Source organism: Mytilus edulis, chromosome 1 (assembly GCF_963676685.1).
Source record: "Mytilus edulis chromosome 1, xbMytEdul2.2, whole genome shotgun sequence".
Lineage (NCBI taxonomy): Eukaryota > Metazoa > Mollusca > Bivalvia > Mytilida > Mytilidae > Mytilus > Mytilus edulis.
The window spans coordinates 22,327,198-22,380,414 of record NC_092344.1 but is presented as its reverse complement, the minus strand read 5'-3'; the positions used below and the strand labels follow the sequence as shown (position 1 = coordinate 22,380,414).

General features: G+C 31.8%; 3 protein-coding genes across 3 annotated transcripts; 1 reads left to right on the top strand and 2 right to left on the bottom strand.

Moving 5' to 3' along the window:
* Nucleotides 1-3,426: 3,426 nt before the first annotated feature.
* LOC139527632 (DNA ligase 4-like) lies at nucleotides 3,427-23,328 on the bottom strand. Its single transcript, XM_071323169.1, has 19 exons — nucleotides 23,217-23,328; nucleotides 22,947-23,176; nucleotides 21,696-21,773; nucleotides 20,384-20,485; nucleotides 19,279-19,587; nucleotides 18,772-18,876; nucleotides 18,079-18,185; nucleotides 17,661-17,806; nucleotides 16,915-17,116; nucleotides 16,175-16,457; nucleotides 14,854-15,021; nucleotides 14,161-14,298; nucleotides 13,601-13,747; nucleotides 12,889-13,006; nucleotides 10,295-10,427; nucleotides 9,777-9,912; nucleotides 8,369-8,463; nucleotides 6,750-6,902; nucleotides 3,427-5,744 (listed from the first exon to the last, which is right to left on the bottom strand). Exons 2-19 carry the CDS (start codon nucleotides 23,142-23,144, stop codon nucleotides 5,606-5,608), a joined length of 2,757 nt encoding a protein of 918 aa, XP_071179270.1. The 5' UTR covers nucleotides 23,145-23,176; nucleotides 23,217-23,328; the 3' UTR covers nucleotides 3,427-5,605.
* LOC139527639 (CXXC motif containing zinc binding protein-like) lies at nucleotides 23,329-36,368 on the top strand. Its single transcript, XM_071323180.1, has 7 exons — nucleotides 23,329-23,550; nucleotides 27,714-27,797; nucleotides 30,525-30,581; nucleotides 32,324-32,405; nucleotides 35,075-35,184; nucleotides 35,622-35,687; nucleotides 35,911-36,368. The coding sequence occupies exons 1-7, from the start codon at nucleotides 23,545-23,547 to the stop codon at nucleotides 35,989-35,991; spliced, it is 486 nt and encodes a 161-aa protein (XP_071179281.1). The 5' UTR covers nucleotides 23,329-23,544; the 3' UTR covers nucleotides 35,992-36,368.
* An 8,977-nt stretch (nucleotides 36,369-45,345) lies between these two features.
* Nucleotides 45,346-48,260, bottom strand: LOC139527622 (toll-like receptor 4). Its single transcript, XM_071323156.1, has 2 exons — nucleotides 48,212-48,260; nucleotides 45,346-48,014 (listed from the first exon to the last, which is right to left on the bottom strand). Exon 2 carries the CDS (start codon nucleotides 47,986-47,988, stop codon nucleotides 45,487-45,489), a length of 2,502 nt encoding a protein of 833 aa, XP_071179257.1. The 5' UTR covers nucleotides 47,989-48,014; nucleotides 48,212-48,260; the 3' UTR covers nucleotides 45,346-45,486.
* Nucleotides 48,261-53,217: the final 4,957 nt, after the last annotated feature.

Here is a 53,217-nt window from a genome sequence, read left to right as displayed (position 1 = left end):
CAAATAAAAATAGAAAATGACATCATAGTCATGTCTGGCAAATGTCCAACATACATTATCTAAAAACATTTTAGATAAGATAAGGAAAAAAAGCTTCATCAGCAACATTTTATATTGGCAAATTTCCAATGAAGTTATTTACATAAAGTTATTGGCAAATAAAAATAGAAAACGACATCATAGTCATGTCTGGCAAATTTCCAACATATATTATCAACTACTATTCTATACAAAGAAAGATAACTCCAATTGAAAATTAATTGCTATTGCACAATATTGTGCAATTAGATATTTCTTGCTATTGTGTAATACTGTGCAATTGAAAATTTCTTGCTATTGCACAATACTTGATATGGAATCCTGATTTGAACCAACTTGAAAACTGGGCCCATTATCAAAAATCAAAGTACATATTTAGATAAAGCATATCAAATAAGCCCAAGAATTTAATTTTTGTTAAAATCAAACTTAGTTTAATTTTGGACCCTTTGGACCTTAATGCAGACCAATTTGAAAACTGGACCAAAAATTAAGAATCTACATACACAGTTAGATTTGGCATATCAAAGAACCCATTTATTCAATTTTTGATGAAATCAAACAAAGTTTAATTTTGGACCCCCATTTGGACCAACTTGAAAACTAGGCCAATAATTAAAAATCTAAGTACATTTTTAAATTCAGCATATCAAAGAACCCCAAGGATTCAATTTTTGTTAAAATCAAACTAAGTTTAATTTTGGACCCTTTGGACCTTAATGTAGACCAATTTGAAAACGGGACCAAAAATTAAGAATCTACATACATAGTTAGATTCGGCATATCAAAGAACCCCAATTATTCTATTTTTGATGAAAGTTCAATTTTGGACCCTTTTGGCCCCTTATTCCTAAACTGTTAGGACCAAAACTCCCAAAATCAAACCCAACCTTCCTTTTATGGTCATGAACCTTGTGTTTAAATTTCATAGATTTCTATTTACTAATACTAAAGTTATGGTGCGAAAACCAAAAATAATGTTTATTTGGGCCCCTTTTTGGCCCCTAATTCATAAACTGTTGTGACCTTAACTCCAAAAATCAATCCCAACCTTCCTTTTGTGGTCATAAACCTTGTGTTAAAATTTCATTGATTTCTATTTACTTATACTAAAGTTATTGTGCGAAAACAAAGAATAATGCTTATTTGGGCCCTTTTTTGGCCCTTATTTCCTAAAATGTTGGAACCAAAACTCCCAAAATCAATCCCAAGCTTCCTTTTGTGGTCATAAACCTTGTTCTATTCACTTAAAATTAAGTTATAGTGCGAAAACCAAGAAAATGCTTATTTGGGCCCTTTTTGGCCCCTAATTCCTAAAATGTTGGGACCAAAACTCCCAAAATCAATCCCAACCTTCCTTTTGTGGTCATAAACCTTGTGTTAAAATTTCATTGATTTCTATTCACTTTTACTAAAGTTAGAGTGCGAAAACTAAAAGTATTCGGACGACGACGACGACGATGACGCCAACGTGATAGCAATATACGACCAAAAAATTAAAATTTTTGCAGTTGTATAAAAATTCATCAATTTTCCAGCTACCAAATATCAAACCTGATCTGTGTTTTGTGGTATGAGCATTGTTTATAAGTTACATATTATTTGGTTGAGACAAACTTAAGATAGAGAACGGAAACCAATTTTGGGACGTAGAGATGTGAATGCCCCCTCCGCTACCAGGGGAATGAATAGATGCTCTAAAGAGCCTGTGTCACTCACCTTGGTCTACGTGCATATTAAGCAAAGGACACAAGGATTCATGACAAAATTGGGTTTTGGTGTTGGTGATGCGTTTGTAGATCTTAATTTACTGAAAATCTTACTGCTTACAATTATCTCTACCTATAATGAACTTGGCCCAGAAGTGACAGTGGAAAATATTTTGTAAAAATTTACAAAAATTTACAAAATTTCTGAAAATTGTCAAAAATTGACTATAAAGAGCAATAACTCCTTTAGGCTTCAATTGACCACTTTGGTCATGCTAACTTATTTGTAGCTCTTACTTTCCTTTACATTATTGCTGTTTACAGTTTATCTCTATCTATAATAATATTCAAGATAATAACCAAAAGCTGCAAAATTTTCTTAAAATTACCAGTTCAGGGGCAGAAACTCAACAACAAGTTGCCTGATTGGTCTGAAAATTTCAGAGCAGATACAAATTGACCTAATGAAGAATTTCATTCCCAGCAGATTTGCTCTAAATGCTTTGATTTCAGAGATATGAGCCAAAAAATGCATTTTACCCTATGTACTATTTTTAGCCATGTCGGCCATCTTGGTTGGCGGGTAGGGTCATCGGACACATTTTTAAAACTAAATACCCCAATGCTGATTATGGACAAGTTTGGATAAATTTGTCCTAGTAGTTTCCGAGGAGATTTTTGTAAAAGAAAACAAAAATTTACAAAAATTAGTAAAAATTGACATTTTGGTCATGTGACTTATTTGTAGATCTAACTTTGCTGAACATTATTGCTGTTTACAGTTTATCTCTATCTATAATAATATTCAAGATAATTACCAAAATCGGCAAAATTTCCTTTGAATTACCAATTTAGGGGCAGCAACCAAAATAAGGGGTTTTCCCATCCATCTGAAAATTTCAGGGCAGATAAATCTCGACCTGATAAATAATTTTACACATGTCAGATTTGCTCTAAATGGTTTGGTTTCAGAGATATAAGCCAAATCTACATTTTACCCCTATGTTCTATTTTTAGCCATGGTAGAAATCTTGGTTAGTTGGCTGGGTCACCAGACACATTTTTTAAACTAGATACCCCAATGACGATTGTGGCCAAGTTTGGTTTAATTTGGCGCAGTAGAGAAGATTTTTGTAAAAGTTAACGACAACGGACGACGACAGAAGCTGGACACCAAGTGATGAGAAAAGCTCACTTGGCCCTTTGGGCCAGGTGAGCTAAAAAGGAGGTTCCTGATTAGGCAGGAGGGTTAACATGCGGTGAGATTTAATTATTTGTTTTAGATCTCAACCATTCCCCTTTTATTCAGTTTGACAATGGAAGACTCGCAACCCAAATGAAGTAAAGAACTTTTGTAGACATATATTGTGTCATGTTCATACTATTACAACAAAGAAAACAGTATATGGATATTTGTAGATTATATGCATAGTGTGCTGTCAATGGGATGTTACTAACATAAACATTGCTGAATTTAGGATTATGTTTATCAAATATAAATTAAGCAGTTGTTTGCTCTTGTTTAAAGGTGTCACTTTTTTTCTCTAGTGCATTCTTTAAACATCAGATATCTTTTTAATGAAATCTGATGACTCTTCAGCACTCACTTTATTTTGATCTATCCTTCATATTTTCCCAGGCTGAATGCTTTGTGTGACATTAAGCAGACAAAAAAGGATTATAAGTAAAAAATATTTATTTTCTAACAAACAGCTGCCATGTAAAATATATAAAACTGTTCTCTAATCTACTCATATTTTTCTTACATACTACATGTACATATCTTTAAAAATTAATACAATTCTTCCGTCATCTCTCAGTCATAACATCATTAAATAACAAAATACATATAAAATCACAAACATACAAATTTACAACATCAGAATATCATAACATAATAATGATTATTATATGACTATAAATTTTCTGTTTTCTCATTGGCTAAAAGCATAGGAAATCCTCTTTGATAAAACATTATATTCACCGCGTCAAAAATCACGAGAGGTTAATATAAGATTTGGAACAGCGTCCGTGTACCTAAATATAGAAACGGGGAATTCTTGTTAGCTATTAAAGGGATGTATAAATAAAATGGTTTTTAATTGGACGACCGAATAAATATCAACCAATCAGCGCTCTCGACATAAAATCGTTTCGATCTAACAGACGACAGTTACATGTTTCCGGCAACAAAGTATGGCTGGAGCAGCAGAAGTAGCTACTGAAAAACGCTTTCCATCGTTAAATAATGAGGAAATTAAGAAGATTTTGATAGAAAAGGATTCTAAAAATACTCGCCGATCAACAGATGTACATGTATCTAGTTTTTTATTCTGTTGTATTCAATATTGTTCATGTTTTGTTCTTTAAAAATTGAAATGATACAATATTCTTCTAGTTTTAATTATGCAGAATTAAATATGCCTAAAATTCAAACCCAAGCATAAAATAAAAACAGTCTAGGCAAAATACCATCTAACCAAGGATATATTTCACAATCTAAAAATATGAAAATGACACTGAGAACTAAAGAGTTATATAATAAAGCAATTGTTGACTTTTGATATCAGTTGATACAATGATTTATCAACCCCAGATGTGATATTCACCTCGGCCGTTGGCCTTGGTGAATATCACATCTCTGGGGTTGATAAATCATTGTATCAACCTCATCAAAAGTCAATAATTGTATATTATCTCATTTATTTAAGGACTGGATAATAAGGTCAGATTATGACAATGGTTCAAGGGTTATTTCCCATTACAAATGCATTACTTTCATCCAAATCTAGAATTATTCAATTAAAATAAAGACCATGCAAATTAAATGCAAGTACAAATCTTTCAGCAATTATAAAACCCAAACAACAATTGCTTGAATACTTTTCATCAAGTATTTGCTTGGTTCCTGAAATAAAGGGAAGTAATATAAAACAATACACATAGAGTGTTATCTCCCTTATGCATTCATCAACAGAATTCAAAACAACTTTAGTGAGATGCCTTAATTTAGGTATATATATAAATTTATTTGAAGAAAAATTCAAGTGTTAAAAAGATTAAAATAGTTTGAGGCATTGCAATTGTTAAAATAAGTTTGGTGAAAGGACAGTAAATTTGACAAATATACAGAAAAAGTTTTAGTTTTCATTTGTATTTTTAGTGCATAGAAACCACATTAAAATGTAAAAAAATCCTCATGAAACCATTCACTTGTTTAATTAAGCAGACCCTAATATTGAACAGTCAGTTAATTAAGTTACAGCCAAGTGCAAGTCTTTTTAATTATTTGCTGGGTGTAAAGACACAATTTTTCAAAATTCATACACATTCATGATTGCAATTTTATTTGATAGCCTAAACAAATTAATCTAAGATAAACTAAAAATATTGAGTGTGCAACTAACATATTTCATTAAATACTAGTACATCAATCATTTTACCATATTACTGCACACAAAATGCCATTATTTATGATCTTGAAAATTTTTGTCATAAAAGTCAAAATAAAACATTGAAACATGACTGAAACTTTACCTAGCTATGCTTACATTTATAAAAAGTAGATTTCATGTTTGAATGACAAAACAACCAGCGAAACAAAACATCAACCTCTCACATGCTATCTGCTACATCATATTTATAAAATCAATTCATTTTACAAAATTTGTTCTACTATTTCTATCTCAGCTAAAACAGTTACATTATTTGTAGACGTAAATAATTTTATATATACTTTCAGATTTGAATGTAAATGTTTATCTATTTAGGACAACACTGGTGCCTTCGCCTTTCTACTTTTTCCTACTTAAATTTAACAGAATTTTGAAAAATAGAAATAAATGTTAATAGTTTGATTATGTTGGTTCAAATTGTCTCTCTGATGATAATTCTCCTTCCTCCACACATTCTCGTACCCATTCTGATGTTACGATATGAAATTTCTTCCTTCTATTGCGCCTTTCTCTTTTCATCTCAGGTACTCTTGACAAATCTCTGAAAACACAAAAATCACTAAAATATATTCTCAAATTCTTATTCATTTCTATAATTTGTTTACTAAATGTTACCTGTAAAGGTTATTAAGGTGGTACCCAATACTCTCACCAAAATTAATTTGGCTCGTTTAATTTTCATAAAAGTATGTCAAATTATTTACTTTGACCCTTTAACAAAAATATAAAAATTTCAAAACCTTTGAACCAACCATTTTGTCAGAAAAATTACACTGGTTATATAGCAGTTTGACAAACACCAACTTTGATCATTGAGAAGCTTAATATTCCTTTTACAACACAACGTTATTAAAACGTTTAGCTGACTTTACGGAGTTATCTCCCTGTAGTGTTAGGTACCACCTTAAGAAAATGCTAATGAAAAATTTCATAGTCCACTTTTGTATTTAGAATGAAGCAACTCTAATTTTTTAATACACAAAGTATTTGTTGGAACTTTCAGATTTATATGTTGCTGATTTAATTAGTCTGCATATTATTTGTTTAATTTTCAAACAACTGCTTCCTTTATTCTTGAAGAAATATTTTAGAAAAAGATTAGAAACCAAATACAATAGATTATGCTATTAAGCTAGGGGAGATAATTTGCAATTTTGTTTATTAAATTCAGGGGGAGGTAATCAAATTGAAGATAACAGTTATCTAATCTAATTTAATAACATTCACTTCAAAACTGAAAATTCTATATCTATTAAGGTTGAGGAAAATTTGACACTTTTCTTCATTTTATGATATAATTTGAAATTAGTAGGAAATAGATGTGTAAATGTGTATTGTGTCATCAATAAATGTATGTTGGCAGGGATATCGAGAGAGCAAATGCACCTTTCATTCAAACATTTTTAAAAGGCTCTCAAACATCGTCTGCTGCCATTGAAAACTCATCAAGTTTTCACAGACCATAACATATCTTTAAACCAAATTCATTTTACTTAATCGTTAATTTTGTTCTGACTTCTTGCACTTAATTTGTTTCAACACCTACTTCTTATCTACCAGCACATGTGACACTTCATCGTCTAGTTCATCTGTAGTTATCCCTCCAAAGAAACGTAGTTCTAATTCTAATAGATCTAAACTGGAATCCTTAATGTGAGTTGTGGTATCATCAATCACCAAATATTTATCAATATAAAATCTGAAAAATATGTAAGAATTTGTAACTGTATTTTTATGCTAGATGAATGTTGATATGAAAACTGTTGGTTGCTTTATCAAAATGTATTACTTTTTTATTCCCCACCTACGATAGTATTAAATTGTAACTGTATTTTTATGCTAGATGAATGTTGATATGAAAACTGTTTGTTGCTTTATCAAAATGTGTAACTTTTTTATTCCCCACCTACGATAGTATTAAATTGTAACTGTATTTTTATGCTAGATGAATGTTGATATGAAAACTGTTTGTTGCTTTATCAAAATGTGTAACTTTTTTATGCCCCACCTACGATAGTAGAGGGGCATTATATTTTCTGGTCTGTGCGTCCGTTTGTCCGTTCTTCTGTCTGTCCGTTCGTTCTTTCATTCATCCATTCGTTAGTCTGTTCATTCATCCGTCTGACTGTCCGTCCGTCCGTCCGTCCGTCCGTCCGTCCGTTTGTTCGTTCGTCCATCAGTTCATTCGTCCGTCCGTGCGTCTGTCCATCTGTCTTGTTTCAGGTTAAAGTTTTATGTCCCACCTACGATAGTAGAGGGACATTATGTTTTCTGGTCTGTGCGTCCGTTAGTCCGTAAGTTCGTTTGTTTGTCCGTCTGTCCGTTGGTCCATCCTTCTGTCCCGCTTCAGGTTAAAGTTTTTGGTCAAGTTAGTTTTTAATGAAGTTTTAAGTCCAATCGACTGCAAACTTAGTATGCATGTTCCCTATGATATGATCTTTGTAATTTTAAAACCAAATTAGAGTTTTTACCCCAATTTCAGGGTCCAATGTACATAGAAAATGATAGTGCAAGTGGGGCATTCGTATACTGGGGACACATTCTTGTTTTACTCTAAGATCACACTACTTGGAATATCAGTTTCTGAACATGCTTTATCTATATTCACTATCTCTGTGTTTCACCTGTCTACAGCTATTGAAATAAGACCAGTACAAGGTCTGAACCTGGTTCATCACATTTAGTTTTTGCAGACCAAAAAATTAAATAATTCCATGAAATTTCAAACTATCTGCAAACAGGAAGTGGCTGCACTGGCGATCTAAAATTGCTTGCAGGCTCTAAGCTTCAACAATATGAAGATCCCAACCAAGTACAAAATCATTCCCTTCCATAGAAGTCAAAGAAACATTGATGAAAAATGCTTGTGTCAAATGAAAGTGTTTTAAAATTTTCAAAAGAATGACAAAACAGGAAGTGGATACATGGCAGATCTAAAAACTACTTACACACTACAACTCAACATCATCAAGCTACAGACCAAAATATAATCTCCATTCCCTTTCATAGAAGTCAAGAACATTTTTTGACAATCTTTTTATCCCAAAGAAAAAAGGAGAGAATGATGGAGTTGAGCAGTAATTAGACCTGCTTTAAACATTGGTGACTCAGGTGAAAAAGAAGCTTATTATCCATGTTTATGTGACCTGATTAATATTTACAAACCTGCAAGTTCTGAACAGTCCATATGGAGACTCATCAGGGAAATATTTCTGTTCTAGTTCTGCTATATCAGTTTCATTGACTTCATCTATATCATCCTACAAACATGTATAGTTATAATGAAGTAAAACCACCATGTTCTTACATCTATATCATCCTACAAACATGTATAGTTATAATGAAGTAAAACCACCATGTTCTTACATCTTACACATACTCAAATATTTGAATAAAACATAAAGGAAGAAATTCACTTTAAGTTAATAAATAAAAAGTAAATGTAAACCAACTTTTAAGTAAATAAATCTCTAGAAATGTGTATCCCAAATTATTGCTATTTATTTTCCAGGAAATCAATTTTAACTTATATAAAACTTTATTGATGTCTCCTGCAAAATTCTAAATGCAGTACTAATTAAGACCTGTGCGACTGACATAAAGATCATAAAATATTTCCATACACCAAATATAGTTGACCTATGGCATATAGTATTAGATAAAAAGACCAAAACTCAAAAACTTAACTTTGACCACTGAACCATGAAAATGAGGTCAAGGTCACATAACATCTGCCCACTAGACATTAGACTTGCTACAATTCCCTTTCTAATATTTCTCTCTTACTAATTTATATGTTTACTGATAAGTGCCGGCCTACTGATTGCCCTTGGAGATGTCAGTATAATTGTAATCTCCTAGTTATACATGTAGCACTAAAATTATTAAAGGGGCAAAATTGAAAAAATAATAATAATTAGGAAGGGACATGTAGCAAGTCTAACTAGACATGTACACCTTACAATCATTCCATACAACAAATATAGTAGACCTTTTGCATATAGTATAAGAAAAACAGACCAAAACACAAAAATTTAACTATAACCACTGAACCATGAAAATGAGGTCAAGGTCAGATGACACCTGCCAGTTGGACATGTACACCTTACAGTCTTTTCATACACCGAATATACTAGCCCTATTGCTTATAGTATCTGAGATATGGACTTGACCACCAAAACTTAACCTTGTTCACTGATCCATGAAATGAGGTCGAGGTCAAGTGAAAACTGTCTGACAGACATGAGGACCTTGCAAGGTATGCACATATCAAATATAGTTATCCTATTACTTATAATAAGAGAGAATTCAACATTACAAAAAATTTTAACTTTTTTTTCAAGTGGTCACTGAACCATGAAAATGAGGTCAAGGACATTGGACATGTGACTGACGGAAACTTCGTAACATGAAGCATCTATATACAAAGTATGAAGCATCCAGGTCTTCCACCTTCTAAAATATAAAGCTTTTAAGAAGTGAGCTAACGCCGCCGCCGTGGCCGCCGCCACCGGATCACTATCTCCATGTCGAGCTTTCTGCAACAAAAGTTGCAGGCTCGACAATATATAACCTGGTTCACTCTTTCAAACACGTTCTTCAGTTGTTCTGCTGTAGTATCCTCAGTATAACTGTCTCCAAACTGATCATAATCTACTTGGAATGACTTTTGAGTTTTTGGTGACGTGTGAATCATATCTCCCGGTGACCTGAAATACAGGGTTGTTCTTCTCTAGTAAACTATGTTAATGCCTTGTCAAATATAATGAAGGAAAATATAGATTTACCATGTCTGTTCTCAGTATGAACAATATATATTTGAAGCTCTCAGATGGATAACAAATTTTTTTTTTTTTTCACCTGTAAGAGCAGACTTGTATGGTAGGTTAAAACCAATTAAAATACTGTGTGTCATCTATATGAATGGTATTCTTCTGGCTAAATCAGGGGATAAAAATGAAAAATATTTCTGACAAGGTGCATACTTTTTTTAAGACTGATTTGTAGGCTAGAGAGGTGTATTATAAATATACTTTTAATCTATTAGTAAAGTAGTCTATTAAATGTTGTATCTATAATACTTTAACTTACCATGGTACCCATGTGCCACCTTCTATACATCTATGAAACCATTCAAGCTTTACAATATCATACATATCGCGCTTTATTAGATTGGTTACTCTTAGAGCTACTTTTTCAGCTAATACACAAAATGTGGATGAACCTGTAAAAAGAAGGGAGATAATCTCATAAACCTGATATTTACTTTCAATCTTGGTTTTTATGAGGGGGATTTAATGTTGAACTTGTCCTTCTGTATCTCTATCCGTCCGTACATACGTCCCAAAACTGATTTCTGTTCTTTAACTAATGTGTGTTTCAACTGAATGGATAAAACTTATACAATATGCTTATTATCACAAAAAACAGACAAATGTTGAATTTGGGTGAACTCACTTATCCTGCTATAATGTTATAAAGTTATATGTAAGTGGGTGCATCATCTGTGTCCCATGCAAGGAAATTTTCCCCATTTATTTTTTATTTAAGAATTAATTCATGGAAGCAATAGATTGTTGGAAATTTACACATGGCCTGGGCCGTGATATTCAAATTTTATTCTGAGTGTTAGCGAGGGTAAAATTAACAAATACCAAGACCCAGGCCATGTGTAAATTTCCAACAATCTATGCCTTCCATGACTTATTTAGATTCTAAAAGGACAAATGCAGTCATTAAAAAACTGAAGAGATGGTGGGTATGCTGTGTGTGTGGCTGTTCTTTTTTCCTCCCTGCTAAATAAAGCTCAAACATCTTAATAAATCTGTAGCTTGCATGGGTTATTTCATGATTAGCTGCTAGAAAAAATCTGTTTAATTCTTTTAATTCTCAAACCCAACATTTGCCATTTTTAATTTACATGTTTTTCTCCTAAGCTTCCGTCAAATCCAAAGTTGACATTTCATAATTAAGGAGCCGCCATGTTGACTTTCGATGGTTCATGTAACAGAAAACTTTCAGCTTTAGAGGTTTCATTTGTGTGACGTCATGTTTTGAAATGGCTTAAATGCGCAAAAAACATTAATAGGAATTTTATTTTATTTTTATTTTGTTGATTTCTCCAAACTCTGATGCATTACTTCTTTTATTACATTGGTTGCAATGAATTACATTGATTTCCCAGTTAAATAAAAACCGAATATTTCATATGTGAAATAAACCTGGTTATTTCACTCTCTGAAGTCATACAACAATATACAATTATGGCCTGTTGAAAAGGTGAATATCCAAAATTGTTAACACGAGAAGGTTATTTCATTGAGGGCGCAGCCCGAAGTGAAATAACTTTTAAGGGTTGACAATTTTGGATATTCATCGATTCTAAGGAGCCACAATTGTTTGATTATACCGAACTAACAGTGGAGGGACATTTTGAACATATATTTTTAACATAACACACAGCCTGACGTTTGAAAATACATTTGTGTTCGAATTTCTCGAATTTACAACAAAAGTAGAATCTTTTTGTAAAATATTGATGGCCCTGAAAAGGACCGTTTATAAGAGATATTATCGGCTGCTGGCACTCTCAACTCTATTCCTGTCCAATGCCTTATTTCCTCGTCTCTCGGTGGGCTTCCAGTGTAACATGAACGCTGCCATTTTGTTTATTTACGTCTGTGACGTCATTTTCATGGGAGGTAACTCAAGTACAAATCAACAAACTCAAAAGGTTATTCACCGGTGAATAATAGGGTTATTCACTGCTGGTGTAAATTTCTAGGGTAATTTGTCCTTTCTTGCAATTGAATGAAAATTAACTGAATTATTCCATATCATAATCATAACGGTTCACCCAATAGAATTGTTTGAAATATATGTAAGGTATAATAATAGGCGTTGTCAAGACGTTGATAACGTTGGATCAAAATAAATTGTGAATGTGTAGAAAAAAAGATATAGTTCCTTACATGTTTCACATTAATTTCTTTAAAAAAAACCATTTGCCAATGTAATAAAAAGAATAACTAATTAAAGAATTAAAATATCGAAAAATATTCAACTTGTGACCGAAACAACACTGATAATTAACTAATGCGCTACGCACATTCTTAAATTAATGTGTTGTTCGGTCACTTGTTGAATATTTTTCTCTATTTGAATTCTTCGATTAGTTATTCTATAATAATATGCATCCGAATAAGAATAAAAGTTATTTTGTCTATTTTTATCATTAATTGCACTTTTAAAAACAATAAAATCAGCAAAGGGTCTGCAAAAAGGTTCCAATACATGTAGATTAACGTGGGAAGTATATTGTAACAGCCATTATTATGTATATCTCTGAGTCTGTGCTAAGTATAGATATATCAAGAATTTTATCACAATGTTGTTTACAAAGCGAAAGAAGCACGTCATATTAGAATATTCTATAAAATGATTTTGCTTAATTTTCTACAGACAGGCACTGAAACAAGCTTTTGACTAGTGAACCATCTAAATAAAAAGAAATAATTCAAATTAAATTAAATTGAAATACTAATTTAAATTAGAGACTCTAAAGAGCCTGCGCCACAAACCTAGTTCTATGTGCCTCTTCGACCATGAACTCCAACATTGTCAACTAGACTAGTATAGAATTTCCATGACAAAATCTCTATACTTTTAAAAGGTATTTCACCTACCTGGATTTTGAACAATAGTTCCTCCATATTCTATGATCTTCTTTTCTGCTTCAGGTTTAGAAAAAGATGAAGATCCATTAACCACACAGAATTCTTTACCTTTTAGCATTTCTGACACCTAAAACATATGTAACTCAACAAATGATAGATACACTATGCCATTTATTCTATATACTTTCAACAATAATAAAAGAGATAACAGTCTTTTATTCCTGTTATGTATATTTTTTATGCATCAAGTCAAATCTAACAGATTTGAGCAAGGCCTTTTTTAACTAACAATAAATGAAAGCAAATCAGGATAATTGAACTTCTGATAAATATAACAGTGTAGTAAAATAGATATGGTGAACATATATATCATACAAGATATACTTATTTATACGATGGACATCAAAGGAACATTGCTTTTACTTCTGAACTTCATCTCAAGTTACCATAAGTTCCTTAAATAAGAGCTAAAAAATACTCAAACAGTACAGTAAGATGTATTTAATTGAGATAATAAATTTGTCATTTGCAACTAGCCACTTGACCATCCAAAAATAAAATCTCAATAAATAAGATGTGAAAATAGATTTGGCTTTGTAAAAAAAAAAAGCTTAAACTTTATACTTGTGCTCCTCCTTTTTTTTTAAGAATCTTTGAAACACCATTGATACATGTATTACTAAATCAATTATATAAAAGTTGATTACTATTCTGATCTTACCTTTGTGATAGATGAAGCATCCACACCTTTAAATCGATCAGCTAATGTTGGACGGACTACTCTGCTTACAACTTTACGTTTTTTCTTGGCGGGTCCAGCGTCTTCATTAATTTCTACACGCCCACCAGCTAATTTGCCTCCAGATTTCTGAAAAATGAAACACTTACTGTGTAAAAGCCTACATTTTATAAAACCTAGAGATCAAGATACAACTGTACTTTGATCAAGATACAAAGAAAATGAAAGCTTTTAAAAACTGCAGTATTTTCATTTGTAAGAATAATACAGCAGATGAAGATTAATCTTTCAATCACATTTTACTACTATGGACACAGTACATATAAATGTGGTGATGATTAGAATTCAGAAATGAGTTAAAAAAGTTTCAATGGTCTATCAACTTTTTAAATAAAATTCATACTGTATTTACCCCAAAATTGCATGCATAAATATATGTACATGAATATGGATGCAATGAACAGTTAGAGTTCTTTGTTGTCTAACAAACATTAAGTTTGATGCAGGCATCAGATATAAGAGTAATAAAAAAAACTTCTCACCTCTTTCAACTCTAATATATCAGCTACTGTCATACATTCATGCCAGTGTTTATCGTCACGGAACTTCTCAACTCGTGGAAATCTTAAGGTACAACCTGTCTTAAATCTTTCACTGTCAATAATTTCTGCTGCCTTAATCTGAAATTTGAACAATGCTGTTTACCATGAAAGCTCATCATTTAAGTTATGTATGAAAATTATATAAAAACAATTCTAGTGTTTTCTTAATGAGTAAAATGATTTTACATGTGAAACCAAGCTATCCCTCCACTATCCTCTTGAACCTACTATACATGACTTCAAATTATTTAAAACAAGACTGTAGACATTGAGACACCAAATTTACTGTCTTCTACATTTCTCCTGTTTTTATGAATGAAACATACAACTGTGTTAACATTAGTTATTACCATGCTATTTTTTTAATTGAGTGAAAGTTAAGGTAATTGAAGAACTTACTTAACCATTCCATAATCACTGGTGAGGAATAGACTATCGGGGCCTTTTATAGCTGACTATGCAGTATGGGCTTTGCTCATGGTTGAAGGCCATACGGTGACCTATAGTTGTTAATGTTCGTGTCATTTTGGTCTCTTGTGGACAGTTGTCTCATTGGCAATCATACCATATCTTCTTTTTTATATAACAGTAATAGATTTTCTAAGGTAATGCCTCCTATTAAATGAAATATACCTGAACTATACAAGACTTAGAAGGTTCTATCCATGCATCAGGCTTTTCTTTAAATCCAGAAGCTAGGATTATGTTAGTGGGGGGATTCTTTTTATCAAATATTTTCCAATGGTCCACCAGCTTAAGGTTAAATTCTGACAGTTCTTTCTTGCTGTAACCAGATCCAACCTACAGAACATAAATGGCATATACACAATTATAAAAATATGAATTAATTATAAGTTGATATTTTTAGACAGTAAACGCTTATTTGTCTGTAATATTTTTGCCATCATATGATGTTTTAGAGATGCTGCTGTTGTAGGTCATAAGGTTTTTATGTAATCACTTTAAGGTTAATAAATGTGGTTCCAGCGGTTTATGAGCTTAACCCATTTTATGCAAATTCTTATGGATTCCAACTTTTAAGAATATGAAGTGGTAGCAGGTCTGAATTTTTATGATACCTTATTCAAGTCAAATTTTTATACATATTTTTTTCCAACTTAATAAATTTCTTTCTGCACAAATTAAAAAAAATATTGCAAATTATTTTGTTTAACTAATAAGATTGGTGTATTCAAAAGAAGTTTGTAGACCATTGTTGTAATTTAATGTTCTGTTCATAGCTAATTATTCTGGAATATAGGTTGTCCATGCTATCATTGAGACATAACAGGGTCAGGGTAGCTTTCACTTAACTGTATGACTGATTGATTGTTGGTTGCTTAACATCCAGTGGAAAATTTTTAATGCATGTCCAGGGCCAGAACAAGTTAACAACAAATACAATAGGTTTGTCTTGTATTAGAGGCCATCCTGGATGATGTAAGGGAAATTTGGACTGCCACTGGAAAATTAAATGAGGGTATATTGGATAGGGACAGAAATTTTGCCTTTTCAAATTCTATTAGTTTTTACAGGATGTGGTCTGTATAATTCTTTATGCTGACATAGGTTATATAATTAGCTTCATTCATGCCTTATCTGAAATTAAATTAATTTCAGATAAGGCATGAATGAAGCTAATTATATAACCTATGTGTGGATTCATCTATTAACTTCAATACCAATTTTAGTGGATAGAAAAAAACGATTTATTTTAGTGGATATCTGATATGGTTTTGCCATAGGTGCATAAAAGCCTATAGGTCATTTGTATTTCAAGGAACATTTTAATTCATGGTTTACCTATACTCAAAAAAATCAAGAAAAATGTGTATCCCAAAAATATTTTAAATGACCCAAAGAAATGCATATCTGATGAGAATACACTTATATTTGACATAGAATTAATTTCTCTATATTGGTATCCTATAAACTCTTCCTTTTATTAACATACCTTACAAAATGAATGAAATATTTTTGGTTCTTCTCCTTCTTCAGGTGGTACAGCTACACCACACAGAAAATGTGACATCATCCCTGATCGATGTCCAACACCGAAAAATCCACCGACAACCAATACATCCAATTCATCCATCAAACCACCGACATATTCTGGTTTAACCTTAAACCACCCTCCTTTCCTTGTATTTGGCCGATACACAGATTCTAAATTCTTCACCATAATTCCTTCCTCCCTTCCATCAATAGCATCATTCAGCGCATCTGCACAGTCCTGACTGAAATATTTAAAAAAAAAAATAATTTAAAATTTAAAAAAAACTGTAAATTCTTTTTCATATACATGTGACACCAATTTTTGTAGATTCATGGGTATAGGTGAAATGAGATTTCAATAATTAACAAAGTAACAAAATTCTAATGGCTTGTATGCTTACTAATCACAAAATATAAAACATCCACACAAAGACAATTTTTCCTCAATCCACAAAATAGGTACCCACAAAAATAAAGGAAACCACATTGTAGATATATTTGTTTATCGGACCACAGCAAGATTTGTTATTTGTACTTCAGAAGGATTGTTTGGTATAAATGAATTGTTTGTGTTTTTCCTTTGATAAGCAAAACTGTTCTTCCAATCAAAATATATGTCCAAAGTTGATAGATTTTTGCTCATTACTAGTTTGTTCAAAATGAAAACATAGTGTAAAAATTTGGAAATAAATGATATACTTCGTTTTAGCCTCTTTATGTTCACTGAGTAAAACTCTTCCTTCTGTCGGCTCAAACACAGTCTTGAGTATCTTCAATCTTTCTGTTAGAGGTTGGTTGGTGAGGACTTTATCATTCAACAAAACAATATCAAATACATGTAGACAAGGCTGTAGACCTTCCTGTTGTTGTCTCTTTATATCTGTATTCATAGCTTTTGTAGCTGTCAAATACAAAATACATCTATCATATATACAATCATGGCTCTTAATGTGAACGATATCTGTATTCATAGCTTTTGTAGGCTGTCAAATGTAAAACACACCATAATATCATATATACAATCATGGCTCTAAATGTGAATAAATGAAATGAAAAGCTTTGGAACTAATATATATTTCATACTTGAATTAATGTCAGAGAAAACGTAGTATTGTTTTCACAGCAGTTGCATTGTGCAGTATTTTATAGAGCCATTTAATATCTGAGTGAAAAGTTAAAGCTTGAGACAGATTTCATTGTACTTTGACAATCATTTATGATGTGTTATATACTTTCACATTATAACCCTTTGTGTAGAAGAGGACTGCATAGTGGAAGATTATAAGCCTGTTGTTTACACCAATTGTGTGTTCTAAGATTTAACTATAAATGACTTATTGCCTTGTTGATGTTTGCTAAACAATTACTTATGGCCTGGACAAATACACAGTAGATATCTGGTTTACAATACATTTTTGTACTTGTAAAAGTTGTGTGATAATTACCAAATGTTTTAGTGACAGGATCATATCCTATCATTTCACCATCCAGGATGCATTTCTTGACAAATGGCTTGAAAGAGTTGTGTATGTGTGGTGTGAGGTTACCATCTAACTCATGAGCTCCAAATGTACTGGTGTATTCATTACCGCTGCAATAAACAATACTGTATCATTCCTTGTCATTAACTTCTTTAACATTGATTTGATTATGTATTGGCAAATATTGGGAATATTTTAAATATTACAAAATAAAAATAGGAGGTTTAATAAGGCCAATAATAACTCAATTTCTACTTTTAAGTTACATCTTTTGTTAGTAATTTTAAGCAGTCTAAAATTAATACAGTATTACATATAATACAAAGAGACACATACATCAAGTACGGTACAATAAAACAAAAGAACAATTAAAAACACAAACCTTCTTGTAAAATATTTATAGTTCCCTTCATCCTTATGTAACACCATTCTTTCACCATCAAACTTTGTTTCTATATAGTATGGCTTTCCATCCATTATCTTTTCTATCTATCAAATACAAGTTTTGAAAAATCAAACCATTAAATGTTGTTTTTATTCCTGCAGTTATAAAATTCAAATGAATTAGAATAGTTAGCAACTAGAGTTATTCTTTAACAAAGTAGTCTCTTACTAAAATCAGCTCAATATTTGAAGGCCTTTTGAAAAACTGGTGGTGTAACAGTTATTTTCTCATTTTGTTTTAGTCTAAAGTCTGTAAATTTGGCAGAAACATAATCAAACAAATACCTGTTCCAGATCTGACACTCATCATAGTAGACTCACAAACTAAATATCAGTTCAATATGTGGAGGCATTTAGAAAATAGATCTGTATAATAGTTCATTGCATAACTAGGGAATGACAGAATTAAGGAAAGATAAACAGACAAAATGAGGGAATGAGGGATAAGAGTAAAACTGTAAAGCCCCAAAAATGTTCAATGTTTTTGTAAAAGGTACACACTATCACTTTAAATAGCTCACACTTCAGAAACTCCACATAATACAATGTACTGACTAAAAAGATTTAATGAGAAACCAATTTTCAAGTTGTAAGTAAGATTTTTGTAGTTAGAATAATTATTAGAAAATACCTGGTCAGGTGCTCCTCTCTCTCCTAACATGGGTGTAAATGGAGAGAATACAGATATTCCAATCTCATGGACCCTCACATCCTTTTCTCTCAACATTCTGCACACCTATAAGAAACCAAAAATGAAAAGATATTATAAAACACAAATCATTATTATTGTATTTATAGTTACTGCATTTTGACAGTATTGAACTACAGTAAACTCAACCTGAATATCCCTACCCTTTCCATCTATTAAGCTTTGTCCCTTAATTCATGAATAGGAGTCGTCTTAATCTACTATTTATTTCATTATGAAAGAAATAATTTTGAATCAGCAAAATGTTTTTTTTATTCTCAAAGAATTAAAACTTTCTCAGTATGAAAACTAAATTTAGTTCTATGATGTGTTTAAATTGATATTGGACTACATTGGCTATCCAGTAACCTAAGTCACTGATACACCATAGGATAAATAAAAGATCTAATGTATTCATTACTTATATTAGAGCTTACTTAGTAGACTAACCTTTTCTAAATTATTGTTGACATTGTAGAATTCTTCAGCATCAGGATGGTACACAGAAAGAACAGATGCCTGACTCAATCCAACCTTCAGTTCTTTTACAATCATCCTTATCAACCACTTAAGTTCTATAGCAGACATATTGGTTAGGAGATGTAAGATGTTCTTCCTGACAAGTTCTTTCTTCTTAGCGGCATTATTTGTAGCTATTCCATCGAGACAGTTATTGACTTCCTTAATGGTTAAGGAACCTTTTTCAGGACATCTGTTCTTCAGAACATAGTAGGCTACACTGGCAAAATCACCTGCTTCCTATTATGAAACAATCAAATGAAAAAAAATAATTGGTAAATTGACTTTATATAAACATATACCATATCAGAACATTTTACTATTATAATGGATATTTAGTTGAACTAAAAATGGAAGGATATCTTAACCTTTCATTTCCACAATTACCTAGAGGATTTTAGATTTGATTTTACAACTAGTTCAACTCCTTTATATCACATTTAGCATTCTGGAATACTTGACTTAATTTCTAACTGTTTGTTCAAATGAGGCTGTAAGAAATACAACAAACAGCTGATATAAAATTGAGAATGGAAATGGGGAATGTGTCAAAGAGACAACAGCCCGACCATATAACAGACAACAGCAGAAGGTCACCAACAGATATGACTAGATACATGTACTGCATTTGTTTACACCTGTCTTAAGTCAGGAACCTGATGTTCAGTGGTTGTTGTTTGTTGATGTAGTGCATAAGTGTTTCTCATTCTATCGTTCTTTATATAGATAAGACTGTTGGTTTTCCTGTTTGAATGGTTTTACACTAGTCAGTTTTAGGGCCCTATATAGCTTGCTTTTTGGTGAGATCCAAAGCTCCATGTTAAAGGCCGTACTTTGACCTATAATAGTTTACTTTTTACAAATTGTGACTTGGATGGAGAGTTGTCTTATTGACACTCATACCACATTTACATTTTCATATATCTACTTTCAAAATGGTGATTCAGGTAGTTATCCTGAAAATCTATCTAAAAAAGTAAAATGCACACAATAAACAGTTGTTTGTCATGCATCCTTTCCAGTATTGTATACATACCATTTTAGCAGATTTAGGTGCTTTATAATTGAGTAGTCTGTTAGCATCTGGACTATCTTTTCCCAGACATAAAACCTCTATCAACAGCTTGGCTAGCATGTGCTGTAGTATATGATATTGATAAGTACATATTCACCAAACATATACAGTTACTTGTACATTTTTCTACAGTTCAAATTTTCAAAACACTTAAGACATAATTTAACCTCCTATAAATAAAGAAATACAACTGTGTCCATCTATGTGTGGTATCATTTATTATAATTTGTTTCCCTGTTATAACCAACACATCAAAGGCTAGTACAACAAAAGCTGATCTTTTTCTAAAGTGTTTCTTTATCTGTGATTCAATCATATGATATCATTCACTAATAGCATGATATCATTCAATAATAGCATGATATCATTCAATAATAGCATGATATCATTCAATAATAGCATGATATCATTCAATAATAGCACACTTGACATAGAGCTATTATTGAAGAAGGATATATCTGTTATCCGAAATATCTAATATTTGTTCATTTCATAGTTATTATATGGCAATGTTGTACCCTTTTTGTAGTGTACAGTTTCATTACATGATCCATCACCCTGTAAGTTTAATCGTTGACTATTTATTCAGTCATTTTATATATATATATATATATATATACATAAGTCTGAAAATTACACCAAACAGTGTTAGAGTTAGATTTTCTGCTGACCAATTTTTGTCCTTCCCTCAACGGGATTCGAACTCACACCTTTGATACACTACACCACCAATCGCTGTATATATACAACTCGTCTAAACAACAACCCAACAATGTTAGTTCTGTAAATTTGCTTTCGCAAATGTTTTGTTCTTCCCTCTGTGACTATATACTGTATATATATTATATGTAGTACATGCCTTCTGTCTATTTACCGTTAAATTTTGTAAATGGCATTATTGGTATCCTGTGTATTCATTATTATTCATTGGATACTAACTTTTATGGATTCTGTATGTACATTTATAAGTAAACCCCTATTTTTAATAGCTATACAAGGAATAAAAGAGAGCCATATCTCTTGCATGTAAAAGACACCATTGTAGATTTCAAAAAAGAGCAGGCTAATGCCGCTAAAAGGCAGCACTCCCTGACTTGCAAAATGCAAATGGATTAATATAAGTTGCAATAACTGTTTCCCAATCCCCTATAAATAAATATGTTTAAACTAACAGAGCAGGTCTTTGTTGTGTATATATCATATTATGGCTTTTGAATATTTCAATTTGTTTTATATCAAACATGCTTTGGTACTGCATTTCTAATCTATTTACCTCTTTAATGCCATAGGCTAATCTTTCTTTTTCAAGATGTGGGATCAAAAGTCTCATTGCTGAATAAAAAGAATCACTCTGAAATAAACACAAACTACATGAAAACCTATTATATCATTTGTATCATTATACATGTCACAACTGTGACCATATACTATAAATTCAGAAATTATTGTGAGGTTTTTATTTATATAAATAATTCAACCCAGTGAGTATCACAATAATAACTAGCATTCTGATAATCCCCTACAATCTGTATGCAGATTTTCCTGAAAATATAATAATTGATCGTGCATATTTATTCCTTAGGTTTGTATTCACTTTGCAATGTTATGATGTGTTATTAACAAAATCCCCAAATTAATGAAATATTTCAGTTTTCGTTCCTGATCTAATGACATTTTAATATAAAACTGGATGCAAGTATCTGTAGCCTACAATAGCTAGCCTATTTTTCTACTTAATTGTCTCTACATGATGGTGTGCACAGAAACTATAGTCAAAATGCCAGGTCTCATTGGGGTCTAAGCAGTATGGGGAATTGGCCGATTTTTTTTTACACCATGACTATAGCATTTGTTGCATGAACAATTATGTCAAAATGTAATTTTTTGTGAATAAAGCTATTTTTCATTTTATTTAAACTTGACACGTGAAAGTTAAAGAATTAAGTGTGAAAACGGGAAACAAAGTCCTGCTGGACACGGGAAATTAAATGCACTATTATGGCAACTAGAAGCAGGATACAACATTCTTGAGAGGGGGTAGGAGGGGTCCTGATCCCGAAATCCCGGACTTAAAAACACCAGATCCCGAAATCCCGGGCTTAAAAACACAAAATCCCGAGGTCCTGAAATTTGGAAAAAGAATTCCCGGATCCCGAGATGGTCAATCCCGAAATCCCGAGTTTAAAAACACTCGATCCCGGAGTCCCGATTAAGGTCCTATCCCCCCTCATTCTTACTAAACAATAAGCGGGATCGGAGATCAGACCCCCATACACCTTATCGCTATTTGTCCGCCATTGCTGGAAATCACACAGGTTCCCGTAAAATTTTGACGTCATAAAACAAAATGTCTGACGCCACAATGGAAAAGTGATTGTTGTTGACGTCAAAAGTTCAAGCGGATGGGTCAGCCGGGAATAGCGATAAGGTGTATTAAGACCGAGCTGTCAAAGTGTCTGAGGTGACACCTTAAACAGTTAAATGATATTGTTTGAACTTTTGTTACGTTTTCTGTAATGCTCACTGTTTTCTTATCATCTTTGTGCAGTTGATTATGGTAATCTCTCCATTTATCAATAAATTCTTTCATTATTCTCTTCTTTTTATCATTTCCTTGAGTTTTTGATATCTTTTCTAGCAGACCACATAGTTCTGCAAAAAACACTTTCGATGCTACTGACGGACCATCATCACTGGTATCTTCATTTTCCTGGTGATCCATTTGTTGAGAAGTTCTTTGTAAGAGTTATCTCCCTATTCACTGTTTGTCATGTGTGTGCATCTCCTTCGTAACAAAATAAGAAACTTCTCCTTTTAAAAAAGCTGGGTATTCGGACTACTAAAAGTTTTGTTGTTTCAGCATTTTACTTTTTGATTATTTTCAGAGTATAATTTCCTATCTCACTACAGGAGAGTTCTTTTGGGAAGGGAGAATTATATTTTCTTTTTATATAGTCTAAACATTATGAAAGGGTTTGTTTATACAAAAAGCTTAGGAATTTTAAAGGAAATATATTTTTTGAATCAATGATATTCTTAATGTAAATTTCAATAATTTAAAAAATCTATTTATTTACGTATCTTTTAAACTGAAAGTAGATTATTCTGGAACTATCCCCAAAATGGTGGTAAGCATACTTTCACTTTGATGAGAATAATAAATCTTACTCTCATATTATCGCTATATTAGTACATATGATATGTACAAGAAACGTCAGATAGTCGACACGGACTGCCATATTCTCATTTAATATTTATCTTCACGAGTACAAGTTGAAGAATTCTCAACTTGAACATGGATTTGTATTTCTCACCATATTAATTATTAGGCACTGGCTACGGTTACATGGAAATGTAACAATAACAAAAATATTATTGTTACATTGGAGACTAATTGCCGGAATGCAAAGTTGGGTGAGGAACCGATTAATTACAAATGTAACAATAATTACTGAGGCTACGGTTACATTACGTTATTGTTACATGAAAAACAGCAATGTATGTACTAGATTGATTAAACTTAAATCTTCTATAGTTGTATTGCTTCATTCTTTCATATGTACTAAACAATACTTGTAATTTAATACTGATAAATAATAAAATATTATTATTCAACAAATGGTGTACAACTTGAATAGTTTTACTACGTATTAATGGTTTTGATGTTTTTAAAGATACTACTCAAGATTAGGAGTGTGACTGTCAAAGGCGAAAAATATAGTTCAATGGTTTCACTTTTTTAAAGTATTTAACTGCACACCTACTCTTATTACTGTCATTGTACTTTGGACCAATTTTGTTTATGGTGAAAAAAATAAAACTTGGGATGTGTTTTAAACGAAACTGAAACAATATCAAGACATACATTTCATACAGCTTTATAACTTGACGCAAATTGATAATCAAAAGCAAAGTTTGCTAACTGTAACTTAAATACTAAGAAATTATGTATGTACACGTATCCGTGGAGGACGTAATTTCGTTCATCAAAAATGTGTCGGACTTTAAAAACAACTTACTGGATTTGTAGAAATTGTCATTGTAAATAAAAAATTACAGTAATTAAATTGTATGTTATAAATGTATGTAATAAACAGATAAATGTCCTCAACTTTTATTATTTAGTGCATATTACTAGTCCCATCGTACATTGCTTTTTTTCATGTAACAATAACGCAATGTAACCGTAGCCTCAATAATTATTGTTACATTCGTAATTAAACAGGTCCTTACCCAACCATGCATTCCGGCATTTAGTCTCCAATATAACAATAATATTTTTATTATTGTTACATTTCCATGTAACCGTAGCCAGTGCCTAATTATTATGCATATATAAATCCTTGGATTGCCAAGAACGTATAACTCCTTGGTTAATACTAATATTCTTTTTTGTTTCAGCTGTCACTATATGTAATGCTAAAATTGAAAGAAAAAAATTGTTTTCGACTTCTCGCCAAAAAAATAGATTGTTTTTTCGCCGGGCGAAGAAAAAAAGTTTGTCCAGAAAAAAAAATCCATAGCCCCCCCCCCCCCCCCCCAGAAAATCAAATGGCTGCTGCCTAACTGTAGCTAAATAATTAGTCTTAGTTCCTTCACAGGGGCCCGTATCGTGTTGTGTTTCATATGTTTCATATGTTTTCGTATGTCATATATTTTTGTATCAACCACATTTCATTGGTTTCCACTGCACACGCGTGTGGCGTGTTTTTCGGTTTATATAGTTGGAACAACAACAACACTACAACTTGACAAATGTATGACATATTCAAATGTTCAAAGTCCCGTTTAAAGACGTATATACACTGAGTCAGGGGACTTACTTAAATAAGTGATTTTCTAAATCACTGATTTAAGTAACATTATTTCCATAAAGGTTGGAAGTTAGAGTTGTCTTTCTTTAATAATCACCTATTTAAGTAGTACAAATTAATCACTAGAAGAAGTGATTTAATTTTACTGTAGCTTTAAATAAAGAATACTAATGATCCAGGGACTAATTATGTTTCTAAACTTATCAGAACCAACATCTGTGTTGTCTGGGATGACCAGGTCATTTCAGGTGATGACCTTGTACTGAATCTAGGATAATGACATAAAAATCACTTGTTTAAGTATCAGACCTCAATTTCCTTTCCAAAAATCACTTCTTTAAGTATCATTCTTTTAATAATCCTTACTAATTTCAACACCCCCGAACATTGAGATTTTTATCGCGAACAGTAGAATTTTATTACATAATCTGAAAGATGAAACCTTGAACTTCACAGGAAAAATACTCCCACTGCTGGGAAAAATCTTTTAAGAAAGTATCAGTTCATTATGTAAAGCCATTATTATAGCATTTTATCAACTAAAATAGAATTTTCAGCTAAATGATAGCATCAAAGGCAGAAACCTTTCTACTTAAAAGAAGCAAAAAGTTTATTTTTTTAAAATTTTACTAATTAAAAGATATTATTTAAACCTATGTGTTTAAAATTTGGAAAAAAATACAAAATTCCAATTTGTGACAAAACCACGATTTTGCTACTCAAATAAGTGATTTAAAAATCACCTATTTCAGTAAGTCCCCTGACTGATATATATAAGAACTAATTAAATTTAATTTACCTGTTCAGCCATTTTTATTTAATGTCAAAAATATGCATCACTAGAATAGTTGTTGAGAAAAATTCTGAGGGGTAACATGAAGTATAGACATATTTTCTGCCTTTTAGACACCAGATCTTCAAGACATGTGACTGTCATGTGGTGTTTTGGTCATTTTTATTACAAACCAGCACGTTAAAATTATCATGGTTCTTATATATATATATAATGGTTGTTCAAAATTCATTTATTCAATATTCTATTGACAATTTTTATAATACAACTTTGATACATGATGTACATAGACATGATAGAGATGAAAACAGTCTTAAATTTTTACATTTAATCCCAAATTTTGAAAACTGCATTTTAATGTCCTTTGCAGAAAACCAGTGTAAATCGGAAATAAATCACAATGTTACAATTTTCAGCACATGAAACAGCAACTTAAAACTATTTACTAGTTATTTTTAGTACTAATAAGTATTTAATAACTTTTTTATGATTCAAGCGATCACCTGGTATGAGAACGACGACTTTAGAAAATGCTCATTTCCAGACTTTAAAGTCATTTCCTGTTTGTGTACTGATCCAATTTTTAATTCATACGAAAACATATGACGCCTTTCTTTAACATACGAAAATCGCAAAGTAGTAGGAAACAATAACAAATCGTAGTAAGCCTTAACAAAAAATCTAGAAACCTAAAAACATTCGACAGAACATGCATTGAAAATTTTAGTAAAGATCTGAATAAAAATTCAACAGTGAAAACTGTAAGAAGTGAAAATTGTTATTAGTATGAAAACACATCGCACGATGATAGATGTTTTGGGGCGGAAATCCAAAACATCTATGATACCCGCCCCTGTGTTTCCTTATGATATTTTTTTGACTATTTACAAATATATAGTCAAAAAATATTATAACATGGGGGAGGGTTGAGATGTCAAAAAACATGTTTAACCCTGCCACATTTTTGCGCCTGTCCCAAGTCAGGAGCCTCTATCCTTTGTTAGTCTTGTATGCATTGAAGACCTATTGGTAACCTTCTGCTGTTGTCTGTTCTATGTTCGGGTTGTTGTCTCTGTGACACATTCCCCTTTTCCATTCCATTCACACGGCAATTAGCTTCCAATAACAATATATCTAAGCTTATTTTAATAAAAAAAAAATCACACTTTTCCTTGGTGATATCATGAATATAGGAATACTGTTGAAAAAAGATTTAAGTAGAAAGTTAAATTAAATATCATATTAAAGTAGAAGGTAAAATGTTAATAAGTTAAAATAGAAGGTAAAGTGTTGATAACAAGTTAATCATGAATCACTCTAAACCGATTCTGTGTATCTCAGGTTGAAATTTTCATATTTTCATATGTTTTAATAGATATATATTGAATTTGGTTTCAAAGTTCAGGAATATTTGATATTTTATTATTTAATTTTTTTTAATGACATTTATTTTTTTCTTCAAATCTTTAGCATACAACAAGTAAAATTATCAACAGAGATTATTTCCTTGAACATCAGGAGTTTCCTATATATATTGGCTTGATACCTCCTTACCAATATATGTTTGAGAAGGCTGATATGTCCAAAAGATAGAAAAATCATTTGAAATGTATATAACTCTCAAACAAAGTTCCAAGTGAAATAATCATGAATGTAAATTGAAATGTTTTATTTTTCTGTATAGAAAATTGGCCTCCAGTTTAAAGCAGATTTAGAAAACATAACAAACTTGAAGCCTGATGGAGAAGATTTCAGATGGTACCTACGGGTAAGTCCTTATTGGCTCACCTTATTAATTACTCTATCTAGGAGTTATTGCCTTTGAAAAATGATTTCACCTCCCACTTTTTTGTTTTTTGGCAATTATCTTGAAAAAAATTGAGTTGTTGCCCTTTGATTACAATTTTTATCAAAAGTCTATCTTCTACTTGCAGTTTGATTCTGTTATTACACACTTTTCAAGAAATCACTTCCCATAAAGCATGATAAGTTAAAAGTTGAATGTGATATATCAACGTTTTAACCAATTTTTAGTAAAATAAAACTTCTGGTGTCAAAAGTATTTAGCTTAAGGTGGTACCCAACACTTTCACTAAAATTAATTTGGCTCGTTTAATTTTCATAAAATTTTGTCAAAGTATATACTTTGAGCCTTAAATAAAAATTTTAAAATTTAAAATTTTTTGAACCAACCGTTTTGTCAGAAAAATTACACTGGTTATATAGCAGTTTGACAAACACCAATTTTGATCATTGAGAAGCTTAATATTCCATTTACAACATAACGTAATTAAAACGTTTAGCTGACTTTACAGAGTTATCTCCCTGTAGTGTTAGGTACCACCTTAAGAACAAATTTAATGTAATTAAAAGATTTGAAAAACTTAAAGATTACACACATAACACACCATACAGATAGATTTGCTCTTTCCCCTAGCAATGTGATGTCAATAAAAAATTAAGTCCCTTTTAAGGGAGACAACTAAACAAGGGATCTCTAATTACATGGCCTATTACAAGTATTGGAAAACAGACTATTAAATGAAGCTGTTATCTTCATAACTTTAATAGAAATGACTAACTGTAAACCTAAAAAAATTTCATTAACATAGGATTGACAAACACAAAATGAACCTTTGTACAACAAAAAATGTGAGTTAACTTTCATAGAAGATATTTCCCTTAAATGACATTTTTTTTAAACCAATAATATCATTACCGTATATCCAGAAAACTAGCATTGATAAACACTGAGGCTGTAAACAGCAATTACAAAATCAAAGAAATCATATAACACAGTTAATTTCCGTTTATATAAGACCACAAATATTTTTTGAGGTTCGTATAATGGTATGATGTAGTCGTCTGCGTCTTCAGAAGCCACATTTGGTTTCTGGAAAAATAACTTTAGTTTAAGTGCATGGATCTCTATGAAATTTTACTAGAAGGTTCAATACCACAAAAGGGAAGGTTGGGATTGAGTTTGGGGGTAATTGTCCCAAACATGCATGAATAAGGGATTAAAAACAAGCATTTTTCTAGTATCCAGACAATAACTAGTTGTACCAACAGTTTAGGAATTAGAGTCCAAAAAGGGGCCAAAAACAAGATTTTTTGTAGTTACGGACAATAATTTGTGTATAAGTGTATGGATCTCTTTAAAATTGTACTACAAGGTTCCATACTTCAAAGTGAAGGCTTGGATTGAGTTTGGGGGAGTTTTCTCCAAAAGAGGGTGCAGGGTCAAAAAGTTTTTGGGGAATTTTTTTTCAACAATTTATTGGAGGGGTTCAAATTTTTTTCAAAATGTTTCAAGTTTCAAATTTTTGGAAAAGTTTTAAGATGAAATGTTCAACTGCACATTATTGCACAACAGAATTTAAGATCTTATGTCAAAATTTGATAGCAATCCAAATTCAGACTGTATAAAGCTTGAATATTGTGTCCAAATTTGACCCAACTGTTCAGGGTTCGACCTCTGCGGTCATATCAGGCTGCGCTCAGCAAAGAATTATATTTTAAAATGTTTTGGCCATTAACTTGAAAATTATACATTAGAGAAAAGAGCTTTGAAAAGCAATGCAATCATGATGAGCAAGACAAGATATACTCTTAGGTAGATTTGACTGAAATGATAAATCCCTGTGTGAAAATCTAATGTATATTGGTTTTATTTCTACTCCTAGGCATTGTGATTGGTTAAAAAAATCTCCAAACAATAATGTGATGTTCTATTTATTTTGTGGTTCAAGCAATAAAATTACCTTTAGTCCTTTTATTTTATGCTTATGTTAACAGTAAAACATTCAGAAAAAAAGATCTACAAAGGTCAAACTTAGTCTAAATTCGAAGCAATTTGCAAAAAAAATTTGATGGCATTTTGTTTTCAGAATTTACCTATATATAGACCATTTTCACACCAGGTCAATTTCTATGCATATGCATATTCCTTTAAAAAACAACTTTAACTGTTGATATCATAGACTTTCTGTCATGTTTTGGTCAATTATTTTTGTGCTTGTTAATTTTTTGTTTTGTTTTTAAATATTGAATAGATAATTATAAGTTTTTATTTTAATTGTTAATTTTTATTCTGATGATTGATGCATCATTAGCATGGACAGGAATTATTTCTCTCACAATTATTTTTGAAATGACTGTAGTATTGTAAATTCATTAATAAATTCATTTTTTGGTGCAAATCCTTTGTTGAAAATTTGAAATTGAATTGATGCAAATCAAAAATCACTACAGAAACTATGAATTTGAGTTTTTATTATGGAAGTTTTTGTATTTTAAATTATATAGACATCACAATGCAATGAGGAATATTTCCCTAAATGTGACTGCTTCATTTGCTCTTTAATCTTGAAACAAACATCGTAGGTTCTCTGGATTTTCAAAGATTCTTTTCCTCTTCTTTGTTGTCACACATAGTTTTGTGAATTCATACAAATATGGCATTATAATGAAATGTATTTTTTATTATTTATAGCTGAAGTGCATTAGTTGTGGTGAAGAAACTCATGAGTTCCAGTATTTGACATTAACGGTATAATAGTTTTTTTTTTTAAAAGATATTACATTGGTTTTAGGGGAACAGGTGGCCCCAAAATTAGGCAGTTTTTCAAAATTGTGAAAATGTAATCTTTTAGCTATTTTTTGGAAAGTAGAATGCTTCTGCTACATAAATATGTGCTGTTTTTGACAATACAATGTACATATATCGTGTACTAGCATCATAAAGTCATGCTTAATTACTGAAATCTTCACAATTATAGCATTTTAGTTAAATTTTAGACGGTTTCCGTCTTAAATGAAAGTGGCCACATTAGTGTTCATTCATAATATTGAAATGTAAGTTGTATTTGATGATAATACATAACATATATAAAGGTTGAGGATGAACACGGATGCGACCACTTTCATTTTTGAAGAAAACCATCTGAAAAGTGACGTTTTTTGGCATATTTGATAGATTTTTCATATTTAAGCTTCAATCGGAGCGTTTTTAATGACTGAATCAGTTAAAATCTTTTACATAAACTAATCGAATCAATTGAAATAGACACTTAAGTGTTTAAAAAGTGTCCTAAATATCTCGTTAGATGAAACTGAAATTTGGGGCCAAAATCAGCCCTTACCGAACCTACTCCTTTAAAGTTCAATGAATGACAAATTTTATATAGGCTCTTCGGCTGTTGTCTGCTCTATGTTCGGGTTGTTGTCCCTTAAACACATTCCTCATTTCCTTCTCAATTTTATCTTATCAAACTTCGACAAAACCATAACGGCATAAAATCAAATACAGACTAATGAGCAAATTTTCTACTATCCACGAAAATTGATACTCACGAAAATAAATGAATTCACAGTAGCAAAGATTTAAGTTCACAATATGAACATTTTAGGACAACTCTTCTTTTTGGTTATAGTCTTAAATCTTTCATCAAAAATTTTGGAATTAAAAAAAGAGGCAGGGAAGGACCTATTTCAGGATGTTGGTATCGTGTGTTTATAAGCTGGGGATTTCTGGATTGATCCTTTCTGGATCTGGGATTACTTTTTTACAATATCAGGGTGTCAGGATTTCAATTTCTTTAAATTTCGGGCCTCAGGATTTCGGGACCAGGACCCCTTTGACCCCCTCAAAAAACGATTATAGATAAAGAGTTGAAATGTGAAATAACATCTATATCAGGTATATAATCAAGTGGCTTATCTCCCTTTGAAGAAGATATTTTAACAGAACCTTTATCTGATTGTTTCTGTATTTTATCTCACATATAGAATGTTAATATATATCTAGAACACACTGTTGTTACTTTTCCATTGAACTATTTAGGTATGTTTCAACAGGTATGTGAAAGAAATTGTATTTGCTGTTCTAAATTTTCCATAATTACTTTGTGGAAACATGATGCATGGCATTGGAAAATGGATTAAGATTAATGTTATCAAATTAAGAGCCAAACTTATGGTTGTTTTAATACTCAGTTGTTGCACTGAAAAAACTTTAAAATTAATTTTATTTTAAGAAATGACAGCTTCAAATTTATGATACAGAGCAACACATGTTTTAAATGTCCAAATAACAAAAGAATTCTGTTTGTTGTGTTAGATCTTCCTTGATCTATTATCCTTTTGAAAAAACTATATCTTCATTTGTTACCTAAGCCAAATATTTCAATAGACAAGGTAAAATTTATTTGTAAACAATAATGCAAATTGATTTTAGTGATTAATTAGGCATATGCGGTTAAACAAAGAATGAAGTTATTTTTATATTTTTAGGAAAATTCTCCATTGAAAGGAGGAAGAGGTCATGCCAGTTTGGTGATAAAATGTAAACTTTGTAGCCGAGAAAACTCAATAGGTATTACAATGAATAATGAGAGAAAAGGTGTTAAATAAACAATGCTAGATATTTATCAGGAAATAAAATGGAAATATCATTCATTAAGGACTGAACTGTCTTTGTCATGGATGTCATTAAATACATGTATCTCATTGAACAAAAATTAAGTCATACTAAAAATAAACTTAAATTATTTGCAATCAAATTTCCTTTGATTGACAATAGGTAAATCCAATATTAATTTAGTTTGATGTTAGTATTCACTTTTATTATACCCCATGCAACGAAGTTGCGGAGGGTATAATGTTTTTGACCCGTCCGTCCGTCCGTCCGTCAGTCCGTCCGTCAGTCCGTCAGTCCTGTTTCTTGTCATCGCAACTCCTCTCAAACCACACAACAGAATTTCACGAAACCTTTTCAGATAATAAGGACATACTATGTAGATGTGCATATCGACGGGAAATTGCGATTCAATTTTTTTTCTAGGAGTTACGCCCCTTTGAACTTATTTACTTTAATGTACTACTGCAACAGTTTGTCATCGCAACTCCTCTCAAACCACACAACAGAATTTCACGAAACCTTTTCAAATAATAAGGACATACTATGTAGTTGTGCATATCGACGGGAAATTGCAATTCAATTTTTTTTCTAGGAGTTACGCCCCTTTGAACTTATTTACTTTAATGTACTACTGCAACAGTTTGTCATCGCAACTCCTCTCAAACCACACAACAGAATTTCACGAAACCTTTTCAGATAATAAGGACATACTATGTAATTGTGCATATCGACGGGAAATTGCGATTCAATTTTTTTTCTAGGAGTTACGCCCCTTTGAACTTATTTACTTAATGTACTACTGCAACAGTTTGTCATCGCAACTCCTCTCAAACCACACAACAGAATTTCACGAAATCTTTTTATATGAAAAGGACATATTTTGTAGTTGTGCATATCGACGGGAAATTACGATTCAATTTTATTTCTAGGAGTTACGCCCCTTTGAACTTATTTGCTTCAATGTACTACTGCAACAGTTTGTCATCGCAACTCCTCTGAAACTACACAACAGAATTTCATGAAACCTTTTCAGATAATAAGGACATACTATGTAGTTGTGCATATCGACGGGAAATTACGATTCAATTTTATTTCTAGGAGTTACGCCCCTTTGAACTTATTTGCTTCTATGTACTTCTGCAACAGTTTGTCATCTCAACTCCTCTGAAAACACACAACAGAATTTCATGAAATTTTGTAGATAATAAGGACATACTATGTAGATGTGTATATTGACAGGAAATTATTATTCAATATTTTTGTCGAGCCTTCAACTTTAGTCGAAAAAGCGAGACTAAGCGATCCTACATTCCGTCGTCGTCGGCGTCGTCGTCGGCGGCGTCCACAAATATTCACTCTGTGGTTAAAGTTTTTAAAATTTTAATAACTTTCTTAAACTATACTGAATTTCTACCAAACTTGGACAGAAGCTTGTTTATGATCATAAGAAAGTATCCAGAAGTAAATTTTGTAAAAATAAAATTCCATTTTTTCCGTATTTTACTTATAAATGGACTTAGTTTTTCTGCGAGGAAACATTACATTCACTCTGTGGTTAAAGTTTTTAAAATTTTAATAACTTTCATAAACTATCCTTGATTTGTACCAAACTTGGACAGAAGCTTGTTTATGATCATAAGATAGTATCAAGAAGAAAATTTTGTAAAAATAAATTTCCACTTTTCCGTATTTTACTTATAAATGGACTTATTTTTTTGGCCAGAAACAAAACATTCACTCTGTGGTTTAAGTTTTTAAAATTTTTATAATGTTCTTAAACTATCCTGGATTTCTACCAAACTTAGACATAAGCTTGTTTCTGATCATAAGATATTATTCAGAAGTAAATTTTGTGAAAAAAAAATTCACTTTTTCCGTATTTTACTTATAAATGGACTTAGTTTTTCTTCCAGTTAACATTGCATACAGTCTGCAGTTAAAGTTTATAAAACATTTATTAGATTCATAAACTATCCTGGATTTTTTACCAAACTTGGAAGCTTCTTTCAATCAAACGACAGTATCGAGAGGGAAATTTTTATTGATGTTTTTCCTCATTTTTGTTGAGTCTGCAATTAACAGCAAAAGTAGGCGAGACATTGGGTTCCGTGGAACCCTTACGAATTTTTTCTTATACAATTTTTTTTTCTTATACTTATTTAATTTCTCCAATGACAATGTTGGGACGTGGGGTATGTGAGCGTGCTCACTAAGGTTCTTTAATTTTAATACTTTTTGTTAAAAATAAAAATCAGTAAAGCTAAATTGATGTGATCATATTTATAAATTAATTGTTTCCAAATTTTGAATAACTTAGATTATTAACGATTTTCTACCTCAGGAGTAGTTTACCGTGGCTGTTTACGAAAAATAAAAAACAACATAATTTTGGGTCGTTTATGCTCATTTAAACTTAGTACTTTTTTGTCATTTTAACTTTTTTTTATTCAAAAGTAACTGCTAAGTCATTTGTAGGTGAAACACTTTGTCTGGCACAGTAGATTGTAAGCCTAGTATCTTTGATGATGTTTTTTTTCCTATTTTAAATGACTGAAATAGTATGAAAAATGTTCTAGACATGTTATTATATGTATGAGAATATAGACAACTTTCTTCTCATTTAGATATTTTAAAAGATACAATAAAGCCATACACCGCTGATGATTCTGGACATCTTAAGACCATGGTTGTGTTTGATTGCAGAGGAGTAGAACCCATAGAGTTTTCACCTAGGGTAAATGTATATTCTTTTTTCTATGGGTCAACATATATCAATTATTGTTAAGCATGATAAGTTGGGGAAAATGCTGAAAACTGTAATTAATGACTTGGAATAGTATTTATAAAGCTTTTATGTGCTCTTATGTATAAAATGTTTAAAAAGTGTTATCCTGGTATACTTAAATTTAGGGAGATGTCTTATGATTGCCAATAAGAAAACTATTCACAAGAGTCCAAATGATGTGGCTGTATTATTAGCAACTTTAGGTCAACGTACAGCCTACAACTATCAATATGTCCTTTGTTTCATGAGCATGAATAAAAAACATCTTTCTTATTTTTATCTCAGCAATCTTAGGTTATCAAGCCACTGGAATGTTATTCTTATTATAGCTTTGTAGCATATTAGCCAAATATATGTTTTCTGATTGTAAGTTTTCTTTTTCTAAGGTTGGATTTGTTGCTGAAGGTGTAGAAAGTGGAACCAACTTTCCTGAAGTAGAATTAACAGAAGGGGTAGGTTTCAATTTTTACTTTTAAATAAAATTCTTCTTATTTCTCTTACTTTTTCCTTGGAAATGCATTAAAAAAAACATCCCAGAAACCCCATCAATTCATTATGTATTTTTATAATTTAAAAGCAAACTTACAAAACTTCTGATAGAATATTTATAATTCTTGTTATTCCTACTAATCTTTTTTGACAAATTGACATTATTTTCTTCACATTGTATTTTAGGAATGGTGTGATTATGATGAAAAGGCGTCTGTCCCTGTGGGAGTTAGTGAACTTGGACATAAATTTATCACAGTCAAATAAATTTGAAACAGTCAACTCTATGGAATTTTACTAGTTATGGTGTATTTCTAATGGGGAATTTTAGTGTGGCATTATTTTTACAAGTCATGTCTTTTTGGACATACTGTATATGGTCAAGATTGAGTAATGAATTAGTAACACTTGAAAAGTTGTCTACTTTATAGACAGTATTTTAATGAAAACACTGGCATAAAGTTGATGATATATGGTTTAAAGATGAACATTTCACCTAAAAACCTTTGGAAATAGACTTTTTTATCATAAGTTTATTACATATCTGGAAAAAAAAACTGTCAATGAAAAAAAATACCTGATCGCAGTAACAAGATACTGTATAATGTTATCTCTTTCCTTATTAAATTGAATTACCACTTCTAGTTCTATGTTTTGATCTGTTTATTGTATATGTATTCTGCTACATAATAGTTGCTCTATGTGATATAACATTTATAGATAGGTGACCAATTTAAATGGTCTTTTCACAAAATAAAGGTCGAAATGTATTCTCAGAATCCCATTAAAGAAAAGGAACATGAATTTGGAAGAATACATAATCTCATTTAAAAAGTCATACCACGCAATTGACTTGTTAGAAATTGGAAGTTAGGGTTATAAGCAGCCAAAAAATATCTAAACTGAATCATCTTTTAAAAGTTAAAGCCTGCACATTTTGTGTAGATGACCATCTTTCATGATTATATATAATTGCATAGGCAAACAAAAATATCAAAGTACCATGAAACTAATTTGTAATGCTAAAACACTGATAAGCACTAGATTGATTTGATCCAGATGTTTTGAGAAAAACTCTGACAAACTGTCACAGAATTTTATCAATGATAGATAGGAAAATTATCTAAGAGAACATTTGTTTCTGAAAAACTAAAAATCCATCAGTGGCAGTTATTTTACAGAGTTTTCACATTGCACTTTTTGTTATGACTATCTGAAATTGCTAAAAAAAAATGTGAAAACAATTCACAATTGTTCATTCAAAAGACTTAAATGATGCACTTGTAGTGAAGTTTATATCATCAATGTTTCTATTGCATTTAGTCACCTTTTTTGGCTCACCTGGCCTAAAAGGCCAAGTGAGCTTTTCTCATCACTTGGCGTCCGGCGTCCGGCGTCGTCGTTAACTTTTACAAAAATATTCTCCTCTGAAACTACGGGGCCAAATTAAACCAAACTTGGCCAAAATCATCATTGGGGTATCTAATTTAAAAAATGTGTCCGGTGACCCGGCCAACCATCCAAGATGGCCGCCATGGAACATAGGGGTAAAATGCAGTTTTTGGCTTATAACTCAAAAACCAAAGCATTTAGAGCAAATCTGACATGTGGTAGAATTGTTAAACAGGTGAAGATCTATCTGCCCTGAAATTTTCAGATGAATCGGATAACCCGTTGTTGGGTTGCTGCCCCTGAATTAGTAATTTTAAGGAAATTTTGCTGTTTTTGGTTATTATCTTGAATATTATTATAGATAGAGATAAACAGTAAACAGCTATAATGTTCAGCAAAGTAAGATTTACAAATAAGTGAACATAACTGAAATGGTCAGTTGACCCCTTTAGGAGTTATTGCCCTTTATAGTCAATTTTTAACCATTTTTCGTAAATCTTAGTAATATTTTACAAAAATCTTCTCCTCTGAAACTACTGGGCCAAATTAATCCAAACTTGGCCACAATCATCTTTTGGGTTAGTAGTTTGTAAAATGTGTCCGGTGACCCGGCCATCAAACCAAGATGGCCGCCATGGCTAAAAATAGAACATGGGGTAAAATGCAGTTTTTGGCTTATAACTCAAAACCCAAAGCATTTAGAGCAAATCTGACAAGGAGTTGAATTGTTTATCAGTTCAAGATCTATCTGCCCTGATATTTTCAGATGAATCGGACATTCCGTTGTTGGGTTGCTGCCCCTGAATTAGTAATTTTGAGGAATTTTGCTCTTTTTGGTTATTATCTTGAATATTATTATAGATAGAGATAAACTATAAACAGCAATAATGTTCACCAAAGTAAGATTTACAAATAAGTCAACATGACTGAAATGGTCAGTTGACCCCTTTAGGAGTTATTGCCCTTTATAGTCAATTTTTAACCATTTTTCGTAAATCTTAGAAATCTTTTACAAAAATCTTCTCCTCTGAAACTACTTGGCCACAATCATCTTTTGGTTTAGTAGTTTGAAAAATGTGTCCAGTGACCCGGCCATCCAACCAAGATTGCCGCCATGGCTAAAAATAGAACATGGGGTAAAATGCAGTTTTTGGCTTATAACTCAAAACCCAAAGCATTTAGAGCAAATCTGACATGTGGTAAAATTGTTTATCAGGTCAACATTTATCTGCTCTGAAATTTTTAGATGAATCGGACAACCTGTTGTTGGGTTGCTGACCCTGAATTGTTAGTTTTGAGGAAATTTAGCTGTTTTTGGTCATTATCTTGAATATTATTATTGATAGAGATAAACTGTAAACAACAATAATGTTCAGCAAAGTAAGATTTACAAATAAGTCAACATGACCGAAATGGTCAATTGACCCCCTTAGGAGTTATTGTTCTTTATAGTAAATTTTTAACAATTTTCATAAAATTTGTAAATTTTTACTAACATTTTCCACTGAAACTAATGGGCCAAGTTCATTATAGATAGAGATAATTTTAAGCAGCAAGAATGTTCAGTAAAGTAAGATGTACAAACACATCACCATCACCAAAACACAATTTTGTCATGAATCCATCTGCTTCCTTTAATATTCACATAGACCAAGGTGAGCGACACAGGCTCTTTAGAGCCTCTAGTTTAAGAAAAGTGACTTCTTTTAACTGATTATCACATTTACAGATAACTTGGTATATAAGCTTTGGATTTCAAATATTTTGGCCACGAGCATCACTGAAGAGACCTGTATTGTCGAAATGCGCATCTGGTGCAGGAAAATTAATGTTATTGGTATAAATGATTCTTATGACACCTAGGATAGAATTTTACCTAGTGACTTTCTATTCAACTGACTTTGTACTTATACTTATATTATTCTAGTAAGCTTTAAATAGAAAGATGTATTCTTACTTCCTGCTTCATGATTTATTGTGCTCCACAATATTAAGTATGATCTGGAGTTATAAATGATGTCATAACTATTTTAGGCTATGCTATCAAAGCAAGCAACATCACATTGAATCAAATATAAGTATTCAAGTTGACCTTAGATGAATTTGGTTAGATTTTTTTATATCCCTCTTGGTATAGCTCTTCATGTGGCTTTTTATGCATCATTGGCTTAAAATGTTTGGATGGTTTGAGTATTCCTGATGAAGGTACATCCAGGAAAGGTCTTCTGAGGCTAGGTTAGAAGTTTAGAAAGTGATTTCTTGTCTTTAGCTTTTGCTAATGTGCGTAGTCTTTATGCCTTTTTGTATTTCTTTGTTGACATATTTGGTTGTTTTTAAAATGATTAAGATTATAACATAAAGTTGACTGCTATAACTCCATTTTGACCTTTTTACGTATTAAGGTGGTACCTAACACTACAGGGAGATAACTCTGTAAAGTCAGCGAAACGTTTTAATGACGTTGTGTTGTAAAAGGAATATTAAGCTTAAATTTTTCAATGATCAAAATTGGTGTTTGTCAAACTGCTATATAACCAGTGTAATTTTTCTGACACAACGGTTGGTTCAAAATTTTTGAAATTTTTATATCTCTGTAAAAGGGTCATAATAAATACTTTGACAAAATTTTATGAAAATTAAACGTGCCAAATTAATTTTAGTGAAAGTGTTGGGTACCACCTTAAGTCTGTTTGTTTTGTTCACACATTGTTGTCAATATAAAGGAATTGTATGCACCTGAGGTAATCCCCAGATCACCCCCAGTTTTTGGTGGTGTTCGTGTTGCTTAATCTTTAGTTTTCTATGTTGTGTTTTCTGTACTATTATTTGTTTGTTTGTCTTTTTATTTTTAGCCATGGTGTTGTCAGTTTATTTTCAATCTATGAGTTTGACTGTCCCTCTGGTATCTTTCGTCCCTCTTTTATGCAAATGTCATACAAGTGAGAAGTTTAGCTAGCTATAAAACCAGGTTCAATCCTCCTTTTTCTACATCAGAAAATGCCTATTCCAAAATGTAAGGAATATGACAGTTTTTATTCATTCGTTTGGTGTGTTTGAGCTTAATTTTGATTTTGTCATTTAATTACAGACTTTCTTTTTTGAATTTTCCTCGGAGTTCCGTATTTTTTTTTTTATTTCGCCTTTTTATCAAACACTCAGTCTTGGTCATCACTTAAAATAGGTTGATAAAAAAAATATTGTATAAAGATAAGGAGATATGGTATGATTGCCAATGAGACAACTTACCACCATAGTTCAAAGGATGTGTCCATCTCACATTGTAAATTTTTACAAATTCTCCTCTGAGGTTAATAATCCTTAATGTAGCTATTTCTGTTCTTGTCAATTGACCCAAATGCAACATAAAGACAAGAACACAGGGATAAGATGTATCAATCTGACCAGACACAAATGTTCGGAATGTCAAGATGCACCCACCTTCAATTTCCATCAAAATGATTTTATGTCTCATATAAGACTACATAAATTTGTGTCATTAAATCAACACTTTTGGTAAATTTAGTTTTTTCTGTATGTGATCAGCAAATATGCTTAGCTATAGAGAATCAACCAATCTGGTATTATTGCCGAAACTGTTGGATGTGTCCTCTGACGGACTGAGACTGCTTTACTTCCTCATGTTACAGTAGTCTTAGATAGGCGGATATGTTATTAAACAATTCGTAACCAATTTTGGGTCTTTAAAACTTGGTTGGATCCAGTCTAATAATCTAATTGATAATTGCTGCCAAAGTGAATCTCAAATCCTAACCAAATGAAAATGTTCTGTACTTATTTTCTACAACTTGTGGTCAAATTTTGACAAGCAGTTACTATTTAGTTATTAATGAATACAAAACGAAACATTAGAGACGAAGAAACATTCTGAAGTACGGAATTAAGGGACCATCAGATATTATAAAATGATGGAAAATAGAAAGCCAAGAACAATTTTAATGATAAACATAAATATACAAACACCGGATGAATGCATCAAAGTGGATAATGAATGGTTCTTTTAAAAAAAAACTGTTACTCACGACATTCTTGTCATCGATTTATGACTTAAACAGCGGCTTACTACTGTTGCCTTTATTTAGAAAAAATAGAATTTTCAGAAATACAAAATTGTAAAAACCTAATGATAAAAGATATTCCTGAATGATGTCACTATACTTAAGTTTAATTTCGGATATTTAAATTGTGCAATATGATTATTTTTTATTGAATTTTGTACGCCTTACAGTGGTCGAGTTCATACTAGTTTCTAGATATTAACTGTTATAGTATTTACATTTTTAACCAATACAAATTTCATATTAAATTGGGATTTTTTTTCTATTTGAAATTACCTTATTTAGTTTGTTTTTACTTTTTAGAATTAGATAAGAAATACATTTATCAAACAATTTCTCAATAATCACAACATTTCTTTCGGTAACTATACTGATAAAAAAAAGTTATTTTGAAATCCCAGTTATGTTTGTTAACTATAATTTCATGTCAATTGAAAAGAATAGGAAACAGGCATATTATATATGACTTCATCGTGAATACATCTTGTGCGTGAACAATTAGTAGCTGTCTTCACAAATGCGTTTTTTAACGGAAATCTGCTTCTTTTTAAAAAGTAAAATATTGAACTCGCCTTTTAATATGAAAATTCGAATATATATTTCTAAAAGCATAACCATTCAACATCATGTCTGTTCAGAATTTCCACGATAACAACGATAACTTTATCTGAATGAAGTGGACTTTGACTGCTGTACCCCTAGTTTGGACATTTTTGTCTGTTATGTCTGTTTGTTTTGGTTACACGTTGTTGTCAACATAGAGACATTTTACGCTACTATCATAGAAATAAGAAGATTACCTAGCTATAAAACATGGTTTATTCCACCATTTTCTACATAAGGAAATACCTGTATCCAGTCTGGAACGTGACAGTTGTTGTTCAGATTGCGTTAGGTTTACTTCTGAATGTTTTGGAGGAATATACTAAACTCCATTACGAAATCATAAATTCTGACGATTGTCAGACTCTATTTGTCTGGTCTAAAACCTAGTTTTTACGTTTCAATGAAACACATTACTAGTATGTGGTTTTCATTTTATTTCATTTTTTTCAAACCGACTAGTGCCTAACAAGATTTTGTGAGGGAATTCGATGTTTGCTATACCATTGTTCATTTCAACGCACTTTATGACAATACCATTGTACCAATCGAATTGAATTATTTTCTAGTATTTTGAGAAATGATTTTACTTTGTAGTCACGTATTGTTTGTTAACATTTAATGTTTTAAAAAGGTCGAATTTTCTGTATAAAGTCAATAATTTTTCTTTAGTTTTTTTTTCTGCCAGGAAACATAACATTCACTCTGTGGTTAAAGTTTTTAAAATTTTAATAATTTTCTTGGATTTGTACAAAACTCGAACAGAAGCTTATTTATGATCAAATGCTAGTATCTAGAAGGAAGTTTTGTTATAATTTGTACCTGTTTTCCGTATTTTACTTATAAATGGACTTAGTTTTCCTTCCTGTTAACATGACATACAGTCTGCAGTTAAATATTTTAAAACATTTATTAGATTTATAAACAATCCTGATTTTTACCAAACTTGTACAGATGCTTCTTACAATCAGAAGATAGTATCACGAGGAATAATTTTATTATTTTTTTCCTCATTTTTGTTGACCTGCGATAACAGCAAAAGTAGCCGAGACACTGGGTTCCGCGGAACCCTTACGAATATTTCTAGGGTTTTTGTGCCAGGATTTTGTAAGTCTTTTTCGATATTAATTCTACCTTAGGTATCTTCTGCATTTTTCAACATTCCGAAAGCTGTCAGAGCTTAATATAAAGTATTTGCTTTGCTTATTGTTGAAAGTCGTACGGTGACCTGTAGTTGTTTAAATTTTCGTCGTCCCTTTGAGTTACTATACTCGCGCTTTCAAAAGGAGGCTGTAAAATTGATGGTGGGAGTCTGTATGTCCGTTCGTCTTACCGTTCCCTTTGTGTATCACCAAGCTCTTATAAACCACTAGCGAGATGTAAATGAAACTCGCAAATGTTTTAACATACGATGATTTTTTTGTACATTCTATTTCATTTTATTTTCAGGTAAATTTTTCGCTTTTAGTTTCTCCTCCGAAACCTCTTAGCGGATTTAATTATCATATTGTAGCGTCTTTCATTTCTTATGGTTTTGATCCATTTTTTCAGGTTTTCCCTTAGCACATTATGGACGTTGTCATTGCTTAAAACTGATGAACCAATATTAGATCATCAACTATTGCTGTACATTTCATTAGTTTTATTAAAACTTTCACAGAATCTTCCCAATATAATGTCATTGTGCACTTTTTTTTGTCTGAATTATTTTTTGGATTTCAATTAACAAATCATAGGCTTGTTGATTACTTCATGTGGGTGTGTTTGCACCATGTTGTGAGCTTTCCTCGCAGTACCTCTTGGTTTTTTGTTATTTTTTTCTTAAAGTCGAATACAATTCCTGGTTCATGAAACTATAACTCTTATATGACGTTATATGTTGCCTATATGTAGGACTCTAAAGTGCGTTGGTACTCTAAAGTGCGACGGTCTACGCTAAAGTACGATGGTGTATCACGCTAAAGTGCGATGGTTGACGTTTGTTTGCTAAAGTACGATGTAATATCACGGTAAAGTACGATGTAATATCACGGTAAAGTATGATGTAATATCACGGTAAAGTACGATGTAATATCACGGTAAAGTACGATGTAATATCACGCTAAAGTACGATGGACCAAAAGGGTAATGTTTAAGGACTTAAAACGTTAAAGAACAGGGGTGTTAATAAATAGCCTTTTTCGCAAAACTAGTATGCTAAGGTTATAATACATATGTGATAGGCTTTATAATTACCGGTAGGCTTAAGTGATTGTTTTTAAATCAAGAAGAACGACCACGTAATTATTGCTTAAATGATAATTTAGGTGTGACAAAAATCTATATATCTTGTAAATGATTTTTTTTTAAAGTTCGGGCCGGTATCAAATATTTGATAACTTTTAAGTTGGCGTACTTGACGTTCACACAGTCTATCACTAAATAAATGTGAACATCTCCCCTGAAAGTCATCATTGTAAATTACAAATACGAAATTCGTTCAATGCGTGACATTTATTTGTTTAAAAAAATCTTAATTTAAATGAGAAAGAAATGCAATGTTCTCCGAGCTTTCTCCTTCTTCGCAGCGAGTACAAATACAATGTACAAACTAATGTTTTAGCTGACAATTTATGATTAACGCATGAAAAAATGTAAAATAAAGGTACATTTTTGTAACTTGTTATAATGTCTCTGATTTTACCGACTTTACTTTTCAATAAAATCGACAATATTTTAAAAACAGGGACCGCAACGTAAACTGCAACATAAACAATGATTTTGATGTATCCGTTAGCTTCTATTAGAAACAAGATAAAGGATACTGATGCACTTTAAGTTAATTTTTTGTTAATCATATATTCCACAATTGTCTTTCGGCATGTTCATTTTCGTGTTTGTTTAAACGACTGTTCACGTCATAATCCAAAGCACGTTTATTACGTCTATACTTTCGCGGACCCTCGCACTTTAGCGTGTGAAGTCATCGCACTTTAGCGAAGACCATCGCACTTTAGCGTGACAATCGTACTTTAGCGTCCCCATCGCACTTTAGAGTCCTACATATATATTGCTATCCTTTAGGCGCAGTGACACAACAGTTAATTTGTGGCAGTTTATGGACGTTGCAAATTAGCACCAATACTATGAAATTCACGGTCATAGAGGAAACGGAGGGAGGTCATTGTGGTCTAATTAGTCGATGTACTGTATCACTGGCTAGTCAACACTGAGGCTTCTAGTTCATATCCATCACAGAGCATGTGCATTGGACTCGAACCATACTTGAATAGATTCGTCAGTTTTACTATTTTTTACTAGAAACAGATTTTTTAATGCATTAAACATATTAACATATTTGTTTTTTCGGCTGCAAGAGTGTTTAAGCAGACAGTCGATGTAAAAGAAAACTTGTTTGGCTCCAAACAGAAAACCAACATTTTTAGTTGCTTGATCTTTCATTTTCCTTTTTGGTTCTTCTAATAAAATACGTCGCAGTGATTTTTTTCTATGTAACATCGTCTTACATCAAAACGCCATAAGGATTACTGTAGTTAATTTGAACTCTTGATGATAGAAAAATAACTTTATTCTATGATAATAATGTCAAGCTTTTGATGTGTCATTTACAGTAACAGAACATTGTAGCAAAAAACACATTATTAACAGATATTATTAAATGACAATAACAATACAGTCATTTTGATTGATTTCAAGCGCTTACAGCTTCCAGCATTTTTTGCCAAAATACGACGTTCCCAAATTCGTCATCAGGGTATTCTATATAAGAATTGGAATCAATAAATTCCATCATCATCAAAGGCAATTCTCTGGGAAGAATATTAGTGAGAAAAACCATGGAAAGTATATTTTCATTTTCTCTTGTGTACATGCTTTCCATTTTTGCCATATTGAACTCAAACCTGCACCAGTTAGAAGCTAAGTAATGAGGACTTAGAATTACAACAGTTTTACGACTGTTGTGAATCGCACTTGTAATATTTGCTGCAATCTCGTTTCCTGGGAGAAAATCACGCTTGTGTAAACAAAGCTTCAGATTACCTACTCCTTCTAAATTTTTGATGACATCGTTATGAACAAAACCACAGTCTTGTTCGGCGTAAGAAATGAAAGCGTCATAGAGATAAGTTTTGTTTGCATGATCTATGACTGGAACATATCCACGGAACCTGTTCTTAGTCATGTAAAAGATATAACGTAGTTTCCATCGATATCGGTAAAATAGTCCGAAGCAGACGATCGAAACAGACACAAAGATTGCGCCGGTTATTCCAATAATTATTACAGGGTAGGATGAACAATCTTTTTTCAGTTTGTTGTAAATGTTATTTACGTTTAAAAGTAATGTTTTCGTGCCGTTTTCATATTTACAAGAATAGTTTTCACGATTTAGTAATATTACTTTTGTTTCCGTCATCCATTTAAGAAATTTTAATGAAGCACATGAACATATAAACGGATTTTCACTTAAATCCAATGACAACATGTGATCACGAGCAACTGAGTCTAACTGACCAATTGCGACAGATCCTAAGAATTGAATACGATTTCTAGATAGGTCAATAAGTGATAAGTTTTTCATTTGAGTCAGTCTGAAATCAATATCTTCAAATAGATTATCATATAACTTTAACACTTCCAATCGTTCAAGAAATGCGAAAAATAAGGGTGGCAAAAACGGTATTCTATTCTGTGAAAAATCAATTATTTGTAAACTTTTGAGCGGTTTCAAAATTTGACCATCTACATCAAATTGAATGCTAAATCCAAGCAAATTATTATTTATATGAAGCTTTTCCAGTTTTTCTGTTCCTTTAAAAAAATATGATGAAATATTAGAGCAATAATTACTCGATAAGTTCAAAAATTTCAGGTGTAAGAAATTCAATAATGGTCCGCGCCAGTGTGAAAGCAGGTTAAGACTGGCATCATAATATTCTAACCTATTTTCCATTAGTTCTAGCCGAGGGATATCAAATTGTAATTGACTTCCTCTCGAGTGAACTTCCCGTAAATTCGTTGGAAACGGAAGTGGGAAATTCACCCTAAAAGCTCTTTTTATACGCTTAGCTTTGAAGTTCGATTCATATCTGTCGGTGGATTCTAATACAGGATTATGTGAAGTAAACTGGAATGACACGTTTAGAACAGAAATGTTCATGTTTCTTCCTTCCAAAATATATTGCCCAAACGTGAGCATGTTGTCGGCCATTGACAGTCTATTTAGTGTTTTTGGCAACATTGAAACTACTCCTGATTTAACATTTTGCAATCTATTACTATCCATATGCAGCTCTCTTAACTTTGTATGCTGAAGGTATTTCAATGTATGACGACCTATTTCTGAATTCATTGCGAAAGTTTCATGTACTTTGTTGAATTTCAGTACCTCAATGGATGTAAACTGTAAATCATAAGTTATATTTTCAATGCCATCAAATTTCAAATTCTCGTTGTAAGAAACGTTAAGATATGTCAGATTTTTCAAACCGCTAAAGGTATTTTTCCAAACCTTTGTCACTTTACAGTGTGATATATCTATGTACCGAAGATTTGGTGTGTATTGGAAAAACCGTGACTGAATGATTCCAATGTCACAGTCTTTACTTGACAAATCCATGTATGTGAGTTTACTGAGCTCATTAAATCCTCGATTAAAACTGTCTCGTGGTAATCCATCCAACTTCAGAATTTCAAGTTCAGAAAGAGATGACAAACTTGGATATTTTTGAGTGGATGAATAATAACCTACGTTACTTTTTAAGTTAAGGTATCTTAGTTGAGGAGTACTTTTGAAACAGTCTGGAGGAATGATATCAATATTATACTTTAAACTATTCGACTCGAGATTTAAAGTAACTAATTCTTCAAGACCTTGAAAGGATTCCGGTAATAATAAAGATATACTGTTATGAGACAAATCTAGGTGTCTTAAGTTTTTAGCACTTCGGAAAATATAGTTTGGTATACGCTCGATTTTATTGTAGCTTCCGTCAAATGAATCTAGTAGAATCGATGAGTTGCAAAAATACGGAATGGCCAGCAGACCTCTACCGGAACATTTTGCTGATATCAGATTTATTGTTGTGTTTAAGGTACATTCACAAGAGGATTCGAATGAGCATTTAAAACAAACGTCACAGTATGCCAAAACTGATAATAACAGTATATATTGATGTACATATAAGCGCATTGTAAAAGACGTTTCTTGTAGTTGACCTAAAAATGAAACAAAAACAATATACATTTTCTGTTTAGAAAAACACTTCAGAGACGAAAGCAATTCTTAAACATATCTTCATAGATAATACACCATCTTACAAATAGTTAGTAACAGTAAAATATTTTTTAAATGAGAATTTTTCTTTCTAAAAAGAGACAAATAAAAAAGAATATGTATAAAAACTATTATTTACCTGTAGCCAGACTCTTTATAATGCATAACCAGTTACGAGGAAATCTTGTATGATTAAAAATACTAAAATGCAGAAATAATTATACAGCAAATATTTCGAAATCTTGCGTTATTTATAAGGATGTAAGCAATAAAAAAAATACACTGTAAACATCACAAGACGAGGAAATTATACAAGGTAATAAAAAAAAATCATTATTAAATCATTTATTAATATAATAGATATGAAGTTCTAGATTGTCTAACAAAGTCATCGCAGAAACAAAATGTGTGGAAAAGACGAACAAAAATCTACAAAATAAAAACTTGAGACTGAGCAACACAAACCCCAAAACCGAAAGAGATTTCAGACGCTCCAGCGGCGTTACCAGGTCCTTCTCCACACGTGACAATCGTCGTGTTGATTATAAAGTTAAATCTTTATACAGTTTTTCGTTCTTTTTTTTTTGCCATGTCTTTGTCAGTCTTTTTCCATTTTTATGTCTCCTTCGACGGCGATGACGTCGTCAACAATTGTTGGGTATTCTGCTTGAGTTAGTTTGAAAGAAACTATCCGACTAGATCATTAATATTTTGTAAAACGTTGCATTACTTTCAGTTCTTTTCAGTTTAACGACTATATTGAGTCCCTATCCCTTAGTTCATAGTCCAGTGACTTTGAACTAATAAGCCATTTAAGATAATTAGTTTTCTGCTTAATTTAGTTTGATATGAACTAATTCTATAGATCAATATGTTCTATATTACTATCAGAACATATCAGTTTGACGACTATTGTATTGACTCTCCCCGAGGTCTTGGTCCAGTGACCTTCAAGCAATTAACACTTTTCACTGTAAAGTTTTATGATTAAGTTAGTTTGATATGAACTACTAACAATAGACAATACCTCAACATTGTCAATAACACTTCCCTGCGAAATGTGTTATCCAAAAGGTCTAAATCAATCAATTGGAAACACAACTTCAAAATACTGATTGATTCATTCGGGGATTATTCCAGGCAATGGGTTAAACGCGACGTAATACCGAATGAATTCAGGCTGTGAGGACGTTGATACAAACAGAATTAAGAACTGAATGGGTCTATCAATACCCACGCTACGTCAATCTTTAATGACCCAAATGTTACAAAACACCTGTCCTACCCCAATAACAAATATGTTGTTGTCCCTGCAGATCAACACCCATACAACATGGCTTTTGCGTGTAAATCACATATATGATTTAAGTATTGACAATTCACTTGGAAACCCAGCATATACCACCACGACACTTACTGAAGAGGAAATCCTATTAGAACTGGGCATACCTGTATTGGATACCTAAACAATATAAGTGTCTATATAAACAACAATATATTGGTGGGACTTAAAAGTGCTCCACTAAATTATTAACAACAATTTTATCAGCAATCAAAGGCGGGCTTCAAACTTATTTTGAAACTGCTTATTTTAGAGGTGACGTTAATCAGATGTGATACTAAAAAACTCTAAGGATCTACAATCTAAGACTCGTTTATCCTACAATAGTGTTACAAACATTTGACTTTTCTACATTTACACATGCATACCCCATTCAAAACTAAAAGACAATTTGAAAAAGTTGGTATTGTTTTGTTTCATAAAAAAGGAATGGCCAATGAAGATACAAGTATCTTGTTTTAGAGAGGGATAAAGCCTACTTTGTAAAAAAATCACTCTGATTCAAACAAAGAACTCTCTGAAATTGCATGACATAATCAAGATGCTTGATTTCTTGATCGACAACATATTTGTTACGTTTTTAGGACGTGCTTTATAACAAAACTATCGGCATTCCTATGGGAAACAACTGTGTCCCTCTTCTTGCCGACTTGTTCCTTTATTCTTATAAGGCTGACTTCATACAGGAATAAGAAAGACAAGAAGTTAGCAGTATCATAAAACTTTAATTTCCACGTTATAGATACTGTTCTCTCACTAAATAATTCAAAATTTGGTGACAGTTGAATGCATCTATTCGATCCATCGAACCAGAAATAAAGGATACAGCAGACACAATCATACCACATCTTTTTTTTTATATTTAAGGCTGTCTCATAACTTGACTTACATCTAGACATTGACAATGATGTTTGGTTGAAAACAACATTTTGCGACAAAAGAGATGATTTCAGCTTCCCAATTGTGAACTTTCATTTTCTTTGTAGCAATATTACAGCAACGCTCCCGCATACGGACTATATATCTCCCAATTGATACGATATTCCCGGGCTTGTTTTCCCAAATCATCATTTCCTTGATAGAGATTTGCTGCTCACAAGGAAGCTATCAAACCAAGAGTGTCAAATGGTAAAGTTGAAATAGTCCTTTCGTAAATTTTACGGACGCCATCACTATCCGTTCCACAGATGATAGCAGGTACGTTCTTTATGAATTTACTACAATCCCGTTCCCTTATCAAGAATGTGACCTACCGAATTAAACTTATTTCTGGGTTTCTACTTATATGAGGAACACGACGGGTGACACATTTGGAGCACGATCTGATTACCCCTACCGGAACACATGAGATGATCGCCAGTTTTATTTTGGGGTTTGTGTTGCTTCGTTTTGGGTTTTTTTTTTACAATGTTCCGTTTGGTGTATTATTATTTGTCTGTTTGTCTTTATCTATTTTAGACACATGTCAGTTTGGTTTGAGTTTAAATGTCCCTCTGGAATCTTTCGCTCCTCTCTAACATATACAGTTAGATTTCTGTTTGTACATCTTCGTTTGTCAACCATTTCGAGACACTGGTCCAGCGACGTTGAATTAATTCGAAATGGTGTTGTCTTTCAGATTATGTTTTTCTAAATTTTATGCAGACAGGCGAGACATATCTCTGTGTCAACAGTGAGTTTATTCTACCTGAGGGACCTTTGCACCTTTTTCAAAATTTTTGGAGTTTTTATAGCTTACTATAAAGTATTTGCTTTGCTCATTGCTGGAAGTATGTAGTTGTTTGAATCGTTATTCCATAGGGTTACTATACCCACGTTTCAAAACGATATGTATACAGTGACTGTTGTAGTCCGTCACTTCATTCGTCCTTCTGTTCTATTTGCATCAAGTGCTCCAAACAGCTCGCCAGATTATAACTAAACTTTCGAAAATCTTACTCATGCGATGACCTTTTGCGCATCCTACTTGTGGTCTTTTTCTATAAGATTTCTGGGTTAAAGTTTGATCTTTATCGTATCCGGACACAACATTACACATTTAAACCATTTATCCTCAGAAACCCCAAATTGTAATTAAATAAATTTACTTAAAGATTCAACATATAATGCCATATTTCATCACTTTCATTGTGTTTTAGTCCAAATTATTAAGGTTTTCCCTAACAAACCCATGGACTTTGACACTGCTTAAACTGGGGGTATTAATATCGTATCAGCAACTTTTCTTGTATTTCTTATTCCAATGTATTGATACTGTCACATAATCTTTACCATGCAATGCCATTGGACACTTTTTTTCATTCTAAATTATTTTATGTTTTCTACACTTGTTCATTACTTCATGTTAGTGTTATGGTACCATGTTGTGAGCTATGCTCGCAGTACTTCTGGTTTTTAAAGTAGAGTGGTTTTCCTGGTTCATGGTATTTGTTGTGAATAGTTATAGTTTCAGTTTAGTATTTTCTACTCTTTTTTTTTGCTTAACATGTTACTGCCATTTTGACGTAACAATAGGCCCGCAACGTCGTCACTTGCCGACGTCTCTTTGTATTTCTTACTCTTAGTAAAGCATACGAAACATTGAAGACGCTTTTGTGTTTACTCGCCTTTATTATCGATACGTCCAAAACATTACTATTACACTTATATATGACCTTATAAATATGTTGCCGTTATTTGATTTTTTTTGGTGCAGTGTTATAAAAGTTTCTATGTTGTTATTTCTTTTTAATCACCAACTTGTTAGTGTGTAGATAAAAGTGTCATAACTTCTAGTATATAAACAATTTATTTCCTATTCTAAATTCTGTCCATTCTTAAAACTAAATACTTCTATGAAATATTGCAAAGCCAACGACTCGGTCACTTTGAAATAAAATTAATGCTTCAAACAGTTGGTGTTTCCAATTTTCTAGATCAACCTTCAGGAGGACTGCTCAAATACCAAAATTATCGAACCACGAATCAAGTTAGATTTTGTTGGACTTTTTTCTGTGTATATTTGGGGTATAATGCTGAAGAATAAAACTTTAAAATTTTCTGTTGCAATTAATTCAAGGTTAGGATAAAATTTATGCTAAATTGACTGGACTATTTGTAGAAGAAGCGCATACTAAATTTTAACCCTGTATCTATGACGGGTTTATTTCAAAGAATTTCATCGTCTTTTTATCATTTATCATTATACTAACTTTTTTTAGTTTTCTATGGTCTGTCTTTTTTCTTTATTTCTATGGAATGGTCAGTTTGTTTCCGACTTGAAATTCAAATATCTTCGGTATCATTCCACGTTCTCTTCTCTTTAACAGGAGTAATATGAAGAGCGTCAGTAGTGGTGATCTTTTCAGAACACCTCAGTTTATCCTTTGTTCTAATTAGGTTTATAAGTTAGTATAAATAGCATAAGATATTAGGATACATGTCAATACGAAAGAAACCAAACGACACAAACCATCGAAAGGCGTTAATATGTCAATATTCGGTTTTCAACAACAGTGTTGTGTCTATAACATTATGGAGAAATTCATCAACACTTATGAATGTTTTTAAAAGAAAAAAGAAAAAATCTGATAATTGAAATGTAATCACAATTTTAAAAAGTCAAAAGAGGTCTATAAAACTTATATGTTTTCAACAGACTGTCGGCATTCCAATGGGAACCAATTGTGCCCCTCTTCTTGCCGACTTGTTTCATTATTAATACGGGGCTTCTTGCCGACTTGATTCTATATTATTATGAGGCTGACCTAATTCAGGAACTTCTTAGAAAGAAAGATAAGAAGTTACCCATATCCTTTACTTTC

What these genes read in the sequence shown, in the direction of transcription:
- LOC139527622 (XM_071323156.1), bottom strand. Translation starts at nt 47,988, where the DNA reads ATGCGCTTATATGTACATCAATATATACTGTTATTATCAGTTTTGGCA.
- LOC139527632 (XM_071323169.1), bottom strand. Translation starts at nt 23,144, where the DNA reads ATGGATCACCAGGAAAATGAAGATACCAGTGATGATGGTCCGTCAGTA. An exon ending in ACAAAGATGATAAGAAAACA is followed by an intron (nt 21,774 to 22,946) that starts GTGAGCATTACA and finishes TGTTTATTTCAG; the next exon opens with AGTGATTCTTTTTATTCAGC. An exon ending in CATAAAGAGGCTAAAACGAA is followed by an intron (nt 16,458 to 16,914) that starts GTATATCATTTA and finishes TAAATATTTCAG; the next exon opens with TCAGGACTGTGCAGATGCGC.
- LOC139527639 (XM_071323180.1), top strand. An exon ending in ATTTCAGATGGTACCTACGG is followed by an intron (nt 27,798 to 30,524) that starts GTAAGTCCTTAT and finishes TATTATTTATAG; the next exon opens with CTGAAGTGCATTAGTTGTGG. An exon ending in AAGTAGAATTAACAGAAGGG is followed by an intron (nt 35,688 to 35,910) that starts GTAGGTTTCAAT and finishes ATTGTATTTTAG; the next exon opens with GAATGGTGTGATTATGATGA.